The 55,733-nt window shown below is 44.7% G+C and overlaps 2 protein-coding genes across 2 annotated transcripts; both read left to right on the top strand.

The window, feature by feature from the left end:
• Window positions 1-2,289: 2,289 nt before the first annotated feature.
• On the top strand, window positions 2,290-34,881 carry LOC118235053 (leucine-rich repeat-containing protein 75A-like). Its single transcript, XM_035432021.1, has 4 exons — window positions 2,290-4,023; window positions 9,581-9,709; window positions 18,242-18,354; window positions 31,035-34,881. The coding sequence occupies exons 1-4, from the start codon at window positions 3,769-3,771 to the stop codon at window positions 31,885-31,887; spliced, it is 1,350 nt and encodes a 449-aa protein (XP_035287912.1). The 5' UTR covers window positions 2,290-3,768; the 3' UTR covers window positions 31,888-34,881.
• Window positions 34,882-39,799: 4,918 nt separating this feature from the next.
• On the top strand, window positions 39,800-54,168 carry crk (v-crk avian sarcoma virus CT10 oncogene homolog). Its single transcript, XM_035435385.1, has 3 exons — window positions 39,800-40,377; window positions 44,833-45,428; window positions 52,093-54,168. Exons 1-3 carry the CDS (start codon window positions 40,158-40,160, stop codon window positions 52,228-52,230), a joined length of 954 nt encoding a protein of 317 aa, XP_035291276.1. The 5' UTR covers window positions 39,800-40,157; the 3' UTR covers window positions 52,231-54,168.
• Window positions 54,169-55,733: the final 1,565 nt, after the last annotated feature.

The following is a 55,733-nucleotide window of genomic DNA, read 5'->3' as shown; positions in this document are numbered from 1 at the left end:
CTATATTTGGTGCTGGAATTTGTAATGTAATCCAGAAGTGATCAGATTTAGCTGGGTTTTTGAGGGGAAAGCAGCTAGGCAGTGGATATCAAGACCATGTGAAAAAAAGTAGGTCATGGATATGGCTTCATATGTGAAGCTTCACTTGAATTACAATCAAAGCCTAAAGTGTTGACTGGAAACTCAAAAAAGGTTTAATGAGCATAATTTTTTTCTTGAAATTACTTTCTAATCCTTTTGGCCATAGTACTCATGTCATGCTTATCCCGCATAACTCTGGAGTTCTAGCTGACATTGGTACATTAAGCTTCTTTAAGCCGTTCCCTTAACAGTATATAAAAGTTTTTTTTTTTATAGATGCTTAAAGTCCGCGGCATTCCGCCACCTACTGGACTGCAGTGTCGTAGCCACGCATGCGCGTTTTTTTTTTTTTTTTTTTTTTTTTTTTAAATGCGGGTGAGTCAGTCAGTTCTAGGCCGGCCCATATTGTCCGGCAAAAATTAATCAGATTTCCATTGTGTCCGTACTTAATACTTTGAAAAATGTACTGGGTATAGCATACTTTCAGTTCTTTCCTTATGTGTAATTCATATACTGAACTCGAAGGTTAGGTAAAATAAAATAAAAGTCAATTGTTTGGGATTCCGTTATTTTTTTAAAGTATATCTCCTACTACTTTAAGTAGCTAATGTATTTTAGACATAGCTACTTAAAGTGATCTGTTAACTTCTGGAAAGAAGCCTGAAGTGAAAGTGGACTTCAAGCACACGACCTGGGATTTAGTTCAGACATAGTGCACTTAAGGCATAGCCTACTTTTATAGACTTTCTTGTAAGGGATATTAATTGCGCAGAAATACTTAACAATAGGCCTAATAATAATAAAAAATTATTTGTACATTATATCCTCAGCTCGTTTCCCATAGTTACCACTCAAGGAAAAGTATGCACGCACAAGCTTGGGTTCTCCTTGGTACATTTAAGACGTAGTACTCTAGGTATTAATCATTCTTACCGGACATAGTAAAGTTAACGCGAAGAAAGTCTAACTCTTAGCTAGCCGTTATCGAAAAGCAAATACGCAACAAACAAAAATGGAAACCAAGAACCCAAGAGAACAAGTGGCCAAAATCGAAACTTAATTCGTTATACAAATAATTTTCAACTTTTAATAAATGTTATATTTGTTCCTAATTTAAATAGCCTATCCAAGGTTAAAAATCCTCATTTTCATTGGAGGGTTCATTTTCAACTCGAGGGAAGCCTTGGATAAAGACTCAGGCCTATCTGCATGAATGCGTAACTCAGTTCACCCATTGCTGACTTTATGTCAGATTTAAGTTGATTGTCCGAATAGGCCAGGCTCCGATACGAAAAGCCGGTAAGGTTGTCGGCTTGTGAGTGTCAGTGTGACAGTTGTTATGGATGTGTGCTTGTCATACGGTTTTGCATTCCGTATCCGGTTGGAGCATTTTAAGCATAGCCAACTTTGAACCTTTCTCAGTAGATATTCAGTATTAAAATTGCAAATGTCAGTTTCCCAGGCATCAGTTCAAAATATGGAGTAATATATGCTGATATCTGAAAAAAGATGTCCGCGTGTAAAGCACGTGGTCTGTCTTATAGGCAAATACAAATGGCACACGTGTAATTATTTTGTATTTATAGTAAGCGTGACTTCTCTTGTACTAATGATAGAAGTTTAAACATACTCAACCTTCATGTTGCAATAAAAGTGCGGTGGAGCAGCATTTTCTTTGTGCAAACGCAACCAACAGGGGGCGACCGGAACAGGACCAATTAATCTATAAAGCGCCCCATCCGTATAAACGAAAGCATAATAATCGCCATCTGCATGACAACTATCCATTCGAGAATACCGTAGGGGAAATGTAGGTCAAAGTTCAGGCCGTGTTCGTGAGAATTATCGAATCACTAAAATATCCGGATCCTTACAAGCTCTCTGTTATTTAGTGTTGTAATATCACAGAGAACCATACGTGCCAATCGGCAAATTCAATGCGCCCTCGTATACTTGAAATAAAATGAGATGTGCTTTCTTCTCTGGTGTCAACAAATGTTTCATAAAGCCAAGCTTCTCTGTGTCATTGAAGTATTTTTTAACATTCAAACCACCCACTTGTAGCTTACTCATTTTATACTGTCAATCAGAGACATGTAAATTATGAGAGACGTTTCTATTGTTGATACATGTAGGCAGCATTTCACTGACAGAGCTCAACTGGATGAAGTCAATCTGTTCTGAGTCGCATATAATTAAGTCGGTTACCAACCTGATCCAACTATTCTGTTGAATTCTATCCAGATTAAATTCTCGATCGACCTTGTATCCGATTTTTCGGTAAAATGCAGTTTTTGGCGCGTTTAGAAAAATCGGACCTTGGGCGCATGGCTATCCTGAGGGAATTCAAAATGGGAGTGGTAGCAAATAAATTGACGGAGAAGAGTTTATATATAATCTCGCCTATTGTGATCACCAGTTTATTTTAGAAAGTAGCCTATAGGTTTTTATGTGTTTCGAAATATATCCTGATCCAATTAAGTTCCCAAAGCAACGAAATCATGTAAATAAGATTTTAAAATTGATTTTACAGTGAACATGCAGAACGCACACGTTATCAGACAAGAAAGCATTGGGAACCTATTGTTGAGTTATGACTGACAACAAAAACACAAACTGAAGGGCGAAGTTATCAAGTACACTCCCTCTTTCCCCGTCACCTCGCTCCATTCTCTAGCTTCTATTTCTCTCTCACTCTCCCCCTTTCTCACTCTGTTTTTCTCAGTCTCTCTGGGTTTTATTTGCTGCGGATCTACTGAAAACGCTATACAGAATAAATCGAATTCAAGCGAATAAATAAAAGGATATGACAAGGATGAAGGACAGTTTTGCTTCATAAAGCGAGACGCTTTCTGAGTATGAGAAAAGCAGGCGTCGTCCCCTCGAAGATGTTCCAGACCTGGGGAGGTCTGGAGGGATGTACATTGAAGCGACAGTGAAAACAAACCGTCACACTTAAGGACGCCAGCTAGCTCTCTCTCTCTCTCTCTCTCTCTCTCTCTCTCTCTGTTAATGCCTCACTGGTCTTATTGTCTATATTTCTGTTCTAACTGAACGCCTGTGTGCAGACTCATCGGGCATTCGATGGATTTACAGTGGATTTTATAGACTAGTTCTGTAATCCTTTTGTTTGGTTATGTCGGTCCACTCCCATCAGATGTATTAGCCTACTTGTAGCAATCCAGGAAAATAGCTTGAAACTTTTGTGGCGTGCGTGGTGACACCCGTGGTCTTGCGCGCGGATTGCTCTTCATCGCTGGAGGGAAGAAATCTTTTTTCTTGCATACGGGTCAAGTAGCTACAGTACTCTGCGTGTGCTCTTCACGACCAGCTGGAATAATATGTCCTTTTCACTTGCGAGAGCATTTCTGAAATTATATAGAAATTATTTGTAACCACGGGCCATAATTTCGAGATATCGTTGTTCACTGTTACGTCTTAATGGGATCCTGAGTTTTTTTATGTCCCGCTGCTTTATTATTATTATTATTATTTTTATTATTTATTATTATTTGTTATTAGAGTAGCTACACCTTTATCATTAGATCGTGATTATTTTATGGATTCTTAAAAGCTCTAACAGAAGCGATGTTACTTGTTAGAATATGTTATAACGAGACGGTAAAGTTTGCATGAGTAGGTGACAGGTGTACTTTTTTGCTTGTACACCTTGCTCACGACACCCTCATGGGCACTAAACAGACTAAGGGAGCCGGGCCGGACCCCGGGTCCAGCCCACAGCAGAGCGGATGGAAACGGACGCCGACCAAACAACGGGGCGATATCTTCGCCTCTTTCATGCTGAGGTCAGGGGACAGGTTCGGTCGCGGCGGACCGCCACCTCCATACCAGCGACGTATCGGAATGATCCAAGAGATGATGGTGATGGCTAAAGAGGGAAAGCAGAACGAGGCGACGGAGCTGCTTAAGACACTCCGACAGGTGAGTGAGTCCCCCAGAACGCCGGCCTATAAACGCCCGTCAAAAGATGGATGAGTAGCAGACACTTTGCTTGATTTTGTGATATGGGAAACAGCAACATAGGGAACTAGTCTCCTAACTCAAAGGTTGTGGATTCAGTTCCCAGCTGGGGTGGTACGGTTGTACCCTTAATCAAGCTGCTTGATAATAATTACTTCAGAAAAATATCCAGCTGTGGAAATGGATTGTATGTTTAAAAAATGTGATCTATATGTTGCTGTGGGTATAGAGCATCTTCTAAATGACACAATGTTAAAATTCTATGAATAATTTGCATGATTACATGCACAGTGTTACGTTGGAATACTAACAGTCCACAGTGTCATGTTGTTTTTCTGTATTACTTATGATATTCAAAATATAGGCCTATACATAAAATAATTTAATTCATGCATGTGTATTATATTGGTGGTTTTCAGTGAAAATTTTCCTAGGAACCAGGTCAGACATTTTCAGTAGATTCACCGTACATCGTACATAGATATCTTTTTCATTCATTTTAGGATATGGTGTAAGCGGAAAGTAATTAATTAGGTAACTCTGCAGTGGTGCCTCAGGGAGTATTGATGTGCGTGTGTGTGCGTGTATGTCTGTGTGTGTGTGTGTGTGTGTGCATGTATGTCTGTGTGTGCGTGTATGTCTGTGTGTGTGTGTGTGTGTGTGCATGTATGTCTGTGTGTGCGTGTATGTCTGTGTGTGTGTGTGTGTCTGTGTGTGTGTGTGTGTGTGTGCGTGCGTGCGCGTATGTCTGTGTGTGTGTGTGTGTGTGTGGTTAAGGATGGGGGGAGGGGGTTAGGTGCTCTGTCTGCAGCCAGTGAGGAAGAACAGACAGTGACTGTACCCTGAAGGTGGACTCTGTGATGCTCCCCAGCCCAACAGGTGTGGGTGAGGGGGATGCTGATGTTGAGGGATGAGAAATCCGGTTAGGTTTGGGTACACATTCCCAGTGCACATTTCCTGCGCGTCCTTTGAACATTACCTTAAGGTTCCATTAAGTGCAGTGTGGTGTGGGTCGCTGGGAGAAAGCCTGGCAAGTTAACCCAGACCAAAGCTGCGCCCCTCCCACACACTCATAATCTACTGCACAGGATGTCCCTATGTGACAGGATGGGTTAAACGCTGGCCACGTGGGTAGCTGTGCCCTGCGTACACCTGTGTTCAGGACCTGGCGTTTGAATAGCACAGTGATATGCAAATCATCCCCTCTCCTTCCAACCATCCACTCTGTTTCCCTGCTTTCGGTTGCATCGACTGTGAGCGTAGCCTTCCGTCCAACGGGAGCAGGCCGATTTACCTCAGAGTGAAGCCACAAGGGATGCTGTGGCCTAGGCAAGCTGAGAGAGAGAGAGAGAGAGAGAGAGAAAGAAAGAGAGAGAGAGAGAGAGAGAGAGAGAGAGAGAGAGAGAGAGAGAGAAAGAGAGAGAGAGAGAGAGAGAGAGAGAGAGAGAGAGAGAGAGAGAGAGAGAGTCTTAAAAGACTTTAAGTCTTCTTTGCACAGTTCGCCAAAACAAGACCTACATGTCCACACCATCCAGCCAAGCATAAAGATGCAAGTGCAATGGAAAGTACAAAGGAAAGGAATTCATGAAAAAATAAGTAACAAGTGAGAAAGCAAGAGGAGGAAAGATGTAGACAGTGCATGAGATCAAGGGTAAAGCTGAGGGAGAGGTAGAAAGAGAAAGAGGGATTAAAATAGGCTGTAAGTGGATATTTCGCTCACCAGAATGTGGGTTTTTTCTGTGAGGAGTTCTCACTGCTGTTAGACCTCCGGTCTTCACTGTGCTTTTACCCAGCATCTGTCACTATGTGTGTGTGAGAGAGAGAAGTGATGTCACACACACAGTGACACAGTCTACCATAGTCCATTTCCATTTTGGGTGATTATGCATGTATAATATGTATTTCTAAATTGAGATTACTTTTCGGTCTCTCTACTGCCTCCCTGCTATTGAACGTCCCGTTTCCTTTGATCAGACACACTTTCCCTTGTCGCTCTGTGAACCTGCATCCCCCCCCCCCCCCCCCATGCCCCATAGATTTGGCAATTTGGTAAGGATTTGATGTCTTTATACTCTGATCTTTTGTAGATCAGGATGTCCGTTTTAATGGGGTGTGGGTCTGTCTGCTCCGCCTCCTGTGAGCTGGACCGGGTGCTTTATCGGGGATGAAACTGTAGTGGGAGTGGGCGGAGCTTGGAGATAAATCCTGTGGTCTTCACTCTGCTTAATGGAAGATTTAATGGTCATTTTCTGAGTTTAGCAGACCCTGCCCTGCCCAGAGCAGGATTTCTGCCAGCACGCCGAGCTTTGGCCAGGGGAGTAAGTGCATAAGAGCGTCTTACTGCCACAAACTGGCCATTCCTCTGATTGTGGCCGGCTATTTGCACGTGTCTGTTATAATAACAATGCATGTTTATTTACGGAGCTTTCCACGTGTACACAGCAAAATGTCCCGTGTTAATTCAACTCTAACAGAGTGTATGTGAGTCCAATAGGGACTATATGTACTGTGTAAGAGTTGATTTAACATTGATTGTTTTACAATGTCAAATAAACATTTTACTGTGTAAGATCAATAACAATGGTAATATACCAATAAAAGCAGTAAATAGATTAGTGGAAAATAAAACATTAAAAACATATTTGAGTTCTTTAAAAACTAACAACAACAACATTCATAATAAATTCATAAAAGGATAATATGAAAAAAATATTTTATATAAATAAAACAACTTAGATAAATCAAGAATCAAATCATCATGTGATCACTAAACTATTACATGCTTAAAATACAATAACTATTTAGTAAGTAATAAATAATTGTAATGTCTTAAGGCTGTAGGTAAACTGTAGGGAAGTGATTAAAGAGTAATAATGAGCTCTCCAACATCGCCAGCTTCACATGCAGCATGCTACCAGTGTGGAGGGGTCGCAGCTGACCCCACCTTAAAGCTGAACTCCTGGCCTCCTCTACCATGCCTGTGTGTAGTATAGTCATTGTCAATGCCATTTTTATAAAAGAGGTCCCAAGTCAACACTGATTCTTGGGTGGCTTCCTGCAACAGCCTGATCTTTCTTATTGTTACTTTTTGTTCTCTATCCTGAAGCCAATTTTGAATCCACCCAGGGAAAGCACTTTCATTCAGATTTTAGCTTCATAATGAGTTGCTTATGTGGTACTGTGTCAAAGGCTTTTCAAAGTCCTAATATATGATGTCATATGCTTGGAGTCAAGAGGTTTTTATTTTATGTTAGCGGCTTGTAGATGACCTCACCAAGTGTTTATAGAACCATCATCAACAATCCAGAGGGCCTGCCAACATACTTAAGTTTTGTTGTTCTCCCCAGTACTTCAGAGTCCCTTGTTTCAATGTTATCTAATACTTTCTGAGAATCTTTTTTTAGCACTCCGAATGCTACTAGATGTAAGTAGACTTTCGCTGGGGCAGCTTTCAACAAAGTAGTGCTTGAGTGTATCAGCTATGCCTTGGATGGTTGCAAAACTCCATTTCCTATTTTTAATACCTCTGACCTCATTTTTGGCATTACCTTTTCTACAGCATTTCTGGGGGAAAATGTGTAGGATCCTTCTTAGGCCCTGTGCAAATTGCTTTTTGAAAATAGTTTTGGCAACCCCTATTTATTTTTTAACCCCGGAGTTCATTTCACGAAGGGCTAGCATATTGCCGTGAGCTATCTTGCTTGTAAAGTGTAATTCTTTCTGCTTAAACATAGAGATATGGAGGCCACCCTTTTTCTTAGTTTGGTGAAGGGGCTATGCTGTATGTTGAGAAAAATTACTATAAGCTTACACCATTCCTCATTTACAGTTCACTTGGGCTTCACTAGGACAACAGTGGCCCTGCAATTTACTAGTTCAGGATTAGCACTAAAAACAAAAATCTTCCTTATTAGGGAATGCTAACAGATTGCATTAACATATCCTTCTAAGTATGAAACAACCTAGTGTGTATCCAGTATGTATGTGGTATACTGACTACCAGAGGAAACAAAGTTATCTATAATGGCTGAACAGCAGCTGGATCCCAGTGCATGCTGGGATAGAACACAGTGACTCAGACAGTCCCATCTCTCCGTTGCCCGATGCTCAGTAACCATGGTGCTGGAAGGATGCCTGATTAAATGGGAATTAATGAGGGCTTTTCTGCTAAGCTTTTTCATTTCTTTGCCGTGGACAGCAATTCTGATCTCATCTCTCGTGTATAAGGTGGGGAAAGCGTTCTTGAGTTAGAAAAACCTCTCTGAATCATGTACATGCGATGCCTGACTCAGAAACCTTGCTCTCACCCTCATTTAGGGTTCAAATGATTCATTGGAATTGTTTGTCCATTCATTCATATTTCATATCCCCCACCATGAAATATTTACTTCATACTAGGAAATGCCAAACTGCCGTTTTTCTATCTCTCTGCTCTGTCCTGCAGTTGGTCACCAGATTTTTAGCCTGCGGACAGATTGAAGGGGCAGGTTTGATTGTCTGGGATGCTCCATTGTAGATAACAGACATCAGATGAGAAATATTTGGGGTTATGTGTTTGGATTGTTGGAGGTCAACTTTTCACCAAGCTGAGGCACACATACAATCACACACTCACCCACACACACACGCACACACACATACACACGCACACACCGTGGTTGTGAGAGGAAGGAGTTCAGTGGTCCTTCGTTGCTTTAATGTTCCTGGAGAAGCTTTGATTTCCAGTCTGTTTTCATGTTCCCTTTACCTCCTCCGTCTCCTCTTTCCCATGAATGGGATCTTAATGATAATGTCATGGGGGGCAGCTGTATCACACACACACCCTTTACTTCAAAAGAAAATACATTACAATACGAATTCTTAATGCCCTGGCCAGGCATTAATGCACCGGCGCAACTGGTCAAGCCTGCGTTGCAATGCTCAAATGGAAATGAGGTCTGCACTCAGATTTGCCTGAGTTAAAAGAACAACCGCAATAGCTTACCCAGATAATTCTCTGCCTAATTTATGTGTGTCCAAGATCCCTCACCATTCACTCTGTGGAGGTTTATTATGAAGTATTTTGTTATGTTGTAGACCACCTAGCATTGAGAAGCCCAGCTTACTCAAGGCTCCCTGTCTGGAACATTGCTGTATATTTGTTTGGTATTGCTTGAAAGGAAATGCTTGTGACCATGGGCTGATATTCACAATGTTTGCTGATGCTGATGTTCTTTGAAGTGTACCCTATGTAAATGTATAAATAGAGAGAATGGCAAACAGACTAATAGACTGGAAATTTAGCGCCTTCTTTAGCACCATTGAAAGAAACTTTCTTTGCTTGTTCAAGTATCTCAATGAGACAATCACATAACCCACGTAATGTACGCCGTACAGCATCAATACTATTCCAAATATTGATGTTAAATGCGCATAAGAAGTTGAATCCTTTGAAAGAGAAAGTTATGGGTCACTCGGGCAGTTAAGGAGCTGAACGCTTTTGGGGAGATGTGATGGGCAGTGCCTTATGTCTGTACAGGATCTGGGGATGGAGTCGACCTCCCTGGATGACGTTCTGTACCGCTACGCTAGCTTCCGCAGCCTGGTGGACCCCATCACCCACGACCTCATCATCAGCCTGGCCCGATACGTCCACTGCCCCAAAACGGTAGGGCTTTGCGCCACAAACCTGCAGTAAGCACATGCGTAACTGCAGGCACAAACCACATGGGTACGGTACACACATGCATAACTGCACATACACACTTCCTGGACTTAAACACACACGTACACGCACGCACGCGCACACACACACACGCATCTACTTGTATTGGTGTTGTGAGTTTTCTTTCACTTCATAGTACAATGCAATAATGTATTGACAATGTGTTTCAAAATTGCAAACAGAAAACAGAATAAAGAATGTGTGTGCGTGTGTTTGTGTATGTATGTGTGTGTGTGTGTGTGTGTGTGTGTGTGTGTATGAGTTTGTGTGTGTTTGTGTGTATGGGTTTGTGTGTGTTTGTGTTAGGCTCATCTTCTATTTATTAATTTTCTGGGAGTAAAGCTAGAGAGGCTGCCACTTAACATGGAGCTCTCTGCAGTCCCTCCAGGGCTGTCACCTAAGCATTTTCTTCTGTCTCACTCTCTCACTTTCACTCACTCACTCACTCACTCACTGCCTTACTCCCTATCTACCCTCTGTCTCTCTGTATCTCTCACACACAACTTCACTCACTCGCTCACACTCAACTTCATTCACTCACACACTCACCATCTACCCTCTGTCACTCTGTCTCACACTCACTTTTTCTCACTCAGTTTTTCACTGCACATATATGACACTCAAACAAATTCTGCAAGCAGGATTTATATTGTGTATTTGCTCCCGGAAAGCAAAATCTTGTTTGGGAAGCAGACATCACACCTCACTGCCATAGAGTGCAACTGGTTTAAGAATATGTGCAGTACAATTACTTTTAACCAACTGAATGGTATTTCAATTGTAATTTGTGTCTTTATGGCATAGAATGCCCTGCATGTTTTCTCAGTTCTTCCATTGTAAAGTTGACATATCCAGAGGACTTTTATTATTTTTCAACAAGAGGACAGGTCCATCCTCTACAGCCATGTAGGGATTACAGCTGAGGAGCCATGGCAGAGATCAACCCCGCCCACATGGGGGGGGACTCACATATGGCTCAAGAGTCAGTGGCCCTACAGACTGCACCACAAGTCTTGCCCCAGAGGGGTTTATTTTTAAACCCAAATAGCTGTAGGGTGTGCAGTTGTCCATACATATTGTGCAGAACTTTGGCTTAATTCCCTGAGGTCTGGATCTCTTCATAAAAATCACGATTTTTATCTTTGTAGTGTGTACTGTCAGGGCTCTGATTTGACAATACTGCTCCAGCAGATCCAAGCTCTCTTGTAACTAATTTGCTTCTGGGTACATTGTGTTTTTATGTTCTGAGTGAAAATTTGAGTTTAAAGTGTTTCACAGTAATGAGGCTTAAATATGCACTAGATGAATCCCTCTGCATTTGGTTTGATGGTTTTATTTCCTTCAGACAATCTGTGTCAAACCAGTTGTTTTCTTTTGGATTTGTTGATTTTTTCTGTGCCAATTTCAGATTGGATAATTTTCCTATTGTGCTATTATTTATGGTTCTTGCTGCCAGATTGGCTCTTTCACTGTGATTGTCGATGGCTTCCAGAAAGGTGTCAAATGCCTTTTGGCTGCTTATTGCTTTCAGTTATTCCTTTATGCTGTTTTGGGCCCGTCTGTATGTTTTGGTATGTTGCACAGCTTACTAGGTTGAGTGTGGTGGCGTTTTTGTCTTTTTGAGTACAGTAATTTCACTTTGATCTGCCAGTACCATTCAATGCTAGGCTACAGTGGCTTGGCAAGGAATGCTCTGAGGGAGGAACTATCTGCATCTGTGATCATGCACTGCTTAAAAAAGGGTGGGCAACAGGTATATCTACCCATAGAATCCGCCCGTACCCTACCATTGACAACATACAGACCCAGGCTTTGACAGAGCTGCGGGAGGTCTTTTCCGTTTTTGCTTATCTTTATGTCATAGTATTTCCTGTGGGAAATTGTTAAATGGTCTTTGACCAGGCTTTGTACTTGCCTCCCCATATGGTGGTGAAATCTGGAAAGTTCTGGTGCTGAAATCCCCAGATGAATTAATTTCCATGGCCCTGGAAATGGCACGTCTCTTTCCCTAACACGGGCAACATACCCTCTGAGAAGTAAGGGGATTCTGAAGGAAGGATATAAATAGTAGTAATAATGATTTTCAAGTTGCAAGTATTTATTTTTCATTATTAATCATATATGGTATTTACAGATTTTGAGGGGTTCTATTAGATGTTGTTTGGCTTTATGCCAAATGATTCATCCTCCTGAAACTCTACTTTGAGTGATGGAGGTGAGTGTTTGAGAGGGCACTATTGTCTCTCGATTTTCCTTTCCTTTCTCTCTCACTCACTTTCATTCGCACTGTCTTATGTCACTTTCTCTCTGTTCTCTTTGCTCAAAGACTTCATTCTTTCATTCTCTTATTTTTTTCTCTTATCTTATTTGTTTCTCTCATTTTGTCAAACAGAAGTTAAAATATCCTAAGCAGCGTTTTAGTTATAATAATGTAGTTTGCAAACTTTCAATATGTGGTTTCTTCTCATTATTTCCCTTTGAAGTGCTAGCACACTTTTAGTAAGCTTGAAACAACATGAACGCATTTGAATCTTTTCCCAAAATCTTTTGTTTTGTTGGACCATGTTTCTGTTTGAGACAGTGGGCTGCAGCTACCGGGTAAAACTGAGATGCATTTGTGGTGAATTTGTTGGCTTATCCATCAGCGCTGAATAGATTCATTTTTGTTTTATTTATTTTACCTCTCTTTAAAACAAGGTAGGTCAACTGAGAACAGAATTCTTTTTTTCAGTAATGACCCAGGGAGTCAATCTCTTTAGGGAATGCAATGGATTGTGTAGCCAGTCAGATGCAGGAGAGGACCTGGTAGCCAGATGTTGAGAGCCAGTTTGTGTGATTTTGACCAGGACACCCTAATCTTTTTTAAAGTGTATTTGGATCTTTAATAACCACAGCAAGGCACAACCTCAGTTTAATGTCTCATTATGAGTACAGCATGTTCTACAACACAGTACCCCATCGCTGAGCAGGGGTGTTGGATTTCTGGTCGGTCCAGAGGGAAGAGTGCCCCCTACTGGCTCCCCAGCAACATCTCCTTTCCCAGTTCCAACCGAGCTCAGCACTGTTTAGCTTTAGCAGTTTGACGAGAGAAGGGTCCGGGGTGGTATGGGTACTGGCCTAGAACGCTAAATGGAAGAGGTGGGAGTGTTAAACACACACTCTGTAAAAGTATCTCGCTTTTCACCATGAACAAATTTTAACCTGGAAGAATGAAAATCAGCAAGTGATGCAGTGGAAAACAAACAGCCGGGTGAGCGCCAACAGTAAATGTCAAACCTAGATGGGCTGAATAAGCATGCATAAGAATGCATGTTCTCTCTTTTATGTATTCTTATGCTCTTAGGAATGTGTCACAGGAACAATGTCATGCAGAGACGTCAGGTGGTGTACAAGACTGTCTTTGACTGCAGTGGAGGGCAGCTTCTGTTTTGGTGAAAAAGTCATGCAGCTTTTCATCAGAAAGGCCAGAAAGAGAAACACTTTCTGTACAGCATGTGGAGCCTGCCATTGCCTGAGGGGCAGTGAGCTGGCAGCTACGACATCATGTCGTTCCTGAAATAAATTCATTTAGGTTGTTATTGTAATGGCTATTGTGATTATTATGATTGCAGTCTTATGTAACATCCATTATTATTATTATTATTGTGTTGTTATTTTTATGTACTTTTATGCACAACTGAATTGCAAGGGAGAGAAACAGAGAGATCAAGAGAGAAAGGGATGATGCCGAATGTCTGAGCTGCGCAGCTTCTCTGGAAAATGTTTTTACATAAATGCAGTAGGAATCAGGTGTACTTTATCAGAGTAAAATGTACTCTAGCAAGTGTTGAAGTAACACTGAACTTTGTATTACCCCTAAAAATAGGCTTAACTGAAAAAATTGGTAGCTAGAATAATTTTACAGTATGTCCAGTGCTGAGCATGTTGCAGCCGCTTGGTGCCTGGGGTACAGTGACATTTTGTCCTTGCAATAGGCGAGAGTAATGCAGACGAGCAGAGTGTCTAGAGCTGGGAAGAGTGCTTCCTTAATCATGTCGACATTTAAATAAGTGCCTTTTGAGCATTAACATTGTTTATCGTAACTGTCATGGCCGTCACGGCCGTCGTAGGCATGCCTCGCGCTGAACCTAACGGCCGATGTCAGTTTTATTTGCGGCGCTTTCGTTTCCCTGCGGCTGAAGCGCGGCCGGGACGGAGCCGAGAGGCTGGGGCCCCGGGGCTGGACCTGCTGACGCGTGAGACAGAGACAGAACCTGATTGCGCGGCCCCTCTTGTCGCGACTCCTGGATGAGTCACACTGCACAGCATAACACCACCGCCGGCAGCCCCGCGAGGCGCTGGCCTCCTTCTCTTACCGGGAGACGGAGAGAAAAAAAGCCACTGCGCAACCATGCGCCGCGCACACTCGAGCCGCTCGCTGCTCCAGCACCTTCCCCTGGCCAAAAGATCTTCTGAGAAAAAAAGCTTTTAATGGTATGAGAAGCTGACGGCTCCAATGGTGTGTCACAATTATGTGTGGTCACACGCCATTTGCGACATTTAGCCAAACGAATGAAATCCGGAGAAGGTTTTATGGCATCAGTGCAGTCTGTGCAGTTGTACACATCCAGCTGTTTTAAAGGACATTGTGCATAATGTGACATATTCAGGTTCCAATTAAATGATTTCGCTTAGCAAATCGGAAAGCTTGCGTGATGGATGTGAGTGTGGTATTTTGGAATGGTCTGGACATAAATCATAGAACTCACATTATCTTCAATGGCATCATGACTAAGTGGCTGCTCAGTAGGACTGCAACAGGTTATTGCATTTAGATGTAGAATAGAAGAACAGAGGGTGTTTTTGGTGTAGAATAGAAGAACAGGTCGTGTGTTTAGGTTTATAAGAACAGAGGGGTGTGTTCAGGTGTAGAACAGAGGGTGTGTTTCATTGTAGAATAGAAGAACAGGTTGGGGTGTTTAGGTGTAGAACAGAGAAACAGGGATGAGTTTGGGTATAGAATAGAGGAAAGGGTGTGTTTAGGTGTAGAATAGAAACACAGATGGTTTGGGTGTTGAAGAGAAAAACAGGGAGGACTTGCCGTGTCTGGAAGCTGGTGCCCTGAAGCGTGTTACACAGCTGGGATTCAGTGATTGCATTGCCAGGAGGGATGAGTGTCTATCTGCCAGGAAGCATGACCACTGATTCCCTCTCCTGCACAGTGCTCACACACTCTCACCTACATAATGGACAACCGCAGAGCAGATTGACAGGGCACTCCTCTGGAGACCTGCAGCTCTGGGGCCTGTGCAGTGTGTGTGTGTGTGTGTGTGTGTGTGCACGTGTGTGCGTGTGCGTGTGTGTGTGTGTGTGTGTGCATATGTGTCTGTATGTGTGTGTGCGTGTGCACACCCATGTACGTACATATGCGCACTCCTTGCGTCCTTTCAATAGAAATGTCTTTTCTGTTTGAAGATGGGGGTATACTGGGAGGAGGATGTGTGGAATGGAGATATCAACTAATCAATTTCCTTCACATTTTCTTGCTGTAAAGGTCAGATCTGGGAATAGCACACAGAGAGAGGCGGGGAAAAGAGAAAATAGAGGGAAAACCTAGTTCCCCAGTCCAAGACCTCATGCCTCACTGAACGCACACAGGCACACACGCTCCCACGCCCGCACGCACCCACGCACGCATGCGCGCAGCTTACACATGCCTGAAATGCACGGGAAACCCGCAGCACACTATGTACCTCCCTAAGAACACATTGCTAACATGTCCTTTCCTGTTAAAGTTTGCTACACGGTAAAATGTTTGAAGCTGATTCAACTGAGAGTTGATGGGTTCAGTAGGGATCAATTGTACACTATCGGAGTAAAATGTATGCTATCAAAGCTGATTTAACTGGGTGTGCTCAAGGATTTCCGCTTTCATGTGAATTTATGTAGAAGTTTAAATATTGAGATTATGACTAAACTTTTGACTGTGAATCTGTGAAATATATCCAAGTGCAAAGAAGCAAAATCACTTTTCAAAGCTGTTTATTTTGCCTAGACCTGTGGTAGAGCTGAACAGAGTATGAGCTGCCAAAGATTTATGAATCGGCCATCTTAGGAACAGACTGCTGTCATATTGAACATATTGGGCTGTTAACAGGAGATGCTAAGCAGTGGCTGGAAGAGATGGAAGCAGCCAGGGAGTTAGCCATAACAATACCCTGAACCCAAACCCTAACCTTGATCCTAGCCCTACCTTAACCCTGACCAAGCTCTTTAAATTCTATGCATTTTTTAAAAATAAAAACTTATCCCTAATCTAAACATTATGATGATATACTCAAATCTGACCCTTAAGGCTGATAGTACATCTAGCTTTCTTTTCTACTTGGTAGCTAATTGATTGAGTAATGTTACTGGTTTGCCTGAGATTCCACACACCAGATATCCCAGGTCTATTTCAGTCCTTGATTAGACGGAAAAGATGAAAACCAGCAGTACTGCTGGCCTCAAGGGTCACATTTAAGTATCTCTGTCTGAGCATAAGCCAAATGTAACCCTGGCCTAGCCTGTGCAGGTGTGTCCTAGGTCCCCTTAGCTCAGTGACCTCAGGGCCTTGTAAAGTTTACTCTCAAACAGTGCATCCCAGAGCACATCATGTTATCATCGCTTTAAATGAGGTTCCTCATTACGTGACCACTTAAGTGCTGCACCCGGTGTATCGCTTTGAGTTAACAGAACAAGCCTGAGGTTAAAATGGCCTTGCCTCCTTCCAGCTGACAAGAGTTTCTGCTCATTACATTACATTTACTTTCTACTCAGTTCAGAAGAAATGAATGAAAAAAACGGGAGATGTGCTCTGCAGTCTGCCGAGAGTGACCGAGAGAGGAGGCAAACCAGGGGAGATACACTGCGAATCAATGCGGCCTGATCAATGCCCGGTCCTCCCAGTCTTCCCTGCAGTGACCTCAACAGCTTCTGACTGCAACAGAGACAGACTTTCTGCTTCATTAGTCTGGAGCCAGGGGCGTGTGCTGAGCAGTGTTAGCCGGCCGCAAGACGCTTAATTGGACTTGCCTTCTGAGTTGTTGCCTGCGTTGCACTACGAGACAATGGGAGTTAGCGCTAATAACTTCATTTTCTCAATGCTGTGTTGAGCTTGTTCGCTGTAGCCGGGGCTGGAGATCAGCATGGAATGATTAACAAGAGCTGCACCATTGGGTGCCCTCTCAGGGGGGTGGGATCACAATGTGAGGGTTGCTGTGGACCTCTGCACTGGGTGAAAGCACAAGGTACTGGCAAAACTACCAGATTTTAGTTTCTGTCAAATTCACATTCAGGTTATGTGATATTGACTGGAACCGCAATTGCATGTGTCATCTTTGTGTCCGTGACTGTGCACGCGTCTTCTCTCCTTCACCTGGTACTGGCTCCTGATAGGTGTTTGTGTTTGCGTCTTTGTGTATGTGCGTGTGAAGGTGTGTGAGAGAGAGAGAGACTGAAAATGGACCTGAGATAAAAGAAAACAAAACCCAAGTGGAAGGTGAAATGTGAAAGTGACAGGCCTCTCCTCTGGAGATCTGTCGCTCTTGGGCCTGTGCAGGGTGTATGTGTGTGTGTAAGCGGATGTGTGTGTGTGTGTGTGTGTGCAGATGTGCGTGTGTGAGCATGTGCGTGTGTGTGTGTGCAGATGTGCGTGTGCATGTGTGTGTGTGTGTGTGTGTTTGTGCAGATGTGCGTGTGTGTGTGTATTCTGTAGCCTTTCTTCTGATAGGGATTCCTGCCTCCAGTTTCCACTGCCAATGAGGTCATTGGAGGTAAATTAGATCAGAAATGACTCTCAGCAGATTTTCCTGCATGTTGGCCTCAGTTCAATGATGCATTAAAAATGCAGGGTTTGTGTGCTCGCAGGGTGTTCCCTGGGCCTGTTCACCTTTGTGCTCGTGTGTGACAGACAGGCACTGCCCTGGTACCGCCCTGGTTCACCCTGGTTACCACCCTGATACTGCCCTTGTTCACCCCAGTTTGCAGGCACACACTGGCCCACTGCTGACCTGTCATCAGCACAGCTGTCAACCTGCCTGTGCTCTGCAAATGGCCGCTTCCGCTGTTTCCATGGACGGTCCAATGGGTGGCTGCTTGTTTGGACCTGTTTGTGCTTCAGTTTGAGAAATGCACAGGGAGTGCTCTCTCTCTCTCTCTCTCTCTCTCTCTCTCTCTCTCTCTCTCTCTCTCTCTCTCTCTCTCACTCTCTCTCTCTCAATCTCTCTGGGGACGTTGATTTTGTAGAATTTTCTCTTGATTGCATAGATTGCTCTAAGAGCTTTGTCTTTTAATGCATTCACTGCCAGAAGAGAGTTCCCTGAGGCACTGATTTTCAATCCACGGTAGTCATAATTTAATGTGTGTTCTAGGATGGTGTTACCTAGAGAGAAGAGGTGTCTGATTCTCTCTCTATCTCTCTCTCTCTCTCTCTCTCTCTCTGTATCTCTCTCTAAGGAAGGGGATGCTCTGTGCGCCATGGAGAAGGTGTGCCGGCAGTTGACGTATCACCTGAGCCCCCACTCACGGTGGAGAAGACAGGGCCTGCTGAAGAGGAAGCCCCAGGCGTGGTGAGCCGGGGGCGGGGGCGGGGGCGGGGGGCAGAGATGGCTCTGTGGATTCCGGCGGGGGAGGAGCACTTACTGCGGGCGGGCCCCCGGGGCCCCAGGGCCATGCCAGCTAAGTCACTGGTCGCATCCTGAGAGGGCGGTTTGTGGAAGGGTGGTGTGTTTCACACACACACCTCCTCTCACTATTGAACCACCTCACCGTGTCTCATAGTTCATATTTGAGTTGCTCTGCACCCATGTCAGGTCAGCCATTTTGAAACCCTCCTGCAGATGGCCGAGAATTTTCAACAACTAACCGAAAACATGAAAGAATGATTTTGTATTGTTATATTACTGAAAATAGACATTTCTTTTTAAAATTGCGAGAGATCAAATTAATGCCATTTCCTGGTTTTTACTGGCAAAGCAATTCAAATAATTATTTCACCTTAGCCTGCTTTGGGAAAGGGGTGTGGACATTGCACCCCACAGGCAGTCTTGCAGAATTTTACCGCAAGGGATGAGACCTTGATACGGGCTGCCAGCTTGACAATATTCCATCTCCATGCAGTTGAACAACTAAGAGGAAACATGGATGCACTCTTCTATTTGTCTTTAAATCATATCCTAGAGACCAACCCCAGGCTTGAGCTTTTTCAAGAGCTGCTTTGTGGATGAGCAGACAGGGAAGAATATATGCACAGATATTTTCTATTGATTTTGCGTAAACAGCTTTGATTTTTCTTTGCTTTGCTTTCCTTTAATGACTTTTTTGTCTTGAAGTAGTTACCCGTTCCTTATTCCCCCGTCTTCCTGGGTGGTCTCCCGAGTGCATCCCTCTGTGTTTATCCCATAAGCTCGTCCCAGAGGAGAGGAAGCGGTGACGCAGTCCTGCACAGTGGCTCCTTCTCCACCAGTGATATTTCACTAATGAAAATGCGTTAGATGAGAGTGGATTAGCAGGCCGCCCACACACAGCCGGGGGGGGGGGGGGGGGGCTGGGCGATGTTGGGGGGAGGGGGGAGTGGGGAGGGGGGCGTGTGGGGCCCGGCGCAGCTGAGCCTTCTCTTTTCGTTTAAGTGATTAGTTATCAGCTTCCGAGACCGCCAGCCTCATCCAGTGCAGCGATATGGCTAAAGATCTGCTTCCCCTTCACCACTCAGGCCAAGTTATGATCTTTCTCTCTCTCTCTCTCTCTCTCTCTGTCTCTCTCTCTCAAATTCAATTTGCATGAAATACATTAGTAAATGTTGCCAAAGCGTACATATAGAATACTCTCTATCACACTCTCATTCTCCCTTTCCCCCTCTCTCTTTCTCTGTATTTTTCTTGCTCTCTCTTCTTTCCCCCGCTTGGTCTCTTTTTTCTGTGTCCCTGTCTCTCTCTCTCTCTCTCTCTCTCTCTATTTCCCCCCCAGCCCACCGGCAGAGTTAAGAAAACACTCTGAGCTGATGTTTGTAAATTATTCAGCTCAGAAACGGAAATGGAAAAAAAGCTGACCCACGGAGTGGTTCTCCCATACGTATTTAAAGATGACATGTGGTCGCATCTGCACATGCGTCCCACCCCACCCCGCCCCGATCCGCCCTGTGCGGGCCCCTGACCCAGTCCTGCCTTGGCCCTGACTGAGGACACATCGAAAATGAGGGCTACTTCACTTGGCTAAATGAATCAGCTCATGAATGACATCATTCTGCCAGGGGGGGCATGAGCACCCTTCCCTGCAGCTGCACATGCCGAACGTATGGGGTTACCGTGGAGAGCGTTGCCCTGTTTACCGCCGAGTGTGGCGCCTCCATCACGTTGCTGTGCAGATGACCACTTGTCTCTGTTTGTGGGTGTGCGTGTTTATGTGTGCATGCACATATGTTGAATGTGTACATTTGTCTGTGTGAGGAAGTGCTTTTGTGTATGTGTATTTGCGTGCATGTGTGTGTACTTGAGAATGTGTTTGCTTGTGTGTGTGCATGTGTGTACATGTATGTGGCTCCAGTACATGTTTGTATATGTGTGTATGTGTGTGTTTGTATGATATGTGTGTGAGTGTGTGTGCTTGTGTATATGCCATGTGTGTGACTACGTGTTTGTGTGTGTGCATGTGTTTGTATGGCATGTGAGTGAGTATGTGTATGTGTGTGCTTATATGCCATGTGTGTGAGTGTGCGCTTGTTTGTGTGTGTGCATGTGTTTGTATGGCATGTGAGTGAGTCTGTGTATGCGTGTGCTTATATGCCATGTGTGTGAGTGTGCGCTTGTTTGTGTGTGTGCATGTGTTTGTATGATATGTGAGTGAGTATGTGTATGCGTGTGCTTATATGCCATGTGTGTGACTGTGTGCTTGTTTGTGTGTGTGTGTGCATGCCTGTGAGTGTGAGTGCAACGGGCAATCTTTTAATAAACTCAACAAGGGGCAGACGCTGGGGAGTCAGTGAGCACCAGTTGGAGCCTGCCCTCTCAAATGCTTTCATCTGCCACTGCATGTGGAGATCGGAACTGTACATGTTCCACTTCAAGTCCCTCTCCCCCCCCCTCTCTCTCTCTCTCTCCCTCCATCCCTCTCTGCATTCCACCCATTCCCTGCTATTGTTACCAGTGTATAATCATGATGGAATGCCAGGCTGTTGTACTGTGCTAATGCGATTAGCATTCTGTTCCTTATCATGCTCTGTTGTTTTCCATCAGTAGTCCTGTCTGTCTCACCCATTATAGCATGTGATGCTTCATGTGAGAAGTCCTCAACCTGTCTTCATATTACATCAGAAAGTTCTTGTGCTTTTTGCGCCTTGCCGCGCCTCATCAACGATCTTCTTTTTTGAAAAGATGAATGGCGTCATTTATTTGGCTTACTGGGAGGAACGCCAGCAATTCGATTTGACTCAGTCCTCTCCCTTGTCTTTTTAATGGGAAGTATCAGACATTACAGACACAGGATTATCTCAGCGTTTCATTTCCCCAACACAGGGCAATTACTGAGCAAGGACAGCAGATCAATCTCAGCACCAAAAACAGATTACCCGGTGCTGGAAATGACCAGGGTGAGGAAAGCTAATCAAACTCAGAACTTAAAGAGCCTGCCTCTATAAACTACAGTACTGCTCATAAAAGAAGGAAAATTCAAGAAAAATAATTGTTCTGGAAGGATCTGATTCCCGAAGAACCAGCACAGGAAATTACATATACCATCACTTATGCATAATATCACGCTCAAGGATCACGTTTCTTTTTAGTTCTATCTTCTGTCTGTGGCTGATTACTTTTTTACTAGAGGTCTGTCATTAAGAAGCACTCTGCCCCTTATCTCATCTTCAGTTTAGTCAGATCTCAACCTCTGTGAAGATTATGTCCAGCGCCGCCAGCATGTGTGATGTTTCCTCTGGAGAAAAAGGGGGGAGGTTTTGTGTGAAAACTGAGCTGCAGCTAGCGGGAATTAGCATTCCTCCTCTTGTGTAAATTATCATCCATTGGAGTTCCAGCATGTTGGATTTAGCAGAGCTGAGCTTTGTGGGCACCAGTGGGCTTACTTCAAAATACGCTCTTTTCTCCTGAAACTGGGAGCAGGGTCCCACAGTCCCTTCACTGAGAACAATTATTTTCCACTTGCAAATGTGTGACTGCGCACTATTTTAAGGACCAAAGCTTGCCAACTGAAGGATTGATTACCATATGGGATTCTCCTTCTGCAGTTTGATGCTTCTGTAGAATGTCCTGCTGTTTGAATGTGAAAACATTTTCTCTGCATGAGCTCTTCAGGTGCATGGAAGTGAATAACACAATGAACCCTAAAGCAGTTCCAGCAAACGCCACAAAGCTAACGAGTTCTAACATCCACGGAGTGGCTTTTTTAGAGTGTAGGCCCACTGAGCGTGACAAAGGCCAAACATTACCTACAATTAGCTGACCCTTTTATCCAGAACAGCGTACAATCCAAGAGAACATGTGCATACACCTGAGCAGCATGAGTAACAGTGCCAGACCTGGCTTTCAACATTCCTAGGCCGGGTGGTTTATGTGCGCCATTACTACAGCATTAAATGTAGGTTAAGTTTTAATTAAGTCAACAGTATTGCCCACAGGGCTCTTGAAATGGCAGAAGCTCCTGAGCCAGAAGACATTACCGTTCAGGAACTGCCCCACCACTGAAGCACTAACATAGGGAATGTAAAGCGATGACTTGGGATAATGGAAAAAGAACTGGCACAGTGCTGAATGTTTGGCATTCTGCCATACAGCATGTCTGGGCATAAAGACATTCCAATAGGAAGTTTAGGAACTACGATTGGGCAAAGTGCTGCGTTCAGTGATTCAACATTGCTCCATCATGACAGGAGTTTTCGACTGCGCGCCACAAAATACTGTGTATGTGTACGCCTTCTCAAAGAATTGGCACCCTAGGTAAAGATAAGCAAAAAAGGTTGTGTAAAAAATTATATTTACTGGGAATTCATAGAATAAATGCTGTTTATAAGCTATATTGAATGCTCAAAAAAATGAAGTGGGGAAATTGTATTTGTTCACACTGAAACAATGGCTCAGAGAAAAAGTTTTTGTAATTTTATTTAACAAAGATCTAGGTGGTGCCCCTGTTTTCAATACATTATGCACCCTTCATTTGCAAGAATGGCATTACTGAATTGTGTTCAATCGTGCTTCATGAGATTGGGGAACCTCGGGGGATTTTTGACCATTCAAGAGTGCAGGCCCGTATGTGTGACACACACACACATGCTTACATATACAGTATTCTGTGTCAGGATTGAGGTCAGTTCCATTTCAATTCAGCCAGTTCAGGAAATCAAATTTAATTCATGGAACAAAAATTCCCATAAAGTTCTACTGGGTTTTTCACTGAATTAATTTCCTGAACTGAATTTGGATTGCCCAAGCTCTGTATTGTAAATATTTGGACACAAAAATATATGTACAACATCTGATGCATTAAACATAGATATATTAACATACATTGCTGCTGCTGTAAGGTGGAGGGAGGGAGAGTCAGGCAGAAGGAAGAGGTAAGAGAGGGAGAGAAACAGCTTGGATGGGAGGAGCACGTGGTGGCAGGACACTCAGCTCATATAGTTCAAGGTTACAGATATGCCGGCCTCAGTCACATGTGAGCCTGACACTGCTGGCCCTCTCCTGTGGTTGAAGTTGACAGATTGTAATGTAGGGTACGTCATCTCGTTCGACCTGACCTCTAAAAGCCAGCCTTCTAAAAGGGAAGCTGTGTAGAAGGAGAGGGAGAGAAAGATTAGTTGAAGATGATAGTTTTGAATAATTTGAACAAGGGCGTTGTTGGTGGCATTGGGTGGGTACTCAAAACTCTTATTAGACCAAGTCACAGCCTCGTTTCCCTCGAATGCCTCCAAAAATGCCTGCGCCGGACTTGCTCCGGTCATTCCACTGTCACTCATAAATTGTGGGCGGAGCTACCTGTGGGTGGAGCAGTGGTGGAGGAAGGGCTTGTGCTTAGCTCTGTGTCTGTATGTGTAAAAAAGATGTTTTACATTCAACAAGGCTATCAAGCCATTAGCCTATCCATTGTAAATGTGCTTAGATGTACTTGCCTGTTTGTCTGTGTGTATGTGCATGTGCATGGGAAATAGCACATATGTGTGATATGTGTATGAATTTATGCATGTATGTGTGCTTGCGTTGTGTGTGTGTTTGTGCAGTAGTGTTTGTATGTGTATTCATGTGTGTTGTCCTCCCCTTCACTGCCTAGTTTGTCCAGTGTGTGTAGTTGCAGTCTCAGGCAGTGAGTTCTGCATGCAGAAGGTCATCAGTAACAGGCTGGGCAGCGTTGACAGGAGCAAAATAAAGCGTTTCTCCTGACTGGGAGTCTGTGAGGTGTGAGAGTCTGCGGAGATGAGACTAACTTCAGCATGCAGCTCTCCACTGGATCAGCAGCCCCCTCGTCCACTTTCACCCTGTTTCCGGAAAAATCCTCCCTTTCACCCAATATGCCTTTTCCCAAACCGACGGAAAGCAGGAGAATGGGCCCTGGTTGAGTGGTGTGCCTGGGTGCATGCCTCTGCATTTGTGGAGAAGTAGGAAAGGAGCCTGTGTGTGAATGTGTAGCCGATAAACATTTTATCAGCACGCTGGTCTTATTTGTTTAACTATAAGATGTAAAAGTGTAACTTCAGATTGGCAGGCAGCAGAAAGGCAGACATTTATAAGGTGTGGGCGTGTGTGTGTGTGTGTGCTTGTTGCTGCATGTGTGCATGTGTGCATGTGTGTGTGTGTGTGTGTGATAAAAGGAGAAAGGAATAGCAATGGAGACACATCGGCCAGGCTGGTGTATTAAAATGCTTTCAGCAGCTGACAGGCATTTCTCACTCAGCTCTTTCTATCTCTCTTTCTGTTTCTCTCTCCCTCTCTCTGTCTCTCTCTCCCTCCCTTTCTCTGCCTCCTTTATCTTTTGGCTTTTTTGTCTCTAATCTGTTCTTCTTACCCTCCATTCTACTGTGTTTCATCAACTCTTCCATCTTCCCTTCCATTCCCTTTTCTTTTTTGTTTTTCCCATTCTTTTTGTTCTTCTTTCCTCTCCATTTATACATCCACCTCTTCTCTCATACAATTGTTTCTGCCTGTAAAAAAAAAACTGACAATTTCTTCACAGGCAGAAGCAATCGTGTGAGCAAGAGAGAAGAGGTGGATTCATAAATGGGGAGGAAAGGAGAACAAAACGAATGAGATTTAGTGAGATTCCACAGGTTCCAGAGAGAGCACTTTAGCCGAGCACACGCGGTGAGCTGCACGAGCACGTGAAATCCCTCTCTGGTATTCTCAGTGTAATTCTACGAGGAGAAAGAAGCAGTCAAGAGTGTTGGTACACAGCAGACTGCCAGTCTTACCATACCTCCATTCCTCCTCTGTCCAGATGTTAACTCATCAGTATTTGTAATTAAAAGACCACCCTATTCGCCTCAGACTAATCCTTGTGTGTGCAGTGGCAAATCGGGACGGGCTGTATGAATATCAGTAGATGCAAACACGCAAGACAATGACAGGCAGGGACTCTGGAGGAGGTACTGCTAACAGCTGGAGACGGCTAAGATTATATGCACCACAAATAGCATTACACATGCTATAGTTAGTCAATGAATGCACAGGGACAATATATATGGCATTACTAAACTAAACATACTAAACAAAGGCTCGGAAACATTATTTTTTAAAACAATTTTTGGTAGTAGTAGTTGTATAATTAGCAGTTCATGACCTACAGTGTTCATGTTAATAATATTGATTTATTTTGATGGACACGCTTATCCAAAATGCAAAGACTGTTAAATTCAGAATATCTCATTTGAGTCTCAGTTCAAAATTGATTACTGTTTTTAACAAGCCAAGGCCTTTATTCACATATCTCCATATCTAAGGCTGTGATGGAAAGAGGCACTAATTTGAATTAATGTGTTCACATCAGACTTTGCATAGATTAAGGTAGGGGTCTGTCCAGGTAGTCTGCTGCACTGCTAATTAAATATGACTGAAGAGAGTTATGACTCTTGCATACTTGGGACAGAATTGAATGTTTGGTTCAGCAGTTGAAACACCTTCTTCCCCGTAGCTGCCTCTTTTAAATTGGGGAGAAGTTGTGGCAGTAAATGTTGTTGAGCTGATTTGACCATTGGCTGGCCCGTTGCCCGTTTGGTATAGTGATGGACTCAGGTTTGGCTGGGGCTGCACCTTTGGGGGGCCCGCTGGCAGGGGCCAGTGTCCCAAATATGATGCCTGCTGCTGGTGGAAACTAGTGAGGGGGGATGAGGAGGGCAGGGGCACCGGGGTCAGAGCTGGAACGCTGGACGAACAGCTGTGTTCTGAATGCGCTGGAGAGGCCTGGTGGTTTTGGCAGGGATGACAGTCAGCAGGGACTCGCAGTAGCCCGAGGGTGTGGGCCGGCACTTGGGGCTAAGTGGGAGGTGCATGCTGTAGTCGTCAGATTGTACTTACACCGTCGAGAAAGAAACTGGAGGACTGGGTCACTGATGTGTCATTGTTGGCAGAGGGGGAAGGGGTCAGTGTGGACTCATCTGGGGTTACAGAAAGAATGTTTGTGTTTAGCCAGCAAGAAAAATGGCTCTGTCTCAGGTTGAGCTTCAGGTGATGAGCTGTAATCAGAGAGGAAGCCTCTGCAAAGCGTGCAGTAATACAGCAAGTACTATATAGTCATTGAGAGAACAGAATGGAGCCTAGAACTGAGCCATGGGGGACTCCCTAAACTGTAGCCGAATTATGAGCATAGGTGGACAAAATAACCTGCTCTTTTAATTATGTGTTGTGTTCTTGTGTTCCGATAGAGTCTAATGAAATTTAAAAAGTTGTAGAGTGGAAGACTGGAACTCTGGAGCTGTCAGATTCAATTACTCTGATGTGGGTACTTATTGGAGCCAGTGAAGCCTATCCTGGTTCAAGGGGGCACTTATGAAATGAAGTTTCTGCGCAAAGTTTTTGTGGTAAAATATCACTTCAAGCGATAGCCTTTAAGCTGGAAACTGCTTGGAAAGAATGAAAGCCTTTGCAATAAAACAACAGAAAATACAACTTCCTGTGCAGAAGTGAGTCCATTTTCTGATTGTTTTCAATCGGCCCCTTTGAAACAATAGCCTATGAAATGAGAAGTGGCTCCTCACTGATTTTAAACTGCTCAGTTTATGTACTGAATTACAGCCCATATTTGACCAATTTGATTATAGTGCATTCTCCCCAAGGGAGAAAAAAGGCATTGAAAAGTGGAAAACTGATCATTTAAATAAGCAGTTTTCAGGATCCTCAGAAAAGGTGTTTCTCTCCCTCCTCCAATCTACGTTTTAAGAGCTTAAATGGTGAAATTGGCAACAAATTATTGTCAATGAGACGCACCCACAAACTCTGTCCCATGAGCGTATCTCACTCCCCTTCACTTCTGGACCCTTTAAGCACCCAACACTGAGTTTGCTTAAAATTGCAGAGGTGTGCAATTTTGGAATTGTGTACACATATCTCAAGTATGAGGAGAGAGGGGCAGCTCTTTCAAAGGGAACAATCTCAGTGGCCAAGGAGAACACTGCATGCAGAAGCAGACTTGTGGCCAGGTTACCAACTAATTTTATCACTTTTCAGTTTATTGGAAAGCTCTTCACATTACCTGGATTATTTTGTTGTTTCAGCTTTATTATCCAGCCGAGTAAATATCTATCTTTTCAATTCCACCAAATGTCAGATTTCATTTACAGTAAGTGAGAGGCTGAACTGGCTTGTCAGCGGGAAAGTGTTCGGCTCCTCTGCAGAGTTTATGTAGATTTTTCTCATTTTTTTCTTTCATTGAATTTATTTCCCAGTACCTCAGTGCCTCGCTAAATCATCCACTCGCTGTAAATTTGCAGCAGTGCTGATGTTTCTCTTTGAATAGCCCACGATATGGCGCCTCGGTACTGCTGTACCCAGCACCCTGCGGGGACCTTTCCACACATCCTCCCCAAATGTGCCAGAGCTGATCTCCATGCTTACAATTTGGATTTCCAGCTGTAATGTAATGATAATTATTACAAGAATTTTCATTTATAAAGGTTCTTTAAAAGCACTTACTTCGTTAAAGAACAAAGCCTCAAAAAGAACAAAGTAACGATAGACAAAAGGGAAGATTAATAATAAAAGAATCAAGTAGACATGCATCGATATGACTACGCAGTTCAATTAATATCTTAAACTATAGTACAAGTATGTAATACCAATACAGGACAACAGCAAACACAGGACTATTTACATTTCTATTTTTCTATCTTTGTCCTTTGTTGCAATTCATTGTGTATATCTTTTGTGTGTTATCAAGGAATTGCCACACTTCACAATATATGGACAAATATATAAATTATTACCGCTTTCAGATATTCCAATATATATAAACTATGCTGCTGTGAAATTAATTATTTCTTTTCAGAGGCCCACTTATTTGAAATTTATTGCAGTGTACTCTATTTCCATAAGGCTGTGCATGTTTATGGCCTGTATGTGCTGCAGTACCTAAACCGCGCATTATTTGTGTGTTCTTCATTAGCAAATGCAGGAGGCTGCTTGTGAATAAATTGGCTGAATTACAGCACAACATGAGGGAGTTGGCCTGAAAACTGCAGCAATCAGTACAGCATTGTATGAAAGGGAGAGAGAGAATGATGGAGTGGACTTGCCTTCAACGTGAATTGTGGATTGTATTCTGTATTCTGTGTCAATATATTACTGTACAGTACAGTGCCTTCAAAAGTAATTTCAATAGCATTGAATAGGATTCCCACGTCTGCACCTTCTGTCACACTTCTCTCTCTGTCTCTCTCTTTCTCTCTCCCTTTCTCTCTATCTTTCTCACACACACGCACACACAAACACACACACACACACACACACACACTGGAAAGAATGTCCGTAATTTCACCCTGTTTTATGATACTCTACATTATCGGGTGTGGTAATGACACTGACAATTAAATCAAACAAGATACTCTGTCACTCATTTACTCGCTCTGTCTTTGCTCCCCCTGCATTCTTCCCATGCTGCATTGCCAGCCGTCTGTCACCCCCCCCCCCCCCCCAAAAAAGGGTAGGGAAGCAGACAAGCGCCTGTCATTTGCAGGGCACACCTGCTGTCTGTGTGATAACTGGCCTTGTGAGATGTACATGGAAAGGGGTGACAGCTAAACAGAAAATAGCAAAGGAGGCAGGAAGAGAAAAAAAATGAAAAATTGAGAAAGGAGGGAGAGGACAGTTCTGTGCTTTACACGGACAAAATGGATAACCGGCCTTTGGCTGAATGCCTGGCCTTCGGCCAAATGAGAAAAGCAGAAATCCCAGCAAAGTGATTTGGGGTGGCGGAGCGGAGAATCAGAGGGGAGGGGCTCACTCACTGCCCCCAGATACCGAGCGTGGCGTGGGATTTTGAGCTGGAGCCAAGGGGGGTCTGTGTGAGATCCCCGCCTCGCCTTTTATTTTATCTGTTTTTGTTTACACGCTATGCTAGCCTCTCATTAGCTGGTTTCACAGCAGGGGTAAAGAGTCTCTGGGCTGCGGCACCAGAGGGAGAGATTGCTAACATGGAGAGAGAAATAATGCTCTGAAAACTCACTTGACTGTTCCCACACACACAAACACTCACACACACAAACCATACACAAACACACACACACACAGCCAATGAAGCGCATGAGGGCTGGTTGGTATGGAGAAAGTTACATCACACCTTAATTTGATGTTATTGTATTTTATTGATCATATTTTTCATTGTCTAGTATATTTAAGTAGTGCAAGTACATTTCTGGCTGTCTAGATATCATGCTTCCTGCATCCTACATAGCACAACAGCTACTGTATAACTGTATGTCACCAGTACAGGTTGCCAGGTTGGGGCTGCCTTGAAACTAAACTAAACTAATTTGGGTGGATTTCTGCAGGATGGGAGATTTGTAGAAGCTCTGTGTGTTGTAATTTTAGTTGTTATTTCCAATATATTTGCTCTGGACAATTCAATTTGCTGTCAAAAAAAAAGTATTGTATGATGTATTTCTCCTTTAAAAGTAAAATAGCACACGGGTACCAGGAAGGATTTCCTAAAAGAGATTCATCAATGTATGGAACAGCTTGCCAGGTCTTGTAGTAGTAGTTGTGTTCACATCCAGTTTTGACTCAGGACTGCATACGCCTTACAGTACTCTCAGTGTTGCTTTACCTTGCTTTCTTGGTCTGCTTTTCTTGATTATTATTATTATTATTATTTTAAAGCGAAAACAAGCAGTTGCAGATCCTGCAGTTCTCCAGTACCAGGTTTAACCCCCACTCTCAGTTGTGGGTAAATGAGGAGCCTTGGTGGACTTAACGGTCCATTCTTGTCCTTATGTGTTCTCATGTTGTAATAATCTCATTGGAGTGAGAAAGGAGTGGAGTGCGCACTCTCTCAGGGTGCCACTGACAGGTTCAGTAAGTCAGCGTCGGAGCCAGTGGACTGTGCCACCGTGTGATAGGCAGGCCACCTCCAGTGCACAATCTGTCCTCTTTCTTCCCAGCAGCCCCTGGGTGGAGCTGCAATCTGCTGCCGCTGACTTTCACCAGCTCTGCTTCAGCGTTTACATGAGGCCTGTCACTCAAGGTCTCATGGGATCAAAACATCGAGTCGTGATGGTTCTTGGCTTTCTCTCTATTTCTCTCACACATGCAAATACACACCAAGCACTTCTGTGAGGCACCGCTGACAGCGCAAATAGACCAATTTGAATTTGACCAATTTTTAGACCGGAGAGCTGTAAGCCACCTACAGCAAACAGACCCGGCCAGTCTACAAAAAACCCTGAGTGAGAGTGCACTACACACCTGGAAAAGCTGGCATTGTGCTCTAACCTCATTCACACCTGCAACCAGTGAATCCTTTGACTCCTTTGTGTGAGTGAGCCTGACTGTCAAACTGTGGTGTGATGAGAAGTGTGGCTCTCCTAAACTAAGAGAAGAGGTTTCAGCAGTGAGCACTGGCTTATGATTGGGCATTCAAAACTGTGGAGACAAAAGGAGGAGACTGATTTTACAGTACAGTACTACATGTAATATATTAATATAATATAATTATGTAGGGGTATTCAACCCAAAAATAAATGCTCAGATTTAATAAATGCTCTGTTTGTTTAACCAGTCAGGATGAGTCTTGCTAAACTTCTCTCCCTTTTGTCTCTCGTCCTCAGCCTAAAAGTCTTGCTGTCCGGCCCTCCCACGGGCGGGACGGTGGACCTGTCGGGGATCCCGCTGGGGGTGCGGGATGTGGAGCGTCTGAGCGCCCACCTCCAGCGCCACGCGGCCCGCGTGTGCAGCCTGGAGCTGGGCTTCACCGAGCTGACGGACGAGGCCTTCCTGCTGCTGCTGCCCACGCTGGGCGCCCTGCCGCGCCTGGAGACCCTGGCGCTCAACGGCAACCGGCTGACCCGCACGGTGCTCCGCGACCTCACCGACGTGCTCAAGGACCCCGCCAGCTTCCCCGCCGTCACCTGGATCGACCTGGGCAACAACGTGGACATCTTCTCCCTGCCCCAGCCTTTCCTGGTCAGCCTGCGCAAGCGCTGCCCCAAGCAGGGCAACCTGCCCACCATCCTGGAGTTCGGGGAGAGCCAGGCCAGTGAGCCCGAGGGCAGGGCCGGCGCGGGGGTCGCCGGGGACGACGGGACCTGCACGGAGAGCACCGGGGAGCTCGGGTCCGACACCGAGGGAGAGTCGGACGCAGGGTCAGAGGGGCACGGGATCGTGGAGATGATCGACCAAGATAATGAGACTTTAGGAAGGGGGGAGGAAGTGATGGGGGAAGACGGGGCATGGGGAGAGAGGGAGCGATGGAGGGCGGAGGAAAAAGAAAGTGGGGGTGGTGGCGATGATGCGCGAGGAGAGAGAAATGGAGAGAGGAAGGAAGAAGCTGAGGGAAAGGAGGAAATTCCAACATGCTCATTTCAACACCCCTGTGCTGTCCAATCACAGGAGACCCCTGGGCACATTCAGCCAATAGGAGGACAGGAGGGGAAGGGTTGGGCAACAAGCGATCAGACCTGAAACAGCTTTTTTTTGAAGCTATCTGCGTTTGGTGAGATTTTTGAACTGAAAGGAAGGTAAAGGAAGAGGAAGAAGAGGTATGGTAAGAAGACCCTGTCCCTTCCTAACCTGCCCAAGCCCGGAGTTCACCAATGGAATGGTAGATTATGATAAATATAATCCCTCCCAGTCTATATTAAATACACAAAGTGGACATTTGAAGAGAAGATAGTGGAGTCAGGAGGAGGATCGGGCAAATCATTATTATTATTACTACCATATTAGTACACCAGGATTGTAAACTGTATTCTTAAAAATAAGTATATTATAAATATAGTTTGAGATTCTATGAAATATGTATTTTTAGATATGATTATATATATCCACTATTGCATCAAGGATGTGGAACTTTCTGGAAGGTGTTTAACCCTGTGCTAATTCACCTGTGCTAAGAAAAGCATGTGTGCCTGCTGTTCTGACAACCTGCATGCATGGAGACACAGATAGTCAGTCTGTGGTACTGGGGCCCTGTGTTCCTGATGGGTTACCCAACAGCCCCAAGTGTTTGGTAACTGATCCCTCCCCATTTCCTAGTGGGGGGAAGCTGTCTGATTGTGTGGTGGAGGCGTCCAGAGGGACGCTTTCTTAGCTCTTGAAGGTGGGGAAAAAATCAGATGAGTTGGGGAAAGCTGAGGCTTCAGCCTAGGGTGGTGCGCTGTGTTCTGTGGGGGGGCCTGCTCATCCTGACCTTCAGAGTTTGGCTCCACCCCCATGCAGCAAGGAGGGGAGGGGAGGAGTCTGGAGGAGGCCATGCCACAGTCTAACAAAGAACAGGGGTAAGAACCGGATCTGCCCCCCCTTTGGGGTAAGAATGTGCATTGGGCATGAGGCCAGGGGGAAGGGGAGGGGAGGAGGGGGCTGCTGTGTCCAGATGTGTCCGAGACACCGTACTGTGCCCACAGACCACGCAGACGTGGTTACAGTGCACTAGATTTCGTTTGAGATGTTTACCCTACGTCATCTTATTACTGCATGAATCATGTCCTTTCCTCGTGTTCCCTGTTTCCACTTAATTTAAGGCTGGTTCCTGCAGCTTGTTTGCTTCTATTTTTCATTTAGGTCCATTGTGACATTCAAATTCAGAAGAGGCACACTTTAACCTTCTGTTATCAATGGCCTGCCACAGGAACTGCACTGTGTGATTGGATTGTTTGTTCATGTGCAGTAAAAAGATTGAAAATGATTTTTTTCCCAATTTCTACTTACAGTAACACAAAAAGATGTGTTTCACTTAAAAATAATCTTAGACATGACTGTCCTCAAAATAGCCTCCTTTGGCTTTAATTACAATTAAACAAATTATTGGAATATCTATCTATCCAATTATTTTGCAGAGTGGGAAGTGGAGGGGTAGTTAAACTGACTGAAATCTGATCTACCTTAAGTTTTTTTTAACCACAGGTAGCTGAATATCATTGGCTTGTAGTGTAAGTAAAACAGGCACTAAAGTTGTGATAAAAGGAAGTTAGGTTAGGCTTAGATGTGCAGAACCAAGTAATCACATTGTGCCAAAGTTATTCCCAGCCAGAAATTGCAAAGAAGCTTAAGATTTCCGGATGCATTGCTCCGTACACACTCAGAATGGTCCAGCTGATTGGGCAGTAATGTTAACAGGAGAAGATCGGGAAGAATAAGAATAACATCGGAGGCAAAAGACAAATATCTTGTGGTGTCTAGCAAACTGCACCACAACTACAGGAAGAACTCAATGCAACAAGAGAGAAACCAGTTTCACTGAAAACAGGGAAATGGCAACTACGATCTGCTGATCTAAGGATATGTATCTGCCGTTTCCCAATCTTTATTTGTCCAGTGTTGAAGCTGCTTGACTCTTTTCTTCTTGTTAATAGCACGTAGCAAGGGCTTTCTCACAGATACACATCCATTTAGACCTAGAGATCGTAGCCGCCATTTCATTGCAGTCAGGGAAAATGGTTTCTCTCTTGTCGCATTAAGTTCTTCTTGAAGTTGTGGTGCAGTTTTACAATAGTTTATTTTGCTTGACAGCACAAGATATTTGTCTACTGCCCCTTAATCTTCCTGGTCTTCTCCTAACATAGACCCTTCTGAGTGTGTATGGAACAAATTAAACAAAATGAAAAATTGATTAGGGAAGGACATGTAGATACGTGGGTAAGTGAAATAATTGTTTTAAACCCCAAAGAAATCACATACAATACAGTGCAGTATAGTACGTGCTGATATATTGTATTTAGCTTGTTGCCCAGGAAGCACTGGTGTCCAGAAAGCTGTCATGCTTTGTCAGCTGGACAGGTCTGCTGATTCCCACCCCCCCCCCCCCCCAATATAAGAGTCTGAATAGTGATGGAGTGATGACAGAGCGCTGCCAGGAGAGAGGAGTCATGTGTGCTTAGTTTTTGTGTAGAGAAAATAGCCTGAAGTAGCAGAGTGGGCTGGGACTGCCTGAAAGACCCTCTGAAAAATCTTTCTTCAAAACACCATATAAACATACAGTATATTCCACTGAGCCCTTTCAACAAATCTGAAAACTACAGCTATTTATTGCCTGTTGGCTGTTACAATACTGTTAAAAGTATTTAAGTCTAACCTTTTCCAATTTATTGCTGGCGGTGAATCATATGAAACAATAAGTTTACAAATAGTACAGAACTACCTTCAGTATGGACATAATATTTCCCCTGTTTATTTAGCAGTGACGGCACCTAGAGGTCTCTGTGGAGATGTTGGTGGCTGGAGATTACAGGAAGCAGAAACTGCCTGAACAACAAATGACCCATATATCTCCATCATTTTGAAAACTGGCCAAAGAAATTATTACTTACAATGTGCAAAATGAGCTTTTGGTGGGACAATTCTTCAACGGTGTATGTGTGTGTGTGTGTGGTGTCTTTGTGTGTGTGTGTGTGTGTGTGTGTGTTTGTTTCTGGTGTGTGTCTCTGTGTGTCTGTGTGTCTTTGTGTGGTGTCTTTGTGTCTGGTTTGTGTGTGTGTGTGTGTGTGTGTGTGTGTTTGTTTCTGGTGTCTGTGTGTGTGTTTGTGTGTGTGTGTGTTTGTTTCTGGTGTGTGTGTGTGTGTGTCTGTGTGTGGTGTCTTTGTGTCTGGTTTGTGTGTGTGTGTGTGTGTGTGTGTGTGTTTGTTTCTGGTGTGTGTCTGTTTGTCTGTGTGTGTGTTTGTGTGCGTGTGTGTTTGTTTCTGGTGTGTGTGTGTCTGTGTGTGTTGGCGTAGTTGTTGAAGGAAGGGGAATTTGTGCCTCCCTCAGTAGCAGCAGAGCTACACCACAAGGAAATGTGTCTTAGAAATTAATTAAGCAGGAATGGAAAATAGATGCTATCAGTATATCAGTAAATGTAAAAATGGAATGTCCTGACTTGCTGTCGTGTGGTAAATGAGAAGGAAGCCTGACTGTGTGTCTTAGTTATCCTGTCCTTCGCTGTTGACATCATCATTTTCTTTGTTTACTGTCACATTCTAGATGTGGCTTGGGGGTGGGTGGCTGGGGGAGTGCTGGGAATAAAATACCAGTTTTGTTTTGGAGTGTGTCTGCAAATTTCCCCAATAACAATAAAGGGCACCCCTGTAGCTGGGTTATGAAGTTAATGATGCACCGACTCCATTCTATTAGAGCCTGTCACCTGACAGACAGGCAGGCACAGCTACATGGTGGCATTATTAAACAACTTGTACAGTACATTACTGTAATTAACCCTTACTCCAATTGAAAAAGTAGAGGAAGACTGAGAAGCATGACTAAGCCAAGCCACTAGGGAGCGTGTGTGTGTGTGCGTGCGTGTGTGTCTGTGCACATGCGTGCATGTGGATGGGTTTGAGGGGGGGGGGGGGGGCACTGAATTACAGACAAGGACAGCCACCCCCCAGATAATATAATAATAGGAACGGTGGAGGAGGGGTAAGCCAAAAAATGCAGAAATGGGAAAGACAGACCATGTCACTGACATGTGAAACACCAAAGGAGAAGCTGAACAAATGAATTTATATTATCCCTGTCTTGCTTCAGGGATTATATTACTCTCCCCATCATTTGTTTACCTGCCACAAACTGTGCGTGTTCAATATTTTATGTAATTTATGTTCTGTAGCTCACCCTTGGCAAGACTGTCGGAAAAATACAGTCACGATAAAACTAATCTGGGGAGCGTGGTAGACACCGTAAATAATCCCTCTTATACGTCTTTTGCAAAGCAGAGCAGTTGGCTTGGCCTAAAAAAAAAAATCTTCAGACTCATGATTCGGGATTTCACTAATCCATTTCCTCTGCAAATACGTATTCAGATACAGAGCGCTTCTGTGCTCAGACACTGAGCCTGTGCCGTCGGATAATGTTTCCCTCTCGCAGAACATCCTGCCCGCCACATGCATTGATAACACATAATCAGCGCAGAAAACAGCAATCATACCCACAATGGCATTCACAAGAGCAGAACATACCCCTTAGTCAACCCAAACACAAACAGTACGCCTGTGTGCCTATACGCAAATAAGCTACTGAAAGCACACAGGATCAAGAACGTCATGGCGAAGAAAGAGGTTCAGGTGTGGAGTGGGCGGAGGGGAGGGGGATGTAATTTTGAATATTGAAATATAGAGCAAAATAATGTTCGTTTATGCTCCTGTAAAGACTTCCGGTTCATTATGAAAATCAGTGGTAAAGAAATGTGCTGTTTTCTGTTAACCGTAGGACCACATGTTGTAGCCATTGATGTATTGTTTTAATGCTTCTGAGTCAATTTTGAGTAATAAAATAACTCAATAATGTAGACTGTTCTGAAACTGTTTCATGATTCAGGGTCAATGAATCCTCAGGCTCTCCTCTGTCTTTTGCCTTTGTAAAAACCAGTAGGCGATGTCAATTTGTGTCATAAAATTAAATCAGGGAAAGTGTTTAGGGGGACATATTAACAATCATAATAGCAAATATATCAGTTCTTGCCAACACACCTGCAAATATATACATGTATAGCAAGGCATGCTTAAAAAAGAACATCTTAGATCTCCAGGTCATCTTTGCTGACTGAGAGAGATCCTGGTTGTCAAGGCCACGGGGGAGAGGGAGGTTACCAAGCGAGACAGTTGCTGTGGAAACAAAAAGGACTTGCTTTACTCCCATTCTGAATGAGCTGAAGTTTTCATGAGACTGGGCAATGCCAGTATGCCTCAGTGGAAGGAGGATTGGAAAAGGAAATCAAAGCTCTGTAATGTGCACAGTGTAGGCCACAAATGTGATTCAGAGAAGAGCCAAAAGACAAGCCATTTATTTGTGCACCCCATATCCAGCAACTCAGACATTGTGTGAACATTATAATTCATCCCCAAATAAATGTTCATCACATGCAATGCTTCAAATTTTCTGTTTTCTTTTTCATAAATTTGCCAATCAAAATGTGTACTGGTAAGTGCGGGGGTGGGGGGGGGGGGGGGGGAGGGGGAACTAGCAAAGTTGAGTTTATACAAAAGCATCATTTGACAAATATTTGCTTTAAAAAGATAAATTATATGCTAATGATGTAAGAAAAATGCTTGATAGGATGTCTCAATATAAGGAATATAAAATTTTTTAAAAAAATGTGGTAAAATCTTAGAAGGAAAATTTATCTTAAACTGTAAAACTAAAAACAAGCTATTATCTGAATTAAATCTTTTAACAGCCATTAAGATCTCATGGGTATTGTAAAATGACTGTGTAATAGCAAACATAGCAAAGTCTTCCCTAACACTCTGTCCTGAACAATTATGGAAAGCATTGTAACAACTTTTCCAAAAACCACAGTAAGGCTGGGCATTTAATGACTGCTTTGGGGTTACACTGATTCTGATCATTCTTTCCTTATCTGACCCTCCAGTAGCTTCTGCCCCACTTCTCTCCTGTCTCTCAGAGAGTGTGTGGGTGGGGACTGCAGGCACATCTGAGTGCTCAGGTGTCTTTACACAACTCTCAGACTCTATCTTGTCACACAAAATGTCAGATAAAACTAATTTACCATGTAGCTTAATGAGAATTTTAACTATTAAAGAAAGACTACTACTACTTGAAAACTTACTTTCTGGAAATAGGTTTTAACGTTTACAAGACGTGCCCACGGAGACTTGCACAGCTTACACTCTTCACATACAGTCAATCAATTTATATTGCTGGATATTTACTGAAGCAATTCAGGTTAAGTACCTTTCTCAAGGGTTTAACAGCAATCCACATAACAGCCCTCTTTTGTTGGAAAAGGGCATTTTAATTTCAGGGCGACTCGATTGCATAACAATTCAATAACATTCGGATAGCATTCACCTAACACAGAACACTTCCTCCTTAAATAGCATTTTGGGGGGAAATCTCAATCCTACCGCATGACCAGTTGTTCCTATATCTTGGACAATGGCAAGAATGCAACCATATTTCACAGTTAAGTTTTTTCCCATTAAGTGTTGGACAGTGATTATGATTTTTCCACAGTGAGTTCGAACGGGTAAGGAGAAATGACCAGCAGTTTTGTGTGGTAATGAGTTTGCACATGAATGGACTGTTGTTAAGAACAGGCGCTGCACAGATCCTCTTTATTATAAACATATATTTTATTGATTTTAATACTAACAACTATTTAGCATACAAACATATGAAAGGTAGATGATACTATATCTTTCCAAGACCCAAATAAACAACAAAAACAGAAAAATGTGGCAAAGGCGGATTGAAGGTCTGTATACAGAAAGAAAACAACGAAAAAGACATCGACTAATTAAAGCAGGGATTATCAGACGTGACATTACGATGCTTGCTTAGCACTAAACATTTCGAGAGATCTCTGTTCATGCAAGACCGCTCCGTAGAGCCTGGGTCTCCCTGTCCCCAACATGGCTACGTATATGCTGTCATCCACACACCATGGGCCGATTGTGGACATGACAGAATGAAAAATAAGTTTTAACATTACCTGCACTAGTTCTGATCCCCAAGCCTTCTGTTTGCAGTTTATTACTGTATGGGATAGCAACCAAGGAAGTTTGCTTCAGTCAACAGGCTGCCTTGCCCCTATATATATATATATATATATATATATATATATATATATTATTTTTTATTTTTAATAAATCCTGAATTCCAGGCTTCCTGGAATTAACTATACAAAACGAATGCATTTATTTTAATCAAAAAATGAGCACCAGAAGGCCCTTTATTGTGATTCACGTGATTTTTCTGAGCTCGGCTCAGAATGTCCGGGTTGCGAGGGAGTAAGGTACTTGTGCTAAATTAGTAGGCTAAGATTCTTCACGGTGGTGATGCACTCAAACTATACCCTTATGTCCCATTATTTTACAAAAGCTAATGAAGCACAAATCATGACGTTTTGGGGAGAAAATTGTTTGTGCACTGTATTTATTCATAGTAAATTAATTTTTCACCAACATATTTTTTTTCAGTTTATCGAAACATACTTATCTAAAATATATTTTATTGATTTTCTTAATTCGTAATCACCTAATTATTTGATAGTTGTTTATACTCGGTACGAGAAGAACAGACATCACTAACACGAATTGGTGACTGCCCGGTGAATTACGTTTGACTGACATCTGGCGATAAATTAATGTAACTACGCTTCTGTTCAAAAGGTGTGATGCCATTGGTTGCGCAAAAAAATCACAGTTCTTAACCGGTTATTGTGTGTATGAGAGGGTGTGTGCGTGTGTAGGTGCGAGTAGGCGTGTAGTCAGAAAAACAACTGGGGAGTACATTGTAGCATTTTTCTGAAACTTTGGAGAGTAACGTAATATGTTAGTTATATGCTCAGTGCATTTGGTACATCCACAATACTGATTTATATTTCAGAAAAACGCACTATTTACGACCTTCTCATCATGGGTGCGCCGGTAGACCACTCCTCCTACATTCATTTTGACTAACCCCCTTACGTCATATCCGGTGGATGAGGTCAATTTTTCTCCCAGCTCCGCCATTTCAGTTTTTTTGAAGTTTCTGTTAGAACTTCAGAGATTGTATTTTAAATACCCGAGACATATACATTTAGTCTTTGGTTTGTTATTTTCTCCTCTGTGTAACGTCAAATATTTTATTTGACAGGAGATCCTGCGAATTAAGTTTTAAGAAACGGCGGTGTGGATGTCGTGCATTTTCTGAGCGTGTTCCACAAGGAGCCAAAGTTTTTTGTATGAGTTGAATCCTGGTTGCGGATAGGGAGAGGCGAAGGAAGGCCTTGAAGCCTTGGTGTTGGAGTGGCAGCCATGGCCGGTAATTTTGACGCCGAGGACCGCGGGAGTTGGTACTGGGGGAGACTAAGCCGCCAGGAAGCGGTCTCCCTTCTCCAGGGACAGAGACACGGCGTATTCTTGGTCAGGGACTCGATCACTTGCCCTGGCGACTATGTATTGTCCGTCTCCGAGAATTCTAAAGTCTCCCATTATATAATCAACAGCATCAGCAACAACCGGCAATCCGGATCAGGTAAGGAGGAGGTGCGGGTTGTGGGAAAGTTAGTTGGTAATTGGGTTTTTAGTACAAATGGCAAAACTGAAGATGAATGAGAATCGGGGACCACTCGTGAGCTCACCAAGACTGCTGGCTAGTTAACGTTAGCCAACTAACGTTATTCGGCTTATCTAACGAATGTTGTAGCTAATAACGTTACTGCCTAGCGACCGCTTTACTAACCAGCTAGTGAGTTAACTGGCTCTTCTTAAAATCTTGCTATTTTCTTCACTTTTCCTCCCAATCGGTACCGGTGAGTCAACGTTAACGAACTTGGTCACCTAAATCATTAGCCGATGTTTTGGTAAACTTTTTATTAACTAGCTAACAAGACAGCCATTAAACTGTGGTTCCATAATGTTGGAAACTAGATGGGTGTTGAATTCCAGACATTCAGCAAGTTGTCTTGATGAAAATAGCGTGAATCAGATCGAATAATTAGTTGTCCCTCGTTTTCAGTACCGGAGGCGCAGGCCAGAAATGTGTGCCTACGTACAATCCATGGTTTGCTATCGAGTTGGCTTCCTGTGTGAATAAGATAATGTTTGCCAAGTTAGATAAAATTATTGGTTCTAGCACAGATGCACTGAACCACAGCTAAGAGGAGGGCAAGCAGCGCGACTTGTTGTTGGCTAAGGGGCCAGACGCTAAATTAGCATGGGCGCTACCCAAATGGCCAAGCACGTTAGCAAGGTGACCAGAGTAATTTTGGAACCTCCGGCTAGTAATTTAGCCGGCTAACATGAACTGATTTTCAGGTTGAGTCTGAATATTGTGACATCTTTGGAAAAGAACGCGGCATTGATTGGTGGTGTCTTAGGCTAAGACTACCTTACTTCCGATGCCAGTAATGAATGGGTGCACTCCCTTTTGTGTGCCCTAAGGCAGTTAGTGCTATGCTAGATAAACTGCCGAAGCCCTTCCTTTTGACTCCTGCTAGATTCTTGGCTATTTTTATTTTGGCGTGGTATTTGTATAGCTAATTATTAGTTTCAGTTGTCTCATATAAACCGTTTTGTTAACTCCCCACACTTTTTCCTCTATAATTTCACATACTAAAATTCAACACGTTTAGCTATCCTATTATCCAATCGCGCAATCTGACAGGAATATGTCTCTTATTCTACCATCGAAATGCATTTTCTTGAATTCAGTATCGAGTGGAACCGCGACATGAGCAAAACAATTAAACCAAATTGAACACGTGTGGGTGTGTGCAACAGGTTGGGTGCACCATGAAATATGGCTGATCAGATAATGGGGTTCACGGTAAACCATGACGAAGTCATCCTGTGTGTGTTGCGATTTTTAAGACTAAGACTGGTTGGTAAGAACAGTATGTTGCCGCTTTAATTGCAACTTATTTCACTTTTGTTCTTTGTGGCCCCTTTGCAGTCATAGCTAGCACAAAAACAGTCATTGATCTTGAGCTGGCGTTTGTTGACTAAGATTCAAGGTGTGGTGGTGTACCCTTCCACAAATAGCTTGTCTTTCCTAAGATTCACACTTGATAAGGCTGCCTCCAGGTGAGTAATTCACACACCCAACGACTACTTAAACCGATCGGTGCTGAGTGCACAAGCGGTCGTGTCTGTCACTGTTTTTATCGTCCTTTTATATAACTGCCATTGTTAAAATAGGAAACTCAGATGAAAGTCGTACAACTCTCGGAATGTCTGCAAATCGCCGTGTGGGGCCACGGCACTGATTTCCGCCTTCAGGTAAATCCTTAGATAAACAGAGAGAGGAGAGGGTGTGGACAGTCTACAGACTTCATGAATGGGCTGGTTGGCACTATAGAAGGGTGACTGCTCACAATGGTGTGTGTGGAATGCGTGTCATCCGTGCTCGTTTCCCCCCTCACCGCTAGCCCCTGAGTCACTGCTGTGTCCGTGCTTCGGAAAATAGACGCCTTTGTACAGAGCAAACCCGAGGTCTCTCCTCCATCGCTAGTAATAATAGCTCCCTCCTGATTTGGCTGCATTGCATCCTGAACCTCCTATGTGAATGGAGACCCCTTGCCTGCTCTCTATAGTGGCTGCAGGGGTGCATTTTGTTTTGGTGTTGCTGAGGGAGTAGGTCGTCCCCTGAAAGTCAAGCTGGTGAAATGAAAAGACAGGCACGCTGTATGGGTTGTGTAGTTATACCCTTTCAGGGTTAATGTCTGGCAAGAATTTGGCTCACCTTTCAGTTGGCAACAGAACCTGAAATAAGGTAGATATCCAGTTCAAATAGCAGCATACAGGTTTTTAATTTTTATTCATTCACACAAAATTAACAGGCTGAAGAGGCATTTCAGTAATAGTCAGCAAGGTTCTAAAAAGGAACAGGCAGATTCCTTTTCATAACCCAGCAGTGGCTATCTAGAAAACCTTCATAACTGTCTTCTGTTAACATAAACGGTACACAATCTCACCAAAATGAATAACCCACTGAAAGCAAATAAAGGTTATTCAACAATTATAATGTATCATTTCAAGCTGCAGTAGTTGGCCCAAATACTTTCGAAGTTCATCAGGTACAGCAGTGGCGTTGAGTCTTATCCGAGATGTGGTGCAGTCTGTAGGACGGCCAACCCACAAGCTGTGTACAAATCCCTTGTGTGGCTGGGCATTCAGTCGCCCGCCATGGCGTGGCCTGCACCACGGTCCCTTCTCTATCGGTCATCCCCTTTGCTTTCCTCGTCTGAATGAAGCAAAAAATATGAAAGGTCGACAGACTGTCTGCTGTGCTTAATAGAATCTTTAAAAAATCAGCTCAGAATTTGAACTGAATTTGGTGTTTTGGTGCTAGGAGGGAAAAGCTTGCATCCGCACTGGTCCTTCTCAGATTAGCTTAGAGACCCATGAGTTAACAAAGCTCAGGCTGTGTTGATTTTGCTCCTCAGAGTTCTTGTTTTTTTTGTTTTTTTTCCTGACAAGCACTGACTCACCGGAGGTTTCCTGGATAGACGCTTAACTTTTGTCAAATACCTCCTCTGCTGATTGGCAGGGTAGAGGCCATGTATTCACCGCTATGTGTTTTTCCTTCTCTCAACAAAATCGCAGATATATTTGAAATAACTTTTGTAGAATGATTGGTTGTGGAAAAAAGACTGTATTCTTTGATCTTTGGGCCAGTGATGAACACCTGTAGGTTTGGTTCACTTCTTATATCGGCCCAGTCACTTTTTAATATGAAACGCTGGCTGAAATGTGAGGGCATGTTATGTAATTGCTGAAATGGATTGTTCATTGACCAAGGCCAGAGAAGACTGAGACAGAGAAGGGCCCTCATTGATGTACTGGCAGACTGCTGGATGGAGGGTGGTGGAATGGTTAGGACTTAAATCGAACAAATTGAAATGCTGCAAGTCGGCTCTTCCTCTTCTTGTTCCATGGTGAAAGAGATAGTCGGGCCCGAATGAGTTGCGGAACGTTCTGAGTTCGGTAAGAGTCTGCGCTCGTGTACAAGGATAGATACGAAAGTCCCATTGTTGACTGAGAACTGAAGCTTTTTCCTACACAAATGAGTTTTTCAATTGTTCTTTTGCTCCATTGTAGCAGTTGCCCTTATTCAGGGGCCTCTTGCATAACACACATTGTCCATTGGCACAGGTGGATTTCTACTGAAGTAACCTTGGTCAGGTGCTTTGTTCAGGGGTATTGTGAGCTGGAGTACCCAAGCTTGGAGGCAAGTTACCTGCAGTAATTGGTTAGCAAATCATGCTCCTTAACTACTCCACACTACCTCCTCCACCACCTCTTGCCTCACTGTGTTTGAAGTAAATGGAGATTGGACACAGAATCGAGTCTGGTAAAACATGTAGCCTAAATATGTCTAGGGTCAAAGTGACGTGTGCTTTAACTAAAAGTGTGTTTTGCAGTTGAAATTGCAGTTCCGGTCCAGAGCAGTTTGAGCTGTTGCAAGTTTTATAAGAATCAGGTCATTGTGCTCAGTTGAGAAGAAAAACAATCGACTTGCTGAAATGGGCAAGCTGAAGGGACTCCGAAATGCTGTGTAATACAAGCAAAAATGTATTCTGCTACTATTCGTTCAGGTAGACTGTTGTTTCTTCCACAAAGGAAATCTCCTTTGTGTCTATTTGTATCAAGACTAGGCCTGATACGGTGTTAGATAATATCTAGTCTGTAGGTGATCAGAGCAGTAATTTAGTAAGGAAAAGGGTTATTGTCGGGCTGAATGGCCTGTTCTCGTCATTATATGCTATGTTATGTCATGTCATTTAGCATAGTGATTGTTCTCAGTTCTCAGTTCTCAGGCCTGTTGTAAGGTGTGGATTTGTTCTATGCTTTTTCAGAGTGATGTTACCATCTCTGCTCATCCTCATGGCAATCTCCTGATTCTAGAAAAATGTATTGAGCGCTAATGGTGTCTAGATGTTCCAGTGCTGAATATCCTCCTGCTCTCCGTCCTCCCTTTCCCTCCCAGGTCTGGCCCCTCCGCGTTTCCGCATTGGGGACCAGGAGTTTGACGCCCTTCCTGCCCTCCTGGAGTTCTACAAGATCCACTACCTGGACACCACTACCCTGATCGAGCCCATCAGCAAGGCCAAGAACTCGGGCTTCGTCAGCGCGTCCGCCGGCGCCCCCCAGAGGCTGGAGGAGGCCGAGTACGTGCGCGCCCTCTTCGACTTCCCGGGCAACGATGACGAGGACCTGCCCTTCCGGAAGGGGGACGTCCTGCGGGTGCTGGAGAAGCCAGAGGAGCAGTGGTGGAACGCGCAGAACTCGGAGGGGCGCGCCGGAATGATCCCCGTGCCCTACGTGGAGAAGTACCAGCCTGCCTCCCCCACCTCGGCCGGCGGAGGCTCCTCCGGGGCGGCAGGCGGGCCGGGGGCCGCGGGGGCGGGCGGGAGCGCCGACGGACCCGGGGGTCAGCCGCCGTCGCTGGTGGGAGAGCCGGGCCAGTACGCCCAGCCCAGCGTCAACACGCCCCTGCCCAACCTGCAGAACGGACCCGTCTACGCCCGGGCCATCCAGAAGAGGGTCCCCAACGCCTACGACAAGACCGCCCTCGCTCTGGAGGTACCACTTTCCTCTCTGCTTTTTGTCCATTTTATCTCAAACGCTTATCTTCCTAGGCTTGTATATATCATCCTCATCTTAGAAAGGGAGAATCCTCTATTTTATGACACATACAACGTCCAGGTCAGAATTGACAACAATTTATTTTATTAACTTCCAGTTTCTTCATTTCCAGTGTTCTTCCAAAGGGTAAAAGCCACAGGCAACTGAATGTGAAGTTTTGTGTGCTGGTTGCTGGTCAGTTAAAGGGTACATTGGGCTGACTGGTGCTGTCAGTTTCTGAAGAGCTGCAGCAGTTTGGTCTGTGCCAGGGAATGGTCTGTGCCAGGGGAACACAGGGGAGCACTATCGATTTAAACCGCCTCATCCGTGCGAAACTGCTGCATAGGTGCAAGAGGAGGCAGGGCAGTTTGATATTAACGGCCGCATGAGTAGCACATTAGGACCCAGCGGCCACCTCTGAGCACAAGTCACCGGTCGCAGCTGACTGACTGGCCTTCACCATTCCAGTGTGCCCTTCATTCCCAATGGAAAATCTTTCACTTTGTCGGCAGTGTGTACGCAACTGTGAATTGTTCATGAGCGAACACAGAAGTTGTAGAGCAAACCTCAGGAAAAAACCAGTAACGGGGCTTAACATTTTTATCGCAGTTTTACCCAATCAGTGAGCTGCTTTTTAAGGAATGAAATCTAAAGAGGTGCTAAGTTGAGGCATTATAAATCGGCTCCAGGCTGGTGTGGTAGGAGCTAGCGAAGCTTCAGCGGGCGACCCCACCTGATTGGGCCTGGGCCAGGCTGTAGCCCCCCCTCTCTGACCTCGGGCCGGCAGCAGGATGCACATTCCAGTAACAAACAGCTTGGGGAAGCCTGCGAGAAGCAGCCCTGTCTGCGCTTTCTCAGGCCTGTGTCCCACGCACGTTCTCCCTGGCAGAGAGCCCTCAGGCTCTGTCTCGCGCACACACACACACACACCCCCATGCAGACATGCAGACACGCAGACACAAACGCGCACACATACACGCTAGCGGCGTTTCCGTCTGTTCAACACACGTGACACTTGCCGCTTGGAATGCAGGACAAAATGAGAGCATTTTTTTCCACTCTAGATTCGGAACAATGTTTTTTTTTTGCCCACCGATCAGTCGGAGCAGCGATTTCAGACCAGGCCGGAAGCTCAGATGGACGGTGCACATATAGAGAAGGCACTCTTGCTCTTTGCTGGGTGAGCTGTGTCCATGTATGTTCCAGGTTCTCCCATGACTCACAGGAGAATGCTGCTGCTGGTTTCAGACTTTCCCGTGTGAAGTGGAAAGGGGGGGCTGGGGGGGGGGGCTCCTGGGGAGGAGGCGGCTGTGGAGAGGAAATGCTTTGTGTGGCAGTAAGTTTCCTAGCAGAGAGTGCTACACCCAGCCTGAAGTGCTACTGTTCACCCAGGAGTCACTTTCTGTATACTGCTGCTCACCCAGGAGTTACTGCTGCTCAACCAGGAGTTACTGCTGCTCACCCAGGAGTTACTGCTGCTCACCCAGGAGTTACTGCTGCTCACCCAGGAGTTACTGTTTCTGAGCTAAAACTGCTCCTCACCCGGGAGTTACTGTTTCTGAGCTAAAACTGCTCCTCACCCGGGAGTTACTGTTTCTGAGCTAAAACTGCTCCTCACCCAGCAGTAACTGGTCCTGAAATAAACCTGCTCCTCACCCAGGAGTTACTGCTCCTCACCCAGGAGTTACTGTTTCTAAGCTGAAACTACTCTTCACTCAGGAGTTACTGCTCCTCACCCAGGAGTTACTGTTCCTGAGCTAAAACTACTCCTCACCCAGGAGTTACTGCTCCTCACCCAGGAGTTACTGTTTCTGAGCTAAAACTGCTCCTTACCCAGGAGTTACTGTTTCTGAGCTAAAACTGCTCCTCACCCAGGAGTTACTGTTCCTCACCCAGGAGTTACTGTTCCTCAGCTAAACCTGCTGCTCACCCAGAAGTTACTGTTTCTGAGCTAAAACTACTCCTCACCCAGGAGTTACTGTTTCTGAGCTAAAACTACTCCTCACCCAGGAGTTACTGTTTCTGAGCTAAAACTGCTCCTCACCCAGGAGTTACTGCTCCTCACCCAGGAGTTACTGTTTCTGAGCTAAACCTGCTCCTCACCCAGGAGTTACTGTCCCTCAGCTAAACCTGCTGCTCACCCAGAAGTTACTGTTTCTGAGCTAAAACTGCTCCTCACCCAAGAGTTACTGTTCCTGAGCTAAACCTGCTCCTCACTCGGCAGTACTGTTTATGAGCTAAACCTGCTCCTCACCCAGGAGTTACTGTTCCTCAGCTAAACCTGCTGCTCACCCAGGAGTTACTGTTTCTGAGCTAAAACTGCTCCTTACCCAGGAGTTACTGTTTCTGAGCTAAACCTGCTCCTCACCCAGGAGTTACTGCTCCTCACCCAGGAGTTACTGTTTCTGAGCTAAAACGACTCCTCACCCAGGAGTTACTGTTTCTGAGCTAAAACTGCTCCTTACCCAGGAGTTACTGTTTCTGAGCTAAAACTGCTCCTTACCCAGGAGTTACTGTTTCTGAGCTAAACCTGCTCCTCACCCAGGAGTTACTGTTTCTGAGCTAAACCTGCTCCTCACCCAGGAGTTACTGTTTCTGAGCTAAACCTGCTCCTCACCCAGGAGTTACTGTTTCTGAGCTAAAACAGCTCCTTACCCAGGAGTTACTGTTTCTGAGCTAAACCTGCTCCTCACCCAGGAGTTACTGTTTCTGAGCTAAAACAGCTCCTTACCCAGGAGTTACTGTTTCTGAGCTAAACCTGCTCCTCACCCAGGAGTTACTGTTTCTGAGCTCAAAACTGTCTGAAATGGCCCTTCCTGGTCCGTCAGGCGCATGTATTCGGTAAGGCGGCACCATGCAGATCTGTTGAAGTGTTTCGCAATGTACAGTGCAGAGATGATGGGAAGACGTTAAATAATCATAGCCCATGCAGGATTGAACAGTAATGTTGGCCCAGGGGCAGAAAAACTAGTTGTCTGGTAGGTAAAACTGGGCCGCATGCCCAATAAGGCAAGTGACAACTCTGGGATAAACTCTGTTTATTGCTCCTAAGCCATTACAGTTGTGTGTGAGAACAAAAAAAGCTTTCCATTTAAAAAAACACAAAAAAAACCCCAAAAAACTGGAGATTCATATTGAAACCAAAACTATGTTCCCTTCTCAGGTACAGGATAAGATGCATCGTAGTGTTTTTAGACTCATTGACAGGCTCATTTTTTCGTTGTTCATTATTATTTATAAGCAGCTTAAGTTTAACTGGGTTTCCGGAAGCTTCCGGCACATCTGCATTCTGCTGCTTCCTTTCAGTGTTCCTTTTAATAAGCACCTTTACGTCTTACCAATAACGATCGTCATTCTGGATGTGCCATGAAGGGGATAACGTATATACAGACTTATTCCTGTATATACGCTTAGCTGAATATTCTGTTTACTTCCTTCTGTCAGTGCTAAAGGATGGCGTCTTTGCAATTCTCCCATGTGCAGGAAGTGTTTCAAATTTTCTGGGTGTAAATTACTGGTATTTCTTTTCTTTAAAATTGGTGTCATCAAAGTTAACACGTCAAATCGCTTTCAGTTTGATTCTTTATAACCATTTGCAACAAGAAAATTAGAGCCTTATAAAAATCAGGCTATGTTAAAATGAGTAACTGTTCCAATAAATGGTTCAAATTAAAATTGATGGACTTTGACTCAAGCACATATCCTCCTCTTTCAATTCATATCTCTTGAGGTTCTGCAGTTTTTTATGACAATGTTCTTTGTAATGGATTCAATTCTAGCATCTGATTTTTTTTATTCTTAATTTCATGTTGTCTTGCTTATCTGTACAAGATAAGTAAGACAGTAAATATAGAGTAAATGTAGTTTGGGCTGCTAGATTTTTGCCAATCTTCCCAACTGGGAAAGTATGAAAAACCTTAAAGTTGAACCCTACTATAAAATCAGAATTTTTTAAAAGTTAAGATTGCTGTTATGAGTCGGCCGATTTTTTCCGCAGATGAAATGTAGTCATGCAGAACAGACAGACAGAAGGCCGTAAAGGCGGGCGAGCTGCAGTTAAAATGCAGTGGCATTTAGCGCTAATAACGCCGCGGTCAGAGCGCACAGTCTCAGGAGGAGAGTTACAGCCGCGCGCGAGGCCGCTAAGTAGGCACAGCGAGAAATCCACCCGGGCCCAGTGGTTCACCTGAGGAGCGTGGGGTTGTGACCCCATCGAAAGAAGCACAGACGCCAGAGCGGCCAACGGAACGTCCAGACCCGCCCCGCGCCCAAGGGATCCCTTTCCTCTCGCCGCTCCGCCTCGGGCTGCGTTCCGCGCTTCCAGCACTGAATGAATGAGCCCTTTGCACTCACGGCTACTGTAAGATACACTGCGGAGCTCCCCGTATGTGGCAGAGGCATATGAAGAAATCCAAGAGCAGGTTCTTCGACGTTGTAGTAGCCTTCTAAATAAAAGCCAGGTTGTAAGCTACTAATGGGTTGGCAATTTTCGACGCATACTTCAGTCAACTGATTCCACAGGAGTTCAAAAATGTTGAGTTTTGTGAATTTATTAAGATCCAAAGCAGATAACAAAAATATTCAAGCCCTGAACCTTTTGTGTGAAACAAAGAACATCCCAATATGGTCGAAAAACCATGTGCTCACCAATCCTCTCCACCTCTTCCCTAAGCACTTCCTATATGCTACCTGGCTAAAGGTGGTCATTTCAAAATAAAAGTCCCCACAAAACAAGCATTTCAAAATAAAAGTACATACAAGAATAATGGCTCCAACAGCGGCATTAGTGAGGGCTTCCCTTGTCAGAATAGCGAACGGCGTGTTTTTTTAGCGTGAAGGGAGCGTCTGCACATGCTCCCTGTCCGTCGGTGTGAGCGAGCCCCATGTTTAGGAGTGCGCCGAGCTTCACCCCGGATATCGTTTCCGCTCGCCGTCCCTCACGCTTGGGCGACGGCACGTTCCGGATTACAGCCCTTCTTACAGCCAGGCCCCAGATCTGATGAAGTATTCACACACAGGTCATCTGACTGTGTTTATAAAACTGAAGGCCCTGGATTGATTTCCTCTGTGTTTAGCCGGCACTGCAGGATTGAGTGAAGAATTAGTTTTAATGTGCTGAGACTGGCCGGATGTGCTGGAATATATGCAGATTGTATATTATCATACTGACAATATTTAATCAGCTTAACAGTCTCGTTTTTGGGTCAGTGTGTTTATTTGTGTTAATTCAAATTTCAAAGTTTTTTTTTGTTTTCTTTTGTTTTGTTTTTACAGTGAAATTTTAAAATGATGTGTAGTTCAAATGCCGTTCGTGTGCAGCTGGGTCCACACCGGCTGCAGGCCCTTAGCCTAGTCCCCTTGCGGGACTCCCAGCCAATGTGGCCACTGATCAGGATTTTTGATTTCGGGTAATGGGGGAGCATCCTTTGCACTAAAGAATAAAAGAATAGAGCTTTAGCTGAACCTGCCCCATGGCACTCATGCCTCACTTTCCATTTAAGACAAAGCGAAGCAGGATTCATCTTTAAATCAATTTGAAGAACCTTTTTTTTTGGCCTCAGGTGGTTGCACATTGGTTGTTTGCACATGTGCCAATTCTAAAGAAAATCTGGGTTATGCAGCTCCTCCCTGACTGAAGAGTTGAGATTGGTTTTGTTGCATCAAGAGTTGAGTAAGACGGATTGGCAATTTCTGCATTGCAGCACATTGAGACAGGTCCAGATATGACTGGCTTTAATGGCCCAGTGAATCACTTCACCTCATTTCAGAGCTGGAGAATGAGGGCAGTGACATGTAGCCGAGCCCTTGTGGTTGAATCCTTGATGGCTTCGTTGGGCATTGGCGCCCTCTTGTGGATCAGGTGGCGACGTGCAGCCGGAATTTGTGTGTGGAAAGCAGGGTAATGTCTTAACCAGACAACTTTCATTTGGAATGTTGGGGTAAAGCCCACCCACCCGACTCACTTAGGGCCTCTAGCGTGTTATTTATGCTGCCACCCCCACCCACCCAAAAAGGGGGAACAGAAATGTTAACTCCAGATGTTTCTTGGGGAATTCTCTCACTTTGGCGGGAACATGAGGGGAAATTTGTTACATTCTTCAGAAGAACCTGGACAGACGTTGGCTTGCATGCTAGTCGTGAATGATGATTTCTTTCCAGAGGAGGCACTCTGAAGATAACTGATCTTGTGAATAGCATTATTAAATCACACACACAACAGTGGTTCATGTAGACAGGCAGCTGGTAGCAACAATGTTAAATAACCAAGTACACAACGGGCAGCTGTGGCCAGGCAGCCCCCTGATTCATCCAGTGAAGCCTAGTTTCAGCCTGGCTGACTTCAAAGTGTTTCACATGACTTTAACCTGTCAGAGAATAGTAATGCACTCTCTTGACACTTATGCATGCATCTGTTTTTTTACATGTATGCATTTGTGAATGTGTGTTTGTGTTTGAGACTGAATCGTATGCTACCCGTGTGTGTGAGTGAGTGAGTGTGCATGCTTGTGTGTGTGAGAGAGAGAGAGAATACAGTACAAGGCACTGAAGGCAGACTACTGTGGGGGAATTTGAGTGGGCTGCATTAGAGTCTTCAAGCCCTGGTGTGGTGCTGTCTCCGCAGGTGGGCGACATGGTGAAGGTGACCAAGATCAACGTGAACGGGCAGTGGGAGGGCGAGTGCAAGGGCAAGCGCGGCCATTTCCCCTTCACACACGTACGGCTACTGGACCAGCACAGTCCCGAGGACGAGCTGAGCTGAGATCGGCCTGCCTGGACTCCCCCCCCCCCCCCGCTGCACACACACTCATCACACATGCACAGACACACACGCACATGTACACCCTCTGCGGCACCAGGTTCCAGTACTTAAGCGTTAGCCGTTAGCGTCTTCTCTATGCGTCTTCGTCCTGGTCATGCCCCACTGTTCTCTCTCCCTCCAGTCAATGCTGTCGGTCTGACTGCTGAACAGCACCCTCTATTAAAACATGCCATTCCAGTATTCAGTCCCTGTATCCACCAGGTGTTTAACACCACAACGGACTGTTCCCTGAACAAAGAAGTGTCCATACTCGCCCCCTCATGCATATATGCATTCCCTCTTGCTCTCTCTATCTGTCGTACTCTAACACACTGTCACAGGCCCACACACACACACACACACACACACACCAATATGCTGCTTCATCTGTAAATTGCATATATGCCCAACGCCTCGTGCATATTTACATTCTCCTATCTTTCTATTTCTCACTCGCAGGCACACACGCATCCACCCCCATGTTAACCTGCTTCATCTGTAACCTGTCCATTCCCCAAAAGTCACGTGTACAAACACTATTATTCCCAGACGTGCACACAAACACCAATCTGCTGCTTCCTTGGCATTGTGTCTATTGCCTACCAATCATGCATACGTACTGTTTCACACACACACCCTATAAAGAGGATGACAGTAGTGTATATTTACCCCCCCCCCCCCCGCCAAACACAGTTAACCTGTTTAGAGGACTTTTAGCGAGGACGTTTAGCGCGCACAGCCACAGAGCCCGTGGAGCACAGTCTGACGGACGAACCTTCCGCAGCCCTCCTCACTGCCTCTGCAAAGGGACAGGGGGAGAGGCCCTGCTGGGGACACAAACACAGCCTCTACAGCGGCCCGAGCAAGGCCACCTCCTCATCCACACCCCAGCATCCACCACGACCACTGGGGGGCGCCACTCGGAGCTACAATCAACACTACAATCTGCACCACGAGTTTTAGAAACCAAGTTGAATCAAGCCAAGTTCTCTCTTTTTTTGTAATTAAGTGGATTAGAAAATACTATGATAGAAATATGATATAAATATATATTTACCATTACATGCTAAAAAACAAAAAAATTACATTTTCACCCTGTCCTTTGTTTTTTTTTGTTTTTTTTGTTTTTTTTTTGTGCTTTTTAACTCGTCGTTTTACGTGCGTTCTACGGGACGCTGGGGACAGGCCTTCTGACCCCGGTAACGTCCCGCGGGGGGAGATTACGAGCGGGCGGGCGCGCCGCCATGTTGGAGCTCCTCGGGGCGCAGGGTGGAATCGGGAGCAGTGGAGTCGCGAGCGCTCGGGAACCGGACCGCTTCCTGGACATTCACGGACGAGGAGACGCCAAGGAAAGGATGGGAGAGCCGGGGCCAGAGGCTAAAGGACGTCCCACAGGCCCCCCCCCCCTTCCACCAGCACCAGGGTAAAATCCCCCACCTCCCTCCCCTTCCCCGGGCTGAGGAGGCGCGGGCGGTGTGTGGCGTGACGCCCTCGGAGCCCACAGCACAGCGGGTGATGCCATGGCGGCTGCCCAGGCAGACCGCCTGACTCTGTTGAGAGCTTAAGTTTTGGATCACTGTCCACTATCCAACCAGCCCATATTAGCTTTGTATTTTAAATGTAGCTATATATATATATATGTGTATATATATATATATATATATTTGTGTGTATCAAAATGAGAAACATCGCCAGCCTGCGACAGACAGTCCTGTTTTTCAGTTATTGAGCTAGTAGTTGTATTTTGCCATCACGTCTGTGTTGCAGTCAGTCCCTCTGTGTATATTGTTTATTTTTATGCATCTCTCTCTCCGTCTCCCTCCCTCTCCCACTGTCTCTCTCTCGCTAATTTTCTCTCTCCCTCGTTGTTTCTGTCTCCCTCCCTCCCTCCTCTCTCTCTGTCTCCCACCCTCTCACTCTCTGTCTCCCCCCTCTCTCTCCGTCTCCCTCCCTCCCTCTCTCTCTGTCTCACTCCCTCTCTCTCTCTCCTCCCTCCCTCTCTCTCTCTCTCTCGCGCTCTCCCCTCTCTCTCTCTCTCGCTCCCCCCCCCTCTGACTAATCAGGCCAGTTGCATGGCACGCCCTGGCTCGCTCGTTTATCACAGTCTTTTCTCTACAGCTCTGACGCACAGGGGAATTCTGTTTCTGCTTCCTCCTCATCCTCCCCACCTGCTCCCCTTTGTTCTGCCCTCCCCCCCCCTTCCAGAGGAAGCACGCCGGCCTTGATGATGTCACAGGGGAGGTGGGCGTTCCTGCGCCCGTTTGCCCCTTACCCCCCCTCCCCCCCAGCGTAGGATAGTGCAGTGCAGTATGCCCCACTCTCTCTCTCCCCTGCCTTTTGCAGCGACTCAACCTCCATTTGCACTAAAACGTGTTCACGTTAAATCCTGGCGGCCTGAACACTCTACAGACACGTGATGGCGCAGTGTCCGCCGGGGCGATGCGGTTACCTAACACCTGTCAAATGAGCGCAGACAGCGATCTCAGACCTCCAGATGTTGCTCTTTGTAGGCCGAATTCACTACCGGCGGAGCGAGATCATCTACAGAAACGACTGCTTCATTGCTGCATGTGCCGCCTGTCTTTGATCGGGAATTACATTTTTATTGCTTGCTAAACTTTTTTTTTTTTTTTTTTTTTAAATAGATCTAGCAGTTGATGCCAAATGTTGTGACAGCTGTTAAAGGCTGAAAATCTAGCAACAGAATTGCAAATTTGGCCAAAATGGCTAAGTTTCCCATCGACAGCGAGCAGGCGAGCGTTGATGAAAGGAAGCGCGACACTACCTTCATACCCCCTGTTTCTCTCCCCGCTCTTTTCCAGTCCCCCATCCCACCTCGCAAAGTTCCCTCCACAGCCTCCATGCCCATGCAGTCTTCATGCTTTGTGCATGTAGCTGTGAGACAAAACATTTACCAATCGGCTTTCAGTCAAGAGACTTTTATTTTTGTGGGCGATTCCAGTTCACGAAAGGTGCAGGGTCTGGAGTTGCCCCCCCCCCCCCCCATTTTCCCCAGTTGTTTATTTGAATTATTTAAAAGAGAAGCCAAGGCACCTGATATTCCAGGTGTAAATCGGATGCTGGTTCAGTTTTAATGTTAGTATCTTGTCGGACCCAGTTTTGTACGTGGAGTATATATGAGTATATACACCAGTATGTAAGATGTATGGATACACACGTAATTACAGAATGTGCATTGTTTATAATGTAATTCACATGTGACTAACCAGGGATGAGCTTCGGGGGGGGGGGGGGGGGGGGGGGGGGGGTGGTTTTTTTTTGTTTTTACCCCCACTATTACTACTACATTTGTGTATTTCATTTACAAGGCATAGTGAAATAAACCAAGTTACACAATTACACGTTCAAGCATTTATTGAGAATATCACGGAGAACAAGCTAAGATTTAAAGTTTTTTTTTTAAAATTTCAAAAAACTGTGGTTCTGGCCTTTGATGACTGGAG

This window comes from Anguilla anguilla, chromosome 9 (assembly GCF_013347855.1).
Source record: "Anguilla anguilla isolate fAngAng1 chromosome 9, fAngAng1.pri, whole genome shotgun sequence".
NCBI classification, from domain to species: domain Eukaryota; kingdom Metazoa; phylum Chordata; class Actinopteri; order Anguilliformes; family Anguillidae; genus Anguilla; species Anguilla anguilla.
Note: the sequence above shows the minus strand (reverse complement) of the source record. Positions and strands in the feature narration are given on the sequence as shown.

Coding starts and splice junctions, on each gene's coding strand:
- LOC118235053 (XM_035432021.1), top strand. CDS start 3,769: ATGGGCACTAAACAGACTAAGGGAGCCGGGCCGGACCCCGGGTCCAGC. Junction 4,024..9,580: donor TGCTTAAGACACTCCGACAG/GTGAGTGAGTCC, acceptor ATGTCTGTACAG/GATCTGGGGATGGAGTCGAC. Junction 9,710..18,241: donor ACGTCCACTGCCCCAAAACG/GTAGGGCTTTGC, acceptor TCTCTCTCTAAG/GAAGGGGATGCTCTGTGCGC.
- crk (XM_035435385.1), top strand. CDS start 40,158: ATGGCCGGTAATTTTGACGCCGAGGACCGCGGGAGTTGGTACTGGGGG. Junction 40,378..44,832: donor CAACCGGCAATCCGGATCAG/GTAAGGAGGAGG, acceptor TTTCCCTCCCAG/GTCTGGCCCCTCCGCGTTTC. Junction 45,429..52,092: donor AGACCGCCCTCGCTCTGGAG/GTACCACTTTCC, acceptor CTGTCTCCGCAG/GTGGGCGACATGGTGAAGGT.